We start from the raw sequence: 72089 nt of genomic DNA on the forward strand, positions 1-72089 counted from the left end.
TCCTCTCTTCACCGGTTTGATGTACTGGTGGAGCTCCTCTTTATACCAGATCAGTATTCCTCCTGAGCTCTGGCCCTGTTTGATGTTTTTATTTTTCAGGGCAGGGACAGAGATTTCCCTGTATCCGATGAGCACCAGAGATTCGTTTTCGGCTCTGGTCCATGTTTCCAGGAGGATCTGAATGTCTATATTTCTCAGTCTTTGTATAAAGTCAGGGTCATTTGTTTTACATCCAAAGGTCGAGGTGTTGAGACCCTGAATATTCCAGCTGCTGATTGTAAGTGAAGTCATGTTTCTATATATCTTGGGTGTATATACCTTGTAATGAGTATGGCTGTGTAGATCAAACTGGATTTCTGACTGTTCTGTAGATGTGCTTGGTTGCATCCAGTCACATTAGTTTCCTGCATAGTGCACTGAGCAGGGTCTTTATCTCATCCATATCTCTGCTCTGCATGTATCTGTGTGAGGTCGGTGGACCCCTCCGTGGTGGTCTCCTCCTCTGATGGTCTGATTTTGGGTGAAGAGCTTTGTTTCCTGCTTCTGGAGATAGGATTTGGGTTTTCTGCCTTTTTATTGTTGGGGGTCTTTCAGTGTGATTATGGTCACTGTTGAGTCCAGGCCTCGGTCCTCTGTTTAGTACAATGTATTTCAGCTCTTTGGCCAGGAGGCTGACCCCTTGTTTGTTGAGGTGTTTATTATCATACAGGTGATGGTGGTTTATGGAAAGGTGTTGTGCCAGGGTCACGTTTGGGACAGTCTTGACCCTTTCTGTCAGTTCCATATTGATACTTTGGGTGGTTTGCCTGGATATATCCTTTGTTGGGAGCAGAGATGACAGAATGATTTTGCTGTCTGGGAATTTTAGTTTTGCTGTCTTTGCTAATTGGATAAGTTGTCCTGCGATCTGCTGGTGCTGGTCTGGCAGGTTGTTTGTATGATAATATGGTTTGGGTTGGTAAACCGCGGATTACTGATGACCTCTGTCACCTGTTCAATAGTTGCACAGTGAACTTTTCTGACCCGTTTTCCTGGGAATAGCCATCGTGTATTTAGGTACTTCCCATTTGAGTCCATTATTAGGACAATGTCAGGACTTTGTGATGTCTGGGGTGGGTTAAGTGGCCGCTGATGGGGGTCTGTGATGCTGGCTTTGCTGGTGGTTGGTTCTCTTCTCTTTTCTATCTCTCTCGTTTCTGGTTCACTTTTATTGGTTTCAGGATTGGTCGTATTGGTTATTGTTGTGCTGTTATTTGGCATCTTCACATTCTGGTCAGTGGAGGCCATGTTGTCTGCTCTCTGGCTTGCTTCCTTTGCCCCCTGCTGGGTCAGATGGTGAGGGGTCTGTGTTTTTAGTTCTGCGATCTCCTTTCTGAGTCTCTCATTGTCATTTTGTAATTCATGCATTTCTTCTCTTATCTTCTGTAGAGCTGACTTGTACTCACATTTCAGTTTATTGATCTCACTTGTTACTTGGTCATTTGCATTTCTATGCGAGTTTCTTTGAAGCTCTTCCCTAATTTGGACCAGTTCTCTTTCTAATTGGGATAGGCAGTCTCTGATGGCCTCAGGGGAGAGGTATGAAGAGTTGGGGGTTGAGGAGCTGAACCTAGAGGTCTCTGTAGAGATGTAAGCATTAGAAGTGGCCTCTAGGGGTTGTTTTTTAAAGATTTGTGCCTGTTCTCTGATATGAGTAAAATGGTTTTCAAACTGCTGCAGATTGTCCTCATCCCTTGCACCATGACATTGTTGTATAGGCTTATGGTAAGTGAGTTGGTGTCATCATCTGCTTGGCTTCTGATTTTAATCTGCCGGCCATTATTAGTGTTGCACTTAAATATATATTTATAATGTTTGCACAGGGTGGTGTGCCAGGCTGAGAGTTGATCTGTGTAGAATAGCAGGTTGTTTTTTCTTTTATCTTCCTCTTTGGTGTAATCAGCAATAAGAGTTTCTGGTTTCTCTCTGATTGTGATTCCTTTCCTGGCTTTACTGCTCCTCTGCCCATGTGGTGTCTCCATGTCTGACCCCCAGGTGTCCTGTGTCTCCAGCTCTGTGCTTTGCTCATTTACTCCTTCTAAATTTGGGTTTTCCATTTTTGTGGTTATATAGTAATTATAATCCTTATTTCTAAGAGGGTTAATTTGTAAGACGTCTATAGGTTGTTTGGGGTTGCAGGATGGTCCTACCTTTGGATGCTCAGGTCTCTGGATGTCCGATGAATGCTGCCTGTTGTTTGCAGTCTGTCCTCCAAGAGATTCTTGCTTGGTCCTTTAAATCCTCAATTTCTTCCTCTTTCATAAATAACCTAAATTCCATATCAGACCAGATCCCTTTTCTGTTCCACGGAGTTGATTTTTTTCCAGGTTTTGTCTTACAGTTGGCTCATTACAAGGTATAACAAGAAAACACAGAATGACAGATTTGCAAAAATACTCTGCAATAAAAAATGGCAGTAATCAGCAAGTGCTGGATAACAAATACAGGGTATATAATTGATACTTTTTCTGTGCAAAAAAAGTACATCAAGCTGCTCCACCACGTCAAGGTAACCCCTATCGAAGCAGTCCCTATCTAATGCATTAAAAATCTGAACATGTGAACAGTGTCTAATATGAAAAGGATTCAGACAGGCCACTCCCTAATATGGGCTTGTGGCCTGAGACAGCTCTTATTTGCACGTCACACAAGAGAGGGGTGGGGTCTCCCAAACCATGCAAAGCAAGGAAAAAAGCAGATTAAAAACACAAATGTGACATGCACAATTGTGAACACGTCGATCAGACAATACTCACACCACCCACTAACTGAGATAAAACAAGAAAACACAGAATGACAGATTTGCAAAAATACTCTGCAATAAAAAATGGCCGTAATCAGCAAGTGCTGGATAACAAATACAGGGTATTTAGTTGATACTTAAATGTACATCAAGCGGCTCCACCACGTCAAGGTAACCCCTATCGAAGCAGTCCCTATCTAATGTATTAAAAACCTGAACATGTGAACAGTGTCGAATATGAACAGGATTCAGACAGGCCCCTCCCTAGTATGGGCTTGTGGTCTGAGACAACTCTTATGTGCACATCACACAAGAGAGGGGTGGAGTCTCCCAAACAATGCAAAGCAAGGAAAAAAACGGATTAAAAACACAAATGTGACATGCACAATTGTGAACACGTCGATCAGACAATGCTCACACCACCCACTAACTGAGATACAACAAGAAAACACAGAATGACAGATTTGAAAAAATACTCTTCAATAAAAAATGGCAGTAATCAGCAAGTGCTGGATAACAAATACAGGGTATTAGTTGATACTTTTTTTGCGCAAAAAAATGTACATCAAGCTGCTCCACCACGTCAAGGTAACCCCTATCGAAGCAGTGCCTATCTAATGTATTAAAAACCTGAACATGTAAACAGTGTCTAATATGAACAGGATTCAGACAGGCCGCTCCCTAATATGGGCTTGTGGTCTGAGACAGCTCTTATGTGCACGTCACACAAGAGAGGGGTGGGGTTTCCCAAACCATGCAAAGCAAGGAAAATACGGATTAAAAATACAAATGTGACATGCACAATTGTGAACACGTTGATCAGACAATGCTCACACCACCCACTGAGATACAACAAGAAAACACAGAATGACAGATTTGCAAAAATACGCTGCAATAAAAAATGGCAGTAATCAGCAAATGCTGGATAACAAATACAGGGTATTTAGTTGATACTTTTTTTGTGCAAAAAAATGTACATCAAGCTGCTCCACCACGTCAAGGTAACCTGTTATGAATGAGTCACCGGAGGAGGAAAAAACAAAAATGCAAGCTAAGTCCAGAAAACCAGAGAGGTTGGTAGCTAGCGGATTGCAGACCCCTGATCCTATTCACAACAACTAACAGTAGCCGTGGAGCGTTCCTACGGTGGTCCTAGACGCCTCTTCACAGCCAGAGAACTAAATAAGCCTAAAGAAAGAAAGGGGAAATCTAAACTGCCCCAGAGCAGACCCCAAAGCAATAGACAGCCCCCAACATGTATTGTCGGTGAAAACAGATGAAAACACAAACACAGATAGAAAGGCAGAGCAAACTATGGGGCCCAACTAACTAGATAGGAAAGGACAGAAAAGATGCTGGCTGCAATCTGCAAAACCCTACCAAAAATGTCTCAACATGTCTGATAGGAAAAACGGCCCTGAAGTCACTAGACTTCAAAATCCCTATATCAGCACTCCGATATATTCTGAAGACAGAGCAAAAGAGATTTAACCAATCAGGGACAAAAATGGAAATTCAGCAGGGCCCCAGTCGGGGCTGGCAGAACACAAAACTAAGCAAATCAGACAAAATCTTATGGAACAATAACAGAGCAAAACTTAGCTTTAGAAGACAGGAACTGAACTGGAGGCCAGAGCTCAGAGCGGAGAAATCACCAGCAACCCTACAGGGCGTCGGCTGCCTTATATCCACTCAGAGATTCCGGATGTCCAATCGCAATCCACCTGTTCAGGTGACAGGTTTCTCCCATCCAAATCAGTTTCACCACCTCCTTTCACCAGCAGAGGGAGTTCATCGGACATCAAAGGTGAACGAGAAAATGAGCTCACAACAGTACCTCCCCCTTGAGGAGGGGTCACCGAACCCTCATCCACGCCACCAGGCCGATTAGGATGGGCCCGATGAAAAGCAAGAACCAATCTTTCGACATGAATATCAGATGCAGAGACCCAAGAATTATCCTCCTGGACATAACCCTTCCACTTAACCAAATTCTGGAGTCTCCGTCTAGCCAGACGATAATCCAGTATCTTCTCAACCTCATATTCCACATTACCTTCAACCAATACAGGGTCAGGAGGTGCCACCACAGGAACTACTGGCTCAACAAACATCTTCAACAGAGACTTATGAAACACGTTATGGATCTTAAATGTAACAGGAAGAGCCAATCGAAAAAGAGACCGGATTAAGAATCTCCAAAATCTTGTAAGGTCCAATAAATCTAGGTTTAAACTTTGGAGAAGCCACCTTCATAGAGATATTCTTTGATGACAACCAAACCATATCACCCACCTTAAACCGGGGACCAATGGTCCTATGCCGGTTGGAAAACCGCTGGGCCTTTTCCTGGGAGAGAGACAACTTATCCACCACTTGGTCCCAAATCTGGTGCATTCTCTCCACCACAGTGTCAACACCTAGGCAGGCAGAAGACTCCACCTGCCCTGAAGAGAATCGAGGATGAAACCCAAAGTTACAAAAAAAAGGTGACATCAAAGTGGCAGAACTAGCTCTATTATTTAAAGCAAATTCGGCCAAGGGCAAAAATGAGACCCAATCATCCTGATCGGCAGAGATAAAACATCTCAAATAAGACTCCAAAGTCTGGTTTGTTCTCTCCGTCTGCCCATTGGTCTGAGGGTGAAACGCAGAGGAGGACAACTGAATTCCCAGCTTGGAACAAAAAGTCCTCCAAAATCTAGAGACAAACTGAACTCCTGTGTCAGATACAATGTTCTCAGGAATCCCATGCCAGAGAACCACCTGTTGCGAAAACAAGGGCACCAACTCTGAGGAAGATGGCAACTTAGGGAGTGGTACAAGATGGACCATCTTAGAGAATCTACCACAAATCACCCAGATAACAGTCATTCTCTGAGAGACAGGCAGATCAGAAATAAAATCCATTGAAATATGGGTCCATGGCCTCCTGGGCACCGGCAAAGGCATCAACAACCCACTAGAGTGAGAAAAAGGTTTAGACCGGGAGCAAGTCCCACAGGACTGCACATAATTCCTGACATCACGAGATAAGGCGGGCCACCAAAAAGACCGACTCATCAAATCTTTAGTACCAAAAATACCTGGATGACCAGCCAATGCGGAGCAATGAACTTCAGACATTACTCTCTTCCTCCACTGGTCAGGAACATACAATTTTCCAATGGGACAACGCTCAGGTTTGTCCTCCTGAAACTCTTTCAGAGCACGTCTCAAATCGGGTGAGATGGCAGAAAGAACTACCCCCTCACCTAAGTTGGTAGCAGGCTTGGTCACAATAGGAGAATCAGCAAAAAAACTCCTAGAGAGGGTGTCTGCCTTGACATTCTTAGTGCCCGGAAGAAAAGAGACCACAAAATCAAAACGTGTGAAAAACAAGGCCCACCTAGCCGGTCTAGGATTCAAGCGTTTGGCCGACTCAAGGTAAATCAAATTCTTGTGGTCAGTCAGGACCACGACTTGATGTCTAGCTCCCTCCAACCAATGTCTCCACTCCTCAAATGCCCATTTTATGGCTAACAGTTCCCGATTCCCCACATCATAGTTGCGTTCAGATGGGGAGAACTTTCGGGAAAAGAAAGCACAGGGATTCATTTTAGATGTTACCGGATCTTTTTGGGACAAAACAGCTCCTGCACCAATCTCAGAAGCGTCCACCTCTACCTGAAACGGGAGTGAGACATCAGGTTGCCGCAAAACCGGAGCAGAAGTGAACCTCCGCTTCAGCTCCTGAAAGGAAGAAACAGCCTCTGGAGACCAATTCAGCACATCAGCACCCTTCTTAGTCAAATCAGTCAATGGTTTGGCAATACCAGAAAAATTAGCTATAAATTTACGATAAAAATTAGCAAAACCCAAAAACTTCTGGAGGGCCTTCAAAGAAGTGGGCTGAACCCAATCATAAATGGCCTGTACCTTGGCCAGGTCCATTTCAATAGTTGATGGAGACAAAATAAATCCCAAAAATGAAATCCTCTGTACACCAAAAAGGCATTTCGACCCCTTAACATACAGGGAATTCTCCCTCAAAATCCGTAACACAGTCCGAACATGTTCCACATGAGAGTCCCAATCCCTGGAAAAGATCAAAATATCATCCAGATAGATGATCAAAAATGTATCCACAAAGTCCCGGAAAATATAATTCATGAAGCACTGGAAGACAGAAGGGGCATTAGTGAGCCCAAAAGGCATCACCAGGTACTCAAAATGTCCCTCCGGAGTATTAAACGCCGTCTTCCATTCATCCCCATGCTTAATGCGAATAAGATTATACGCCCCCCTGAGGTCAAGCTTGGTAAACCAGCAAGCACCTTTAACTCTGGAGAATAGATCAGAAATCAGGGGTAACGGATACTGATATTTAACAGTAATTTTGTTGAGGGAACGATAGTCAATACAAGGCCTTAATGAACCATCTTTCTTGGCCACGAAAAAAAAAACAGCACCCAAGAGTGAAGAGGATGGTCTAATATGACCCCTCTCCAATGACTCCTTAATATAAGATCGCATAGCCTCGTGCTCGGGTACAGATAAATTGAAAAGTCGACCCTTGGGAAATTTACACCCAGGGCTCAGCTCAATTGCACAGTCATAACTCCTATGAGGAGGCAAAGACGCAGACTCATTCTCACTAAATACATCATAAAAGTCCGCCAAATAGTCAGGAACATCATGCGACTGGGGAGAGGTGGAGAAAACAGGAGTGTCACTAAGGGCACACCGACAACCCCAACTCACCACAGACACAGATTTCCAATCCAAAACTGGATTATGGATTTGCAACCAGGGAAATCCCAGAACAATGGTATCATGCAAATTATGCAACACCAAAAATCTGCAATTTTCTTGATGGTCTGGGGCGACCCGCATTACCACCTGGGTCCAAAACTGAGGTTTATTCTTCGACAAAGGAGTAGCATCAATACCCCTCAAAGGGATAGGCGTCCGTAGAGGTGTCATAGGAAACCCACAACGTTTAGCAAAATCCAAGTCCATCAGGTTCAGAACCGCTCCTGAATCCACAAAAGCCTTGGCGGAAAATGTGGACAGGGAGCAGATCAGAGTAATTGCCAGAAGAAACTTAGGTTGTACACCACCCACAGCAAATGTGTGTGCAAAACGTTTCTCTCATTTAGGGCAGACAGAAATATTATGAGAGGCATCTCCACAGAAAAAACACAGCTTATTACGCCTTCTGAACTCCTGACGTTGCGTCCTAGACAAAACTCTATCACATTGCATAGGTTCACACATTTGTTCAACAGGTGGCAACATTTCTCGTGTAATTTTACGTTCACGTAAACGCCGATCAACCTGAATGGCTAATGACATAGAATCATCAAGACCTGAGGGAACAGGAAATCCCACCATAGTATCTTTTACGGTTTCTGACAAACCCTTCCGAAACAGAGCTGCCAAGGCACCATCATTCCAGGTAGTAAGGACCGCCCACTTTCGGAATTTTTGACAGTACAACTGCAGAATCCTGACCCTGGCTCAATCCCAACAGGACTTTTTCAGCTTGATCAATAGCATTAGGTTCATCATACAACAACCCCAAGGCTTGAAAAAATGCATCCACATTAGTTAGAATAGGATCATCAGGTGTCAAAGAAAACATCCAATCCTGGGGATCGCCGCGCAGCAAAGAGATGACAATTTTAACCTGCTGCACAGAGCTCCCCGATGAGCTAGGCTTCAAGGCAAGAAATAATTTACAATTATTCTTAAATTTCAAAAATTTAGACCGATCCCCAAAAAACACATCAGGAGTAGGGATCTTTGGTTCAGCAGCATGTGAATGAGCAAGATAGGCGGAAATTCCCCGCACTTCAGCAGCGAGCTGCTCCACACGATCAGACAATTGCTTAATCTCCATTAAGAAAAAATTCCTCCTACGGCCCCAGAGAAAAAGAGGAAAAAATATACATTAGAAAAAAAAAACAATTCTGACTTTTATTTTTTTTTTTTTACAATTCTTTCCTGCTATTGAGTACCCTAGAATCTGCGGTATGGCTGGTGATTCTGTTATTTTGAGTCACCAGAGGAGGAAAAAACAAAAATGCAAGCTAAGTCCAGAAAACCAGAGAGGTTGGTAGCTAGCGGATTGCAGACCCCTGATCCTATTCACAACTAACAGTAGCCGTGGAGCGATCCTATGGTGGTCCTAGACGCCTCTTCACAGCCGGAGAATTAAATAAGCCTAAAGAAAGAAAGGGGAAATCTAAACTGCCCCAGAGCAGACCCCAAAGCAATAGACAGCCCCCAACATGTATTGTCGGTGAAAACAGATGAAAACACAAACACAGACAGAAAGACAGGCAGAGCAAACGATGGGGCCCAACTAACTAGATAGGAAAGGACAGAAAAAACCCTACCAAAAATGTCCCAACACGTCTGATAGGAAAAACGGCCCTGAAGTCACTAGACTTCAAAATCCCTATGTCAGCACTCCGATATATTCTGAAGACAGAGCAAAAGAGATTTAACCGATCAGGGACAAAAATGGAAATTCAACAGAGCCCCAGCCGGGGCTGGCAGAACACAAAACTAAGCAAATCAGACAAAATCTCATGGAACAATAACAGAGCAAAACTTAGCTTTAGAAGACAGGAACTGAACTGGAGGCCAGAGCTCAGAGTGGAGAAATCACCAGCAACCCTACAGGGCGTCGGCTGCCTTATATCCACTCAGAGATTCCAGATGTCCAATCGCAATCCCCCTGTTCAGGTGACAGGTTTCTCCCATCCAAATCAGTTTCACCACCTCCTTTCACCAGCAGAGGGAGTTCATTGGACATCAAAGGTGAATGAGAAAATGAGCTCACAACAGTAACTCCTATTGAAGCAGTCCCTATCTAATGTATTAAAAACCTGAACATGTGAACAGTGTCTAATATGAACAGGATTCAGACAGGCCACTCCCTAGTATGGGCTTGTGGTCTGAGACAGCTCTTATGTGCACGTCACACAAGAGAGGGGTGGGGTCTCCCAAACCATGCAAAGCAAGGAAAAAAACGGATTAAAAACACAAATGTGACATGCACAATTGTGAACACGGCGATCACATGCGGCTCCGCTCCGTACACCTCGTACTGTACACATGCGGCTCCGCTCCGTATACCTCGTACACACGTGGCTCTGCTCCGTACACCTCGTACACACGTGGCTCTGCTCCGTACACCTCGTACACACGCGGCTCGGCTCCGTACACCTCGTACACACGCGGCTCGGCTCCGTACACCTCGTACACACGCGGCTCGGCTCCGTACACCTCGTACACACGCGGCTCGGCTCCGTACACCTCGTACACACGCGGCTCGGCTCCGTACACCTCGTACACATGCGGCTCCGCTCCGTACACCTCGTACACACGCGGCTCCGCTCCGTACACCTCGTACACACGCGGCTCCGCTCCGTACACCTCGTACACACGCGGCTCCGCTCCGTACACCTCGTACACACGCGGCTCCGCTCCGTACACCTCGTACACACGCGGCTCCGCTCCGTACACCTCGTACACATGGCTCCGCTCCTTACTCCTCTTACACATGCGGCTCCGCTCCTTACTCCTCTTACACATGCGGCTCCGCTCCGTACACCTTGTACACATGCGGCTCCGCTCCGTACACCTCGTACACATGCGGCTCCGCTCCGTACACCTCGTACACATGTGGCTCCGCTCCGTACACCTCGTACACACACGGCTCCGCTCCGTACACCTTGTACACACACGGCTCCGCTCCGTACACCTCGTACACACAGGGCTCCGCTCTGTACACCTCGTACACACGGCTCCTCTCCGTACACCTCGTACACACACGGCTCCGCTCCGTACACCTCATACACACGCGGCTCCGCTCCGTATACACACGGCTCCGCTCAGTACACCTCGTACACACACGGCTCCGCTCCGTACACCTCTTACACACGCGGCTCCGCTCCGTACACTTCGTACACACACGGCTCCGCTCCGTACACCTCGTACACACACAGCTCCGCTCCGTACACCTCGTACACACGGCTCCTCTCCGTACACCTCGTACACACACGGCTCCGCTCCGTACACCTCGTACACACACGGCTCCGCTCCGTACACCTCGTACACACACGGCTCCGCTCCGTACACCTCGTACACACACGGCTCCGCTCCGTACACCTCGTACACACACGGCTCCGCTCCGTACACCTCGTACACACACGGCTCCGCTCCGTACACCTCGTACACACACTGCTCCGCTCCGTACACCTCGTACACACACGGCTCCTCTCCGTACACCTCCTATACACACGGCTCCGCTCCGTACACCTCGTACACACACGGCTCCGCTCCGTACACCTCGTACACACACGGCTCCGCTCCGTACACCTCGTACACACACGGCTCCGCTCCGTACACCTCGTACACACACGGCTCCTCTCCGTACACCTCGTATACACACGGCTCCGCTCCGTACACCTCGTACACACACGGCTCCGCTCCGTACACCTTGTACACACACGGCTCCGCTCCGTACACCTCGTATACACACGGCTCCGCTCCGTACACCTCGTACACACACGGCTCCGCTCCGTACACCTCGTACACACACGGCTCCGCTCCGTACACCTCGTACACACATGGCTCCGCTCCGTACACCTCGTACACACATGGCTCCGCTCCGTACACCTCGTACACACGCGGCTCTGCTACATCCACCCTGTAAACCCCTCCTGACCCCACACAGAAACTTCCCCTCATCCAGCACCATGACAACCAGCACAGCAGAGTCCTGCACACACTGAGGCCCCTGATCATGTGACCCCTGACTCCTCCCCTCCTGTGACCTCATCACAGGTCCTGTGCGCACAGAGCAGCCATATATGTGGAGTGCGGCTCTGCAGGTTAGTGATGGGCAGTCCGGCTCTTCTGGCTCCTTTCCCCAATTTTCTCCCTCCTGTCCCTTCACTATAAAGCCTGGGCCTCATTATACAGCTGTACAGGGGTCTAGTGAAGGCTTTTTAGCCCTTTCCTCAGACTGTAGCTCCTGGGAACAGGCCCTCACTCCTGTCCCTTCACTTTAAAGCCTGGCCTCATTATACAGCTGTACAGGGGTCTAGTGAAGGCTTTTTAGCCCTTTCCTCAGACTGTAGCTCCTGGGTACAGGCCCTCACTCCTGTCCCTTCACTATAAAGCCTGGGCCTCGTTATACAGCTGTACAGGGGTCTAGTGAAGGCTTTTTAGCCCTTTCCTCAGACTAGCTCCTGGGAACAGGCCCTCACTCCTGTCCCTTCACTTTAAAGCCTGGCCTCATTATACAGCTGTACAGGGGTCTAGTGAAGGCTTTTTAGCCCTTTCCTCAGTCTGTAGCTCCTGGGTACAGGCCCTCACTCCTGTCCCTTCACTATAAAGCCTGGGCCTCATTATACAGCTGTACAGGGGTCTAGTGAAGGCTTTTTTGCCCTTTCCTCAGACTGTAGCTCCTGGGTACAGGCGCTCACTCCTGTCCCTTCACTATAAAGCCTGGGCCTCATTATACAGCTGTACAGGGGTCTAGTGAAGGCTTTTTAGCCCTTTCCTCAGACTGTAGCTCCTGGGATCAGGCCCTCACTCCTGTCCCTTCTGTATAAAGCCTGGGCCTCATTATACAGCTGTACAGGGGTCTAGTGAAGGCTTTTTTGCCCTTTCCTCAGACTGTAGCTCCTGGGTACAGGCGCTCACTCCTGTCCCTTCACTATAAAGCCTGGGCCTCATTTTACAGCTGTACAGGGGTCTAGTGAAGGCTTTTTAGCCCTTTCCTCAGACTGTAGCTCCTGGGATCAGGCCCTCACTCCTGTCCCTTCTGTATAAAGCCTGGGCCTCATTATACAGCTGTACAGGGGTCTAGTGAAGGCTTTTTAGCTCTTTCCTCAGACTGTAGCTCCTGGGTACAGGCCCTCACTCCTGTCCCTTCACTATAAAGCCTGGGCCTCATTATACAGCTGTACAGGGGTCTAGTGAAGGCTTTTTTGCCCTTTCCTCAGACTGTAGCTCCTGGGTACAGGCGCTCACTCCTGTCCCTTCACTATAAAGCCTGGGCCTCATTATACAGCTGTACAGGGGTCTAGTGAAGGCTTTTTAGCTCTTTCCTCAGACTGTAGCTCCTGGGCACAGGCCCCCACTCCTGTCCCTTCACTATAAAGCCTGGGCCTCATTATACAGCTGTACAGGGGTCTAGTGAAGGCATTTTAGCTCTTTCCTCAGACTGTAGCTCCTGGGCACAGGCCCTCACTCCTGTCCCTTCACTATAAAGCCTGGGCCTCATTATACAGCTGTACAGGGGTCTAGTGAAGGCTTTTTAGCCCTTTCCTCAGACTCTAGCTCCTGGGCACAGGCCCTCACTCTAGTGCCTTCACTATAAATCATGGGCCTCATTATACAGCTGTACAGGGGACTAGTGAAGGCTTTTTAGCCCTTTCCTCGGTCTGTAGCTCCTGGGAACAGGCCCTCACTCCTGTCCCTTCTGTATAAAGCCTGGGCCTCATTATACAGCTGTACAGGGGTCTAGTGAAGGCTTTTTAACCCTTTCAACAGACTGTAGCTCCTGGGAACACGCCCTCACTCCTGTCCCTTCACGATAAAGCCTGGGCCTCATTATACAGCTGTACAGGGGTCTAGTGAAGGCTTTTTAGCCCTTTCCTCAGACTGTAGCTCCTGGGAACAGGCCCTCACTCCTGTCCCTTCACTTTAAAGCCTGGCCTCATTATACAGCTGTACAGGGGTCTAGTGAAGGCTTTTTAGCCCTTTCCTCAGACTGTAGCTCCTGGGTACAGGCCCTCACTCCTGTCCCTTCACTATAAAGCCTGGGCCTCATTATACAGCTGTACAGGGGTCTAGTGAAGGCTTTTTTGCCCTTTCCTCAGACTGTAGCTCCTGGGTACAGGCGCTCACTCCTGTCCCTTCACTATAAAGCCTGGGCCTCATTATACAGCTGTACAGGAGTCTAGTGAAGGCTTTTTAGCCCTTTCCTCAGACTGTAGCTCCTGGGATCAGGCCCTCACTCCTGTCCCTTCTGTATAAAGCCTGGGCCTCATTATACAGCTGTACAGGGGTCTAGTGAAGGCTTTTTAGCTCTTTCCTCAGACTGTAGCTCCTGGGTACAGGCCCTCACTCCTGTCCCTTCACTATAAAGCCTGGGCCTCATTATACAGCTGTACAGGGGTCTAGTGAAGGCTTTTTTGCCCTTTCCTCAGACTGTAGCTCCTGGGTACAGGCGCTCACTCCTGTCCCTTCACTATAAAGCCTGGGCCTCATTTTACAGCTGTACAGGGGTCTAGTGAAGGCTTTTTAGCCCTTTCCTCAGACTGTAGCTCCTGGGATCAGGCCCTCACTCCTGTCCCTTCTGTATAAAGCCTGGGCCTCATTATACAGCTGTACAGGGGTCTAGTGAAGGCTTTTTAGCTCTTTCCTCAGACTGTAGCTCCTGGGTACAGGCCCTCACTCCTGTCCCTTCACTATAAAGCCTGGGCCTCATTATACAGCTGTACAGGGGTCTAGTGAAGGCTTTTTTGCCCTTTCCTCAGACTGTAGCTCCTGGGTACAGGCGCTCACTCCTGTCCCTTCACTATAAAGCCTGGGCCTCATTATACAGCTGTACAGGGGTCTAGTGAAGGCTTTTTAGCTCTTTCCTCAGACTGTAGCTCCTGGGCACAGGCCCCCACTCCTGTCCCTTCACTATAAAGCCTGGGCCTCATTATACAGCTGTACAGGGGTCTAGTGAAGGCATTTTAGCTCTTTCCTCAGACTGTAGCTCCTGGGCACAGGCCCTCACTCCTGTCCCTTCACTATAAAGCCTGGGCCTCATTATACAGCTGTACAGGGGTCTAGTGAAGGCTTTTTAGCCCTTTCCTCAGACTGTAGCTCCTGGGCACAGGCCCTCACTCTAGTGCCTTCACTATAAATCATGGGCCTCATTATACAGCTGTACAGGGGACTAGTGAAGGCTTTTTAGCCCTTTCCTCGGTCTGTAGCTCCTGGGAACAGGCCCTCACTCCTGTCCCTTCTGTATAAAGCCTGGGCCTCATTATACAGCTGTACAGGGGTCTAGTGAAGGCTTTTTAGCCCTTTCAACAGACTGTAGCTCCTGGGAACACGCCCTCACTCCTGTCCCTTCACGATAAAGCCTGGGCCTCATTATACAGCTGTACAGGGGTCTAGTGAAGGCTTTTTAGCCCTTTCCTCAGACTGTATCTCCTGGGAACAGGCCCTCACTCCTGTCCCTTCTGTATAAAGCCTGGGTCTCATTATACAGCTGTACAGGGGTCTAGTGAAGGCTTTTTAGCCCTTTCCTCGGTCTGTAGCTCCTGGGAACAGGCCCTCACTCCTGTCCCTTCACTATAAAGCCTGGGCCTCATTATACAGCTGTGCAGGGGTCTAGTGAAGGCTTTTCAGCCCTTTCCTCAGACTGTAGCTCCTGGGAACAGACCCTCACTCCTATAAAGCCTGGGCCTCATTATACAGCTGTACAGGGGTCTAGTGAAGGCTTTTTTGCCCTTTCATCAGACTGTAGCTCCTGGGTACAGGCCCTCACTCCTGTCCCTTCACTATAAAGCCTGGGCCTCATTATACAGCTGTACAGGGGTCTAGTGAAGGCTTTTAGCCCTTTCCTCAGACTGTAGCTCCTGGGAACAGACCCTCACTACTGTCCCTTCACTATAAAGCCTTGGCCTCATTATACAGCTGTACAGGGGTCTAGTGAAGGCTTTTTAGCTCTTTCCTCAGACTGTAGCTCCTGGGCACAGGCCCTCACTCCTGTCCCTTCACTATAAAGCCTGGGCCTCATTATACAGCTGTACAGGGGTCTAGTGAAGGCTTTTTAGCTCTTTCCTCAGACTGTAGCTCCTGGGAACAGGCCCTCACTCCTGTCCCTTCACTATAAAGCCTGGGCCTCATTATACAGCTGTACAGGGGTCTAGTGAAGGCTTTTTAGCCCTTTCCTCAGACTGTAGCTCCTGGGCACAGGCCCTCACTCTAGTCCCTTCACTATAAAGCATGGGCCTCATTATACAGCTGTACAGGGATCTATTGAAGGCTTTTTAGCCCTTTCCTCAGACTGTAGCTCCTGGGCACAGGCCCTCACTCCTGTCCCTTCACTATAAAGCCTGGGCCTCATTATACAGCTGTACAGGGGTCTAGTGAAGGCTTTTTAGCCCTTTCCTCGGTCTGTAGCTCCTGGGAACAGGCCCTCACTCCTGTCCCTTCTGTATAAAGCCTGGGTCTCATTATACAGCTGTACAGGGGTCTAGTGAAGGCTTTTTAGCCCTTTCCCGAGACTGTAGCTCCTGGGATCAGACCCTCACTCCTGTCCCCTCACTATAAAGCCTGGGCCTCATTATACAGCTGTGCAGGGGTCTAGAGAAGGCTTTTTAGCCCTTTCCTCAGACTGTAGCTCCTGGGAAATGTCCCTCACTCCTGACCCTTCACTATTAATCCTGGGTCTCATTATACAGCTGTACAGGGGTCTAGTGAAGGCTTTTTAGCCCTTTCCTCAGACTGTAGCTCCTGGGAACAGGCCCTCACTCCTGTCCCTTCACTATAAAGCCTGGGCCTCATTATACAGCTGTACAGGGGTCTAGTGAAGGCTTTTTAGCCCTTTCCTCAGACTGTAGCTCCTGGGAACAGGCCCTCACTCCTGTCCCTTCTGTATAAAGCCTGGGCCTCATTATACAGCTGTACAGGGGTCTAGTGAAGGCTTTTTTGCCCTTTCCTCAGACTGTAGCTCCTGGGAACAGGCCCTCACTCCTGTCCCTTCACTATAAAGCCTGGGCCTCATTATACAGCTGTACAGGGGTCTAGTGAAGACTTTTTAGCCCTTTCCTCAGACTGTAGCTCCTGGGAACAGGCCCTCACTCCTGTCCCTTCTATATAAAGCCTGGGCCTCATTATACAGCTGTACAGGGGTCTAGTGAAGGCTTTTTTGCCCTTTCCTCAGACTGTAGCTCCTGGGTACAGGCCCTCACTCCTATCCCTTCACTATAAAGCCTGGGCCTCATTATACAGCTGTACAGGGGTCTAGTGAAGGCTTTTTAGCTCTTTCCTCAGACTGTAGCTCCTGGGCACAGGCCCTCACTCCTGTCCCTTCACTATAAAGCCTGGGCCTCATTATACAGCTGTACAGGGGTCTAGTGAAGGCTTTTTAGCTCTTTCCTCAGACTGTAGCTCCTGGGCACAGGCCCTCACTCCTGTCCCTTCACTATAAAGCCTGGGCCTCTTTATACAGCTGTACAGGGGTCTAGTGAAGGCTTTTTAGCCCTTTCCTCAGACTGTAGCTCCTGGGAACAGGCCCTCACTCCTGTCCTTTCACTATAAAGCCTGGGCCTCATTATACAGCTGTACAGGGGTCTAGTGAAGGCTTTTTAGCCCTTTCCTCAGACTGTAGCTCCTGGGCACAGGCCCTCACTCTAGTCCCTTCACTATAAAGCATGGGCCTCATTATACAGCTGTACAAGGGTCTATTGAAGGCTTTTTAGCCCTTTCCTCGGTCTGTAGCTCCTGGGAACAGGCCCTCACTCCTGTCCCTTCTGTATAAAGCCTGGGCCTCATTATACAGCTGTACAGTGGTCTAGTGAAGGCTTTTTAGCCCTTTCCTCGGTCTGTAGCTCCTGGGAGCAGGCCCTCACTCCTGTCCCTTCTGTATAAAGCCTGGGTCTCATTATACAGCTGTACAGGGGTCTAGTGAAGGCTTTTTAGCCCTTTCCCGAGACTGTAGCTCCTGGGATCAGACCCTCACTCCTGTCCCCTCACTATAAAGCCTGGGCCTCATTATACAGCTGTGCAGGGGTCTAGTGAAGGCTTTTTAGCCCTTTCCTCAGACTGTAGCTCCTGGGAACTGTCCCTCACTCCTGACCCTTCACTATAAATCCTGGGTCTCATTATACAGCTGTACAGGGGTCTAGTGAAGGCTTTTTAGCCCTTTCCTCAGACTGTAGCTTCTGGGAACAGACCCTCATTCCTGTCCCTTCTGTATAAAGCCTGGGTCTCATTATACAGCTGTACAGGGGTCTAGTGAAGGCTTTTTATCCCTTTCCTCAGTCTGTAGCTCCTGGGAACAGGCCCTCACTCCTGTCCCTTCACTATAAAGCCTGGGCCTCATTATACAGCTGTACAGGGGTCTAGTGAAGGCTTTTTATCCCTTTCCTCAGTCTGTAGCTCCTGGGCACAGGCCCGCACTCCTGTCCCTTCACTATAAAGCCTGGGCCTCATTATACAGCTGTACAGGGGTCTAGTGAAGGCTTTTTAGCCCTTTCCTCAGTCTGTAGCTCCTGGGCACAGGCCCTCACTCCTGTCCCTTCACTATAAAGCCTGGGCCTCATTATACAACTGCACAGGGGTCTAGTGAAGGCTTGTTTGACCTTTCCTCAGACTGTAGCTCCTGGGATCAGGCCCTCACTCCTGTCCCTTCACTATAAAGCCTGGGCCTCATTATACAGCTGTAGAGTGGTCTAGTGAAGGCTTTTTAGCCATTTCCTCAGTCTGTAGCTCCTGGGAACAGGCCCTCACTCCTGTCCCTTCACTATAAAGCCTGGGCCTCATTATACAGCTGTACAGGGGTCTAGTGAAGGCTTTTTAGCCATTTCCTCAGTCTGTAGCTCCTGGGAACAGGCCCTCACTCCTGTCCTTTCACTATAAATCCTCTGCCTCATTATACAGCTGTACAGGGGTCTAATGAAGGCTTTTTAGCCCTTTCCTCAGACTGTAGCTCCTGGGATCAGGCCCTCACTCCTGTCCCTTCACTATAAAGCCTGGGCCTCATTATACAGCTGTACAGGGGTCTAATGAAGGCTTTTTAGCCCTTTCCTCAGACTGTAGCTCCTGGTAACAGGCCCTCACTCCTGTCCTTTCACTATAAAGCCTGGGCCTCATTATACAGCTGTACAGGGGTCTAGTGAAGGCTTTTTAGCCCTTTCCTCAGACTGTAGCTCCTGGGCACAGGCCCTCACTCCTGTCCCTTCACTATAAAGCCTGGGCCTCATTATACAGCTGTACAGGGGTCTAGTGAAGGCTTTTTAGCCCTTTCCTCAGACTGTAGCTCCTGGGCACAGGCCCTCACTCCTGTCCCTTCACTATAAAGCCTGGGCCTCATTATACAGCTGTACAGGGGTCTAGTGAAGGCTTTCTAGCCCTTTCCTCAGACTGTAGCTCCTGGGCACAGGCCCTCACTCCTGTCCCTTCACTTTAAAGCCTGGGCCTCATTATACAGCTGTACAGGGGTCTAGTGAAGGCTTTTTAGCCCTTTCCTCAGACTGTAGCTCCTGGGCACAGGCCCTCACTCCTGTCCCTTCACTGTAAAGCCTGGGCCTCATTATACAGCTGTACAGGGGTCTAGTGAAGACTTTTTAGCTCTTTCCTCAGACTGTAGCTCCTGGGAACAGACCCTCACTCCTGGCCTTTCACTATAAAGCCTTGGCTTCATTATACAGCTGTACAGGGGTCTAGTGAAGGCTTTTTAGCCCTTTCCTCAGACTGTAGCTCCTGAGAACAGGCCCTCACTCCTGTCCCTTCACTATAAAGCCTGAGTCTCATTATACAGCTGTACAGGGGTCTAGTGAAGGCTTTTTAGCCCTTTACTCAGACTAGCTCCTGGGCACAGGCCCTCACTCCTGTCCCTTCACTATAAAGCCTGGGCCTCATTATACAGCTGCACAGGGGTCTAGTGAAGGCTTTTTAGCCCTTTCCTCAGACTGTAGCTCCTGGGATCAGACCCTCGCTCCTGTCCTTTCACTATAAAGCCTCTGCCTCATTATACAGCTGTACAGGGGTCTAATGAAGGCTTTTAAGCCCTTTCCTCAGACTGTAGCTCCTGGGATCAGGCCCTCACTCCTGTCCTTTCACTATAAAGCCTGGGCCTCATTATACAGCTGTACATGGGTCTAATGAAGGCTTTTTAGCCCTTTCCTCAGACTGTAGCTCCTTGGCACAGGCCCTCACTCCTGTCCCTTCACTATAAAGCCTGGGCCTCATTATACAGCTGTACAGGGGTCTAATGAAGGCTTTTTAGCCCTTTCCTCAGACTGTAGCTCCTGGGATCAGGCCCTCACTCCTGTCCTTTCACTATAAAGCCTGGGCCTCATTATACAGCTGTACAGGGGTCTAATGAAGGCTTTTTAGCCCTTTCCTCAGACTGTAGCTCCTGGGAACAGGTCCTCACTCCTGTCCTTTCACTATAAAGCCTGTCCCTCATTATACAGCTGTACAGGGGTCTAGTGAAGGCTTTTTAGCCCTTTCCTCAGACTGTAGCTCCTGGGCACAGGCCCTCACTCCTGTCCCTTCACTATAAAGCCTGGGCCTCATTATACAGCTGTACAGGGGTCTAGTGAAGGCTTTTTAGCCCTTTCCTCAGACTGTAGCTCCTGGGCACAGGCCCTCACTCCTGTCCCTTCACTATAAAGCCTGGGCCTCATTATACAGCTGTACAGGGGTCTAGTGAAGGCTTTTTAGCCCTTTCCTCAGACTGTAGCTCCTGGGATCAGGCCCTCACTCCTGTCCTTTCACTATAAAGCCTGGGCCTCATTATACAGCTGTCCAGGGGTCTAATGAAGGCTTTTTAGCCCTTTCCTCAGACTGTAGCTCCTGGGCACAGGCCCTCACTCCTGTCCCTTCACTATAAAGCCTGGGCCTCATTATACAGCTGTACAGGGGTCTAGTGAAGACTTTTTAGCTTTTTCCTCAGACTGTAGCTCCTGGGAACAGACCCTCACTCCTGGCCTTTCACTATAAAGCCTTGGCTTCATTATACAGCTGTACAGGGGTCTAGTGAAGGCTTTTTAGCCCTTTCCTCAGACTGTAGCTCCTGAGAACAGGCCCTCACTCCTGTCCCTTCACTATAAAGCCTGAGTCTCATTATACAGCTGTACAGGGGTCTAGTGAAGGCTTTTTAGCCCTTTCCTCAGACTAGCTCCTGGGCACAGGCCCTAACTCCTGTCCCTTCACTATAAAGCCTGGGCCTCATTATACAGCTGCACAGGGGTCTAGTGAAGGCTTTTTAGCCCTTTCCTCAGACTGTAGCTCCTGGGATCAGACCCTCACTCCTGTCCTTTCACTATAAAGCCTCTGCCTCATTATACAGCTGTACAGGGGTCTAATGAAGGCTTTTAAGCCCTTTCCTCAGACTGTAGCTCCTGGCCACAGGCCCTCACTCCTGTCCCTTCACTATAAAGGCTGGGCCTCATTATACAGCTGTACAGGGGTCTACTGAAGGCTTTTTAGCTCTTTCCTCAGACTGTAGCTCCTGGGCACAGGCCCTCACTCCTGTCCCTTCACTATAAAGCCTGGGTCTCATTATGCAGCTGTGCAGGGGTCTAGTGAAGGCTTTTTAGCCCTTTCCTCAGACTGTAGCTCCTGGGAACAGGCCTTCACTCCTGTCCTTTCACTATAAAGCCTGGGCCTCATTATACAGCTGTACAGGGATCTAGTGAAGGCTTTTTAGCCCTTTCCTCAGTCTGTAGCTCTTGGGATCAGGCCCTCAATCCTGTCCCTTCACTATAAAGCCTGGGTCTCATTATGCAGCTGTGCAGGGGTCTAGTGAAGGCTTTTTAGCCCTTTGCTCAGACTGTAGCTCCTGGGAACAGGCCCTCACTCCTGTCCCTTCACTATAAAGCCTGGGCCTCATTATACAGCTGTACAGGGGTCTAGTGAAGGCTTTTTAGCCCTTTCCTCAGACTGTAGCTCCTCGGCACAGACCCTCACTCCTGTCCCTTCACTATAAAGCCTGGGTCTCATTATACAGCTGTACAGGGGTCTAGTGAAGGCTTTTTAGCCCTTTCCTCAGACTGTAGCTCCTGGGAACAGGCCCTCACTCCTGTCCCTTCACTATAAAGCCTGGGTCTCATTTTACAGCTGTACAGGGGTCTAGTGAAGGCTTTTTAGCCCTTTCCACAGACTGTAGCTCCTCGGCACAGACCCTCACTCCTGTCCCTTCACTATAAAGCCTGGGCCTCATTATACAGCTGTACAGGGGTCTAGTGAAGGCTTTTTAGCCCTTTCCTCAGACTGTAGCTCCTCGGCACAGACCCTCACTCCTGTCCCTTCACTATAAAGCCTGGGTCTCATTATACAGCTGTACAGGGGTCTAGTGAAGGCTTTTTAGCCCTTTCCTCAGACTGTAGCTCCTGGGAACAGGCCCTCACTCCTGTCCCTTCACTATAAAGCCTGGGTCTCATTTTACAGCTGTAACGGGGTCTAGTGAAGGCTTTTTAGCCCTTTCCTCAGACTGTAGCTCCTGGGAACAGGCCCTCACTCCTGTCCCTTCACTATAAAGCCTGGGCCTCATTATACAGCTGTACAGGGGTCTAGTGAAAGCTTTTTAGCCCTTTCCTCAGACTGTAGCTCCTGGGAACAGGCCCTCACTCCTGTCCCTTCACTATAAAGCCTGAGTCTCATTATACAGCTGTACAGGGGTCTAGTGAAGGCTTTTTAGCCCTTTCCTCAGACTGTAGCTCCTGGGCACAGGCCCTCACTCCTGTCCCTTCACTATAAAGCCTGGGCCTCATTATACAGCTGTACAGGGATCTAGTGAAGGCTTTTTAGCCCTTTTCTCAGACTGTAGCTCCTGGGCACAGGCCCTCACTCCTGTCCCTTCACTATAAAGCCTGGGCCTCATTATACAGCTGTACAGGGGTGTAGTGAAGGCTTTTTAGCCCTTTCCTCAGACTGTAGCTCCTGGTCACAATGTGATCTCACCATAACCCTAACAAGCTAATTGAGTTGTGAAATCTTGGTCAAAATTATCTCAGTGCACAAATCTCCAAGGGTGCCCATAGTTTTGCATCGCCCCTTTTTCTTTTTTGCATTTATGAAATTGTAAAATATGTCTCTCTATATATATATTTTATAATTATTATTTTTGCCTAAAATACAAAGGCCATGTGTCATCTTAGAGGTTCGGCCTTTTAGAGATCATTTCATCTTCATCTTACTACTGCTCACAATAACAGTCATCTTGACCCGGGGCGCCCACACTTTTACATACCGCTGTCAATGCTTCGTCCCGCTGGTGCTTAATATTTAATAGGGTCTTACTATTAAACTTAATGAAAAGTTTGGTGAGTTTCTTTGAGCTGTTATTACTAGAGATGAGCGAATATCGTCGGAGAAGGTGTTATTGGCTAATATCGCTTACCGAATAGCTGCATCGGGACCCCGGATCCCTGGAGCGCTCCCGATAATCAGCTGCATGTGTCGCCCTCCATGCAGGTGCTGTGACTATCACACAGCGCGACACACGCAGCTGATTATCGGGAGCGCTCCAGCACACTGAGTCCTGCACACACTGATGCCCCTGATCATGTGACCCCTGACTCCTCCCCTCCTGTGACCTCATCACAGGTCCTGTGCACAGAGCAGTCATATATGTGGCGGACACTCCTGGATCTTCTGCTTTTTGGGCCGGTTCCTCCTGTGAGTCCTATTAACCCTTTCGCTCCCTGTTTTCTCCTTTCTGACAGGACAATATCTGAATTTGGACAGTGTGACAGGAATTTAAGCAATGTGGAAGGAAAAAATGACAATTCTACTTTTTTCCTAACAAAAATGTGACTTTAGCCCCAAAATTGGCAGCGTAACAAATCCTTATTCCCCCACTGTAGTTTGTAGACTCCATATACAGATCCCTTAAGTGCGAAAAGAGCTGAATTCCCCACTTAAGTTATTGCGTTTTGGAAATTGCCCCCACTGGGAATTTATCTCCAGGTAAAGGCACAATTGTGTCTCCATGGGGGTTGTGCTCACAGCCCAACATCGTGTGGCCTCCAAAGAAATGCCACCCCGCACCATTACTGACCACTGCCAAACCGGTCATGCTGAAGGATGTTGCAGGCAGCAGATCGCTCTCCACGGCGTCTCCAGACTCTGTCACGGCTGTCACATGTGCTCAGTGTGAACCTGCTTCCATCTGTGAAGAGCACAGGGCACCAGTGGCGAATTTCCCAATCTTGGTGTTCTGTGCCAAATGCCAAGCGTCCTGTACGGTGTTGAACTGTGAGCACAACCCCCATCTGTGGACGTCGGTCCCTCAGACCATCCTCATGGAGTCGGTTTCTAACCGTTTGTGCAGACACATGAACATTTGTCGCCTGCTGAAGATCATTTTGCAGGGCTCTGGCAGTGCTCCTCCTGTTCCTCCTTCCACAAATGCAGAGGTAGAGGTCCTGCTGCTGGGTTGTTGCCCTCATACGGCCCCCTCCACATCTCCTGGTGTACTGGCCTGTCTCCTGGTAGTGCCTCCAGCCTCTGGACACTATGCTGACAGACACAGCAAACTTTCTTGTCACAGCTCGCATTGATGTGCCATCCTGGATGAGCTGCACTACCTGAGCCACTTGTGTGGGTTATAGAGTCCGTCTCATGCTACCACGAGTATGAAAGCACAACCAACATTCAAAAGTGACCAAAACATCAGCCAGAAAGCATTGGTACTGAGATATGGTCTGTGGTCCCCACCTGCAGAACCACTCCTTTATTGAGGGTGTCTTGATAATTGCCAATAATTTCCATCTGTTGTCTATTCCATTTGCACAACAGCATGTGAAATTGATTGTCAGTCAGTATTGCTTCCTAAGTGGACAGTTTGGTTTCACAGAAGTTTGATTTACTTGGAGTTATATTCTGTTGTTTAAGTGTTCCCTTTATTTTTTTGAACAGTGTATATAGATAGAGAGATTTTTTTTTTCTTTGCGTTGGAGGGTCCAATTCCAGCTATTGCTGTGGGATCTGTGATTTCTATCTACTCCACTGTGTACAGGATAATAGAGTATAATAAAGTAGTTATGGACGTGACGTAACTAACATTGTGCAGTGACTCTGCTTTCCATATAGTGATGGATATTTCTTGTTGCTGAAACTGTGATTTTTTTCCACTTTAAACCTTTTTTAAACCCCTCTGATCAGTGCGATCATACAACATACAAGCCTCTGATGGCTCCGGTGATGCCCTGTACTACTGTAGTGCCGTGTATCATCACTGCCTGTCAGTGTAATACTAACGGCCCCACACACATGAGATCAGAGTTGGCTGAACGGTCATTTGGCAGACGGCGATCTCTCCCGACTCCCCCATACACACAAATATTCCAGCTTTCCTGTGGTCTGTATGAGAGCGTCGCCTCCAGACTCCTCTAGAGGAGGATTATCTACAGGAAGAGCAAACGGATTATCCTCTGAAATTCAGGATGCCGGATCCTTCTCTGCCCTGACATCATCTGTCTGGAGTCCCCCAAATACATGATATGGTCGGTCAGACCCCCCGAAATCAGTGCTTTCATGGAACTTCAGTCTAATGTGTATGGGGCATTATAAGGTAACTTATTGGATGCTGCCTCTGGCCCTGTGTCAAATATAGCGTGGCACAACCACAAGGTGCACAAGTAGGTTACGCAGACCAGAGTGAATAATAAAATAACTTGGCACTCAACTGAATGATCCTTTGCAAATTAATTTTAAACATTTTAGTATCGGCTTTTTCTGGAGTTTTTCTTGTAATATAGGAAAGCCTAAGGCCAGAAATAATCCCCATAAATCACTGTACATGGAGACTTTGGGATCAGATCATTTCTGTCCGTTGTGTTTGTGGAAGCAAAAAATCTTTTCTAAAAGCCTCAAACTTCTGTGTGTGACTCAGAGCTGAGATCTAACGTGATAGAAGATTCCAGTGCGGGGAAGACGGGAAACATTCATATAGACAGCCGGTGGAGAATGGAGGCAGTGACCGACTCTGGCCACATCTGTCTCTAGAGCCGCAGTAGAAGATGAAGATGTCGTCCTCATCATGAAGGAGTTAATTCTCATGTCGCGTGTAATGAATATCTCCTGCAGTATTGCTAATGCCGATTCCAGTGTCGGTAATGAGACGAGAATTAGCGTTATGGAAGATGAGTCTATGAGGAACGTGTTCAGCTGCCGACTCCGAGGAGGAAACTGCTTGTTGTCTGTGGCCTAAATATATAGGTTTTATTAGTAGATGTCAGGGAAGAAAACTAAACCCTGTAAGATAATAAATCTCCTCATATGTTTCCCTTATTATCTCCAGTAATTGTATTATTACACAGGATTTTTATGGTGTTACATCGGATCATCTTCTTCTCATTCAGGTCTCTACAATATCGGATCCTCTCAGTGAAGATCTTCTACAGAAGAGAATTTTCCTGATTTCCCCATCAAGGATGGATATGGACAGAGACAAGATGGCGGAGAGGATGTTACACCTCACCCTAGAGATCCTCTTCCGTCTCACTGGAGAGGTGAGAGATTCTGATGACGTCACATTACATCATTCTTATCTATGGGAATAACAGATGGACAGAACTGGAGAGGTGAGGACTCTGGGAATGTCTGTAGTGAGATTTATTAATGTGTCTCTCCATAACCAGGATTACGCAGTGGTGAAGAAGACCTCTAGTGATCGCTGTCAGGACCCTGTGTCTGAGGGATGTGGGAGACCCCTGAGCCCAATCATGGGGCCTCCACCTCACCCCCTGATCCATGAGGACATCAATGACCAGAAGATCCTAGAACTCATCTACAAGATGATTGAGCTGCTGGCTGGAGAGGTGACACTGCTGGGAATGCTGGGACATTATACAGTAACACTATGAAGGGATCGGGGGATGACGGTATCATTGTATGTGTCAGGTTCCTATAAGGTGTCAGGATGTCGCTGTCTATTTCTCCATGGAGGAGTGGGAGTATTTTGAAGGTCACAAAGATCTGTACAAGGACGTCATAATGGAGGTTCCCCAGCCCCTCACATCACCAGGTAATAGACAGGACTAAATACACACGGCCTATAATTATCTGTATATAGAGAATGAATTCAGTCCCTGTATGTGTTTCCTCCAGATCTATCCAGTAAGAGGACAACACCAGAGAGATGTCCCCGTCCTCTTCTTCCACAGGACTGTAACCAAGAAGATCCCAGTGTTCCTCAGCATCATCAGGTAGATGACAGATATTTCTTGTTGCTGAAACTGTGATATTTTTTCCACTTTAAACCATTTTTAAACCCCTCTGATCAGTGCGATCATACAACATACAAGCCTCTGATGGCTCTGGTGATGCCCTGTACTACTGTAGTGCCGTGTATCATCACTGCCTGTCAGTGTAGTTGGGTCGCCCTCCCAGGGCTGGCGGGGTACTCAGTACCGGGCCCGATGAGCTTCAATGGGAGATGTCACGGCAGCTGGGACCTGGCCCGTGGCCCTGGGCGCGCATTGTAAAGAGGGAATGTGTTCAGTGTGCTTCTGATAGTTACAGTTTATGAATGAATGATTCGTGACTAGTATTGAGCATTCCGATACTGCAAATATCGGGTATCGGCCGATATTTGCTGTATCGGAATTCCGATACCGAGTACCAATATTTTTTCAATATCGGATACCGGAATTGGAAGTCCCCATAATGCAATGAGCCACTGTTGTGGCTGTGATTGGCTGCTGAAATGATGTCATCATGATGCGCGGTCTGTGCGCATCATGATGCGCGGTCTGTGTGGGCCTTCCGGTGGTCTGTGCGGGCCTCTCGGGGGTCTGTACGGGCCTCTCGGGGGTCTGTACGGGCCTGATGGGGTCCGTGCGCGCCTGCCGGGGGTCTGTACGTGCCTCTCGGGGGACTGTACGGGCCTGCCGGGGGTCTGTACCGGCTGCCGGGGGTCTGTGTAGACTGCCGGTGGTCTGTGCGGGCCTCCCAGGGGTTGTGTGTGTGTGCAGGCATTGTCCGATGGGACTACAAGTCCCATCGGGCTATGCCTGCTACAATGACAGTGATTGACACATTAGCCAATGATGGGACAGTAGTAGTCCCATCATCCGGCTAATGTGTTGAATGTAAAAAAAAAAAAACATACTACATGCATACTACATATATACTACATTCATACAACATACATATATACTACATACATACTACATATATACTACATTCATACAATATACATACATACTACATACATACTAAATATATACTACATTCATACAATATACATATATACTACATACATACTACATATATACTACATTCATACAACATACATACATACTACATATATACTACATTCATACGACATACATACATACTACATACATGCTACATATATACTACATTCATACAACATACATATATACTACATACATGCTACATACATACTACATTCATACAACATACATATATACTACATACATGCTACATACATACTACATTCATACAACATACATACTACATACATATATACTACATTCATACAACATACTGTACATACATACTACATATATACTGCATTCATACAACATACTGTACATACATACTATATATATACTACATTCATACAACATACATATATACTACATACATATATACTACATTCATACAACATACATTCATTCATACAACATACATACATACTACATACTTACTACATACAATACATTCATACATTCATACAATACATACATGCTACATATATACAACATACATACTACATACATACTACATATATACTACATTCATACAACATACATACATACTACATACATATATACTACATTCATACAACATACATACATACTACATACTTACAGCATACATACTACATACATACTACATACAACATACATACATACAATACATTCATACAATACATACATACTACATATATACAACATACATACTACATATATACAACATTCATACAACATACATACTGCATACATATATACTACATTCATACAACATACATACATACTACATACTTACTACATACATGCAACATACATACATACAATACATTCATACAATACATACATACTACATATATACTACATTCATACAACATACATACATACTACATACATGCTACAGACATACAACATAAATACTACATACATACTGCATACATACTACATACAATACATTCATACAATACATACATACTACATGTATACTACATTCATACAACATACATACATACTACATACATACAACATGATACAGACATACAACATACTACATACATACTACATACAATACATTCATACATACTACATATATACTACATTCATACAACATACATACATACTACATACATACAACATGCTACAGACATACAACATACATACTTCATACAATACATTCATACAATACATACATATAGACATACAGTACATATAACATAGAGTACTTACTTACCATTACTTGTCACATTGTTCCCCAAAGCCAGTGTCATCTATGGAAAAAATTAGAAAAGAACAAACAAGCGATATACTCCCTGATCCGCAGAAATCCACGAGTGAGTGTCCCACGCCGATTTCCCGTGGAGAACAGCAGCATCAGCTGATGTGACCGCTCTCTAGGGGCTTCAATAATCCAATGACGGGAGGTAGGTATCCTTCCGCACTGTATTCCTCCGCCACTGTAAAAAAAATAGTCCCTAGTCTCACTTTTGGCATTGCTGTGTGAGAAAGTTCCCACGCAGCTTTTGCCATAAAGTGAGACTAGGGACTATTTTTTTTTACAGTGGCGGAGGAATACAGTGCGGACGGTACCTACCTCCCGTCATTGGATTCCTGGAGCCCCCTGGAGAGCGGTCGCATCAGCTGATGCTGCTGTTCTCCACAGGAAATCGGCGTGGGACCCTCGTGGATTTCTGCGGATCAGGGAGTATATCGCTTGTTTGTTATTTTCTAATTTTTTCCATAGATGACACTGGCTTCGGGGAACAAAGTGACAAGTGATGGTGAGTATGTACTCTATGTTATATGTACTGTATGTCTATATGTATGTATTGTATGAATGTATTGTATGTAGTATGTATGTTGTATGTCTAGCATGTTGTATGTATGTATGTTGTATGAATGTAGTATGTATGTATGTTGTATGTATGTATGTTGTATGTATGTCTGTAGCATGTTGTATGTATGTAGTATGTTGTATGAATGTAGTATGTATGTATTGTATGAATGTATGAATGTATTGTATGTAGTATGTATGTAGTATATATGTTGCATGTTGTATGTATGTAGTATGTATGTAGTATGTTGTATGAATGTAGTATGTATGTATTGTATGAATGTATTGTATGTAGTATGTATGTTGTATGTATGTAGTATGTACTATGTATGTATGTTGTATGAATGTAGTATGTATGTTGTATGTATGTAGTATGTATGCATGTAGTATGTATGTATGTTGTATGAATGTTGTATATATGTAGTATGTATGTAGTATGTATCTATGTTGTATGAATGTAGTATATATGAAGTATGTAGTATGTATGTATGTTGTATGAATGTTGTATATATGTATGTATGTTGTATGAATGTAGTATATATGAAGTATGTATGTAGTATATATGTTGTGTGAATGTAGTATATATGAAGTATGTATGTAGTATGTATGTATGTTGTATGAATGCAGTATACGGTATATGAAGTATGCATGTAGTATGTATGTAGTATGTATAAATGTTGTATATATGTAGTATGTATGTATGTTGTATGAATGTAGTATATATGAAGTATGTATGTTGTATGAATGTTGTATGTATGTAGTATGTATAAATGTTGTATATATGTAGTATGTATGTATGTTGTATGAATGTAGTATATATGAAGTATGTATGTAGTATGTATGTTGTATGAATGTTGTATATATGTAGTATGTATGTAGTATGTATAAATGTTGTATATATGTAGTATGTATGTATGTAGTATGTATGTAGTATATATGTTGCATGTTGTATGTATGTAGTATGTATGTAGTATGTTGTATGAATGTAGTATGTATGTATTGTATGAATGTATTGTATGTAGTATGTAGTATGTATGTTGTATGTATGTAGTATGTACTATGTATGTATGTTGTATGAATGTAGTATGTATGTTGTATGTATGTAGTATGTATGCATGTAGTATGTATGTATGTTGTATGAATGTTGTATATATGTAGTATGTATGTAGTATGTATCTATGTTGTATGAATGTAGTATATATGAAGTATGTAGTATGTATGTATGTTGTATGAATGTTGTATATATGTATGTATGTTGTATGAATGTAGTATATATGAAATATGTATGTAGTATATATGTTGTGTGAATGTAGTATATATGAAGTATGTATGTAGTATGTATGTATGTTGTATGAATGCAGTATACGGTATATGAAGTATGCATGTAGTATGTATGTAGTATGTATAAATGTTGTATATATGTAGTATGTATGTATGTTGTATGAATGTAGTATATATGAAGTATGTATGTAGTATGTATGTTGTATGAATGTTGTATATATGTAGTATGTATGTAGTATGTATAAATGTTGTATATATGTAGTATGTATGTATGTTGTATGAATGTAGTATATATGAAGTATGTATGTAGTATGTATGTTGTATGAATGTTGTATATATGTAGTATGCATGTAGTATGTCTGTATGTTGTATTAATGTAGTATATATGAAGTATGCATGTAGTATGTAGTATGTATGTATGTATGTATGTATGTTGTATTAATGTAGTATATATGAAGTATGTATGTATGTATGTTGTATGAATGTTGTATATATGTAGTATGTCTGTAGTATGTATGTAGTATGTATGTTTTTTATTTTTTACCTTCAACACATTAGCCGGATGATGGGACTACTACTGTCCCATCATTGGCTAATGTGTCAATCACTGTCATTGTAGCAGTCATAGCCCGATGGGACTTGTAGTCCCATCGGACGATGCCTGCACATACTCACAACCCCCGGCAGGCCCGCACAGACCGCCGGAAGGCCCGTACAGACCCCCGAGAGGCCCGCACAGACCGCCGGAAGGCCCGCACAGACCCCCATCAGACCCGTACAGACCCCCGAGAGGCCCGCACAGACCGCCGGAAGGCCGCACAGACCCCCATCAGGCCCGTACAGACCCCCAAGAGGCCCATACAGACCCCGCCCGCACACACAGACACGCACAGTGTCTGCCCACGCACCGCCCACACTCTTCCCCCCTCCCGAACTGGATGTACAAGGAAAGAAAGGGGCTTTTTTAATTCCGATATTTATGTCCCATTGACTTGAATGGGACTTCCGGTATCGGAATCGGCGATACCGATACTTTTTTGGGTATCGGGCCGATCCAATCCGATCCAATATTTCTGTATATCGGATGGTATCGCTCAACACTATTCGTGACGCCACCTGTGGTGTTCGGCAATGAAGATGTTAAGCCGACGCTGCAGACAGATCCTCTGGGACAGATGGTGTGGTGCAGCAATGATGTAATAGCCCTCAACAGGCAGGGCTGTAGTCCAAGGGCAGTGTAGGTGAAGTGACACGTAGATGGTGCAGTGTCAGGCGCGAGGGATGTAGCAGTGCTGAGCAGGTGGACGCAGGAATAAGTGGAGGACACCAGGGAATGTAGTTCCAAAGCTTTACTCACAGTCTGTTGTGGTACAAGGGCCTGCATCCGTGCTGTCCTCTGGGTCAGGAGCTCAGCCAACTTCCAGGCAAGATGAAGTACTCCTTTCCAACACTCCGCCAACATATGCCTTTTCTGAACGTCTCCCTTGTTGCGCCTATAGTGAAGTACTCACAGTACTGAGTTACACTGGAGTTCCTCCTGTCAGATGTTCCTATGAACTCTACTTGTACGGCAGACAGCTAGTAGCCTGCTTCGGGGACTCCTTACTACCTAGTCCCGGCTCACTCACGATGCAAGTCTTGGGTAGGAATAAAGTGGTGACAACTACTATTCCGCCGGTGTCTGCTGCAGGACCATTAGTATCCATACAACCTCGGGGACCGGACCCCGGCCTTGCGCTGTGAACTTGGGAAGGCTTCTCCTCTAACCCTAATCCTTAGTCCTCCTCTCCTTACGTTCCGTACAATCCTTTCCTTCTCATGGAGATTCAGGCTTTCTATAATGTCTCTTTCCTGTGCCAGCGGACCCAGGTCACTGAGGTCGGCTGCAGCACTTCCTTCCATCCATCCCACTCCGGGGATCTTCTCTCCTCCTCTGACTCTGTCAGACTGACCAAATCCTAAACTCTTCCCGCTCTTTTGAGTGCAAACTAAACTCCACCCGCCTCCCAGCACGTTTCGTGTTCCAAGCAGGGAGCCACCAAAGGGTGCTTTGCTACACTACTTTGTGGTGTGGGGGTGCCGGTGTTGGAGTGTGGTCAGGTGTCTCCACCTTACCTGGATAGTGGGGTACCACACCTCAGGAGGAGGTGCAGTACCTCTGTGGCGACTGAACCCTCAGGGTCGCCACATAATACTAACGGCCCCATACACATGAGATCAGAGTTGGCTGAACAGTCATTTGGCAGACAGCGATCTCTCCCGACTCCCCCATACACACAAATATTCCAGCTTTCCTGTGGTCTGTATGAGAGAGTCGCCTCCAGACTCCTCTAGAGGAGGATTATCTACAGGAAGAACAGACGGATAATCCTCTGAAATTCAGGATGCCAGATCCTTCTCTGCCCTGACATCATCTGTCGGGAGGCCCCCAAATACATTATATGGTCGGCCAATCCCCCGAAATCAGTGCTTTCATGTAACTTTAGCCTAATGTGTATGGGGGTGTTATAAGGTAACTTATTGGACGCTGCCTCTGGCCCGGCCTAATAGACCTTCATACATTGCAGCCCAGACCCCATTATTAGGCATGTAAGTATCGCAGTAACTAGGCCGCCCCATACTATCGAGTACTTGGAGGCGGGGGGCATTCAGCCAAACTCTGTCACACCTTCTTAGATGTCATGTTTGCTTTTCAGGGTTTTTGTTGCAGCCCCTCCTGTGCTGTCCCTGCGGTGTACATCTATGTTCTGGGGCAAAAAAGAGTTAATTTCTTTTTAATAAATGTTTAACATGTCAAAAATTATAAAATGTGTCTTCTGCTTTTTTGTTATTTTTTTCTTCTTACAAGAATTGTTGGAGCCAATTTTCTTGAGAAACATTTTAATATCGGCTTTTTCTGGAGTTTTTCTTGTAATATAGGAAAGCCTAAGGCCAGAAATAAACCCCATAAATCACTGTACATGGAGACTTTGGGATCAGATCATTTCTGTCCGTTGTGTTTGTGGAAACAAAAAATCTTTTCTAAAAGCCTCAAACTTCTGTGTGTGACTCAGAGCTGAGATCTAACGGGATAGAAGATTCCAGTGCGGGGAAGACGGGAAACCTTCATATAGACGGCCGGTGGGGATGGAGGCAGTGACCGACTCTGGCCACATCTGTCTCTAGAGCCGCAGTAGAAGATGAAGATGTCGTCCTCATCATGAAGGAGTTATTTCTCATGTCGCGTGTAATGAATATCTCCTGCAGTATTACTAATGCCGATTCCAGTGTCGGTAATGAGACGAGAATTAGCGTTATGGAAGATGAGTCTATGAGGAACGTGTTCAGCTGCCGACTCCGAGGAGGAAACTGCTTGTTGTCTGTGGCCTAAATATATAGGTTTTATTAGTAGATAAAATAATAATAATAATCTTTATTTATATAGTGCCAAAATATTCTGCAGTGCTTTACAGTTTAACAGTTTCAAAACACAAGTCATAAGTAACAACGTTAACAATACAATAATTAAAGTAAAATCAGCCGCCCCTGCTGGTGAGAGCTTACAATCTACAATGAGGTGGGGGAGATACAAAGTACAGGTGTGTATTTACAATGATGTATTTACAATGATGGTTCAGCCATCTTGAGAAGGTGGGGGACAGAGATAGTGAATGGGCTACATATTCACACTTGCACATAAAATGACTTTGATTAGTGAACGTGATAGGCTGCTCTGAATAGATGTGTTTTGAGAGAGGGCTTAAAACTGTGCAAATTGTGGATAGTCCTAATTTCTTGGGGTAGAGCATTCCAGAGTATTGGCGCAGCGCTGGAGAATTCTTGGAGTCGGGAGTGGGAGGCGTGGATTAGTGCAGAGGTTAGTTGAAAGTCTTTTGCAGAGCGCAGCGGTCGGCTAGCCCGATAGACGGAAATGAGGGAGGAGATGTAGGGGGGTGCCGCACTGTGGAGAAGCTTTGTGGGTGAGAACAAGTACTTTGAATTGGACCCTATAATGAATGGGCAGCCAATGTAAGGACTGGCGAAGAGCGGACGCGTCCGAGTACCGATTAGCCAGATAGATGACCCTGGCTGCTGCATTAAGTATGGACTGGAGAGGGGAAAGTCGAGTAGCGGGGAGGCCAATTAATAGGGCATTGCAGTAGTCCAGGCGGGAATGGATCAGAGTGACAATGAGGGTTTTTTTTGTTTCCCTGGTGAGAAAAGGGCGGATTCTAGAGATGTTCTTTAGGTGTAAGTGGCAAGAGCGGGCAAGAGATTGTATATGGGATGTGAAGGAGAGGTTGGTGTCAAACATAACACCCAGACAGTGCGCCTGCTGCCGGGGTGTTATTATGGTGCCACCCACGGAGAGGGAAATGACAGATTTAGGGAGGTTAGTAGATGGCGGGAGCAGAAGAAGTTCAGGTTTTGAGAGGTTAAGTTTCAGATAGAGAGCGGACATGATGTTGGAGACTGCGGACAGTCTGTCACTGGCATTCTGTTGTACAGCGGGGGTAAGGTCAGGGGATGACGTATATAGTTGTGTATCATCAGCATAAAGATGGTACTGAAAGCCAAATCTGCTGATGGTCTGTCCAATTGGGGCCGTGTAGAGAGAGAAGAGAAGGGGGCCAAGGACTGAGCCCTGAGGTACCCCGACAGCGAGAGGAAGAGGAGATAACGTGGAGCCAGCAAACAAAACACTGAAGGAGCGGTCAGAGAGATAGGAAGAGAACCAGGAGAGAGAGATTTCCTTAATGCCTAGTGACTGGAGCCTATGGAGTAGGAAACGGTGGTCAACAGTGTCGAAAGCTGCAGAAAGGTCAAGAAGAATGAGCAGAGAGTGTTCACCGTTACATTTTGCTGTCAGAAAGTCATTGGTCACTTTGATGAGTGCAGTTTCAGTCGAATGTAGGGGTCGGAAGCCAGACTGTGAAGGGTCTAGGAGGGAGTGAGGGGAGAGGTAACGGGTAAGGCAGCAGTAGACTAGTTGCTCCAAGAGTTTAGAGATGAAGGGGAGATTGGAGACTGGTCTGTAGTTGTTTGTGCATCATGGGTCGAGAGCAGGTTTCTTTAATAATGGAAGAATGATAGAGTGTTTGAAGGAGGATGGAAAATGCCTGAGGAGAGGGAGAGATTAAAGATTGTAGTTAGGTGAGTTGTGATGACTGGAGAGAGAGACTGGAGGAGTTGTGAGGGAATGGGGTCGGTAGTGCATGTAGTTGGGCTAGAAGAAGAGAGGAGTCTGGAGACTTCTTCTTCTGTGATGGGATCAAATGTGGAAAGTGAGCCAGGGGAAATGCAATTAGGGATGGGAGTCACAGCACTTGGTGGTTGGGAGCGGATGTCCTGACGGATATTATCTATTTTCTCTATAAAATGGGAGGCCAGGTCATCAGCACAAATGTCTGTGATAGGGGCTTGTGCTTTTGGCCAGAGAAGGGAGTGAAAAGTGTCAAAAAGTTTCTTGGGGTTGTTGGCTAGTGAGGAGATCAGGGTGGTGAAGTAGGTCTGTTTGGCGAGGTGAAGGGCAGCGTTATAGGTTCTTAACATAAATTTGAAGTGGATGAAGTCTTCTGGTGTGCGGGTTTTTCTCCGTCAGCGTTCAGCACTCCTAGAGCATCGCTGGAGAAATTGAGTTTGCGATGTGAGCCAGGGCTGTTTTACTCTGTGTTTGGAGGTTTTGAGGGTGAGGGGCGCTACCTGGTCAAGGGTGGTTGTAAGAGTGTGTTGTAGTGATGAACAGCCAGATTAGGACAGGAAAAAGAGGAGATTGGGATAGGGAAGATTGTAGGGAGTCTGAAAGTGTCTGAGGGTTAATGGCTTGTAGATTTCTGAATGTTTGATAGGTAGGAGTGTGCTGGGGTGGGCGAGGATTTGTGAGCGTGAAGGAGAGAATATTGTGGTCAGAGAGGGGAAGTGGTGAGTTATTTAGGTAGGAGATTGAGCAAAGCCGGACAAAGACCAGGTCAAGGGTGTTACCGTCTTTGTGTGTCTCAGAGGTTGAGCGCTGTGAGAGGCCGAGAGAGGTGGTTAGTGATAGAAGCTGGGATGCAGATGTGGAAGTAGGGCTGTTAATGGGGATGTTGAAGTCTCCCAGGATAAGAGTTGGTAGTTCTGAGGACATGAAGTGCGGCAGACAGGCTGAAAAGTGGTCAAGGACGTGTGTTATGAATGAGTCACCGGAGGAGGAGAAAACAAAAATACAAGCTAAGTCCAGAAAACCGGAGAAGTTGGTAACTAGCGGATTGCAGACCCCTGATCCTATTCACCACAACTAACAGTAGCCGTGGGGGGTTCCTACGGTGGTCCTAGACCCCTCGTCACAGCCGGAGAGCAAAATAAGCCTAAAGAAAGAAAGGGGAAATCTAAACTGCCCCAGAGCAGACCCCAAAGCAATAGACAGCCCCCAACATGTATTGTCGGTGAAAAACAGATGAAAATACAAACGCAGACAGAAAGACAGGCTGAGCAAATGATGGGGCCCAACTAACTAGATAGGAAAGGACAGAAAAGATGCTGGCTGCAATCTGCAAAAAACCTACCAAAAATGTCCCAACAGTCTGATAGGAAAAAAGGCCCTGAAGTCACTAGACTTCAAAAACTCTATATCAGCACTCAGGTATATTCTGAAAACAGAGCAAATAGATCAACTGATCAGAGACAAAAATGGAATTCAGCCAGTCCCAGCAAGGGCTGGCTGAACGCAAACACTAAGTAAACCAGACAAAATTTCATGGAATAATAGCAGGGCAAAAACTTAGCTTTTAGTAGACAGGAACTAAACTGGATGCCAGAACTCAGAGCAGAAAGGATCACCAGCAACCCTGCAGGGCGTTGGCTGCCTTATATTCACTCAGAGATTCTGGATGTCCAATCACACTCCACCTGTTCAGATGACAGGTTCTTCCCATCCAACTCAATTTCACTACTTCCCTTCACCAGCAGAGGGAATTCATCAGACATCACAGGTGAAGGGGAAAATGAACTCACAACAGTACCTCCCCCTTGAGGAGGGGTCACCGAACCCTCATCCACGCCACCAGGGCGATCAGGATGGGCCCGATGAAAAGCACGAACCAATCTTTCGGCATGAATATCGGATGCAGGGACCCAAGAATTATCCTCCTGGCCATAACCCTTCCACTTAACCAAATACTGGAGTCTCCGTCTAGCCAGACGAGAATACAGTATCTTCTCAACCTCATATTCCACATTACCTTCAACCAATACAGGGTCAGGAGGTGCCACCACAGGAACTAATGGCTCAACAAACCTCTTCAACAGAGACTTATGAAACACGTTATGGATCTTGAATGTAACAGGAAGAGCCAAACGAAAAGAGACCGGATTAAGAATCTCCAAGATCTTGTAAGGTCCAATAAATCTAGGTTTAAACTTTGGAGAAGCCACCTTCATAGAGATATTCTTTGATGACAACCAAACCATATCACCCACCTTAAACCGGGGACCAATGGTCCTATGCCGGTTGGAAAACCGCTGGGCCTTTTCCTGTGAGAGAGACAACTTATCCACCACTTGGTCCCAGATCTGGTGCATTCTCTCCACCACAGTGTCAACACCTGGGCAGGCAGAAGACTCCACCTGCCCTGAAGAGAATCGAGGATGAAACCCAAAGTTACAAAAAAAAGGTGACATCAAAGTGGCAGAACTAGCTCTATTATTTAAAGCAAATTTGGCCAAGGGCAAAAATGAAACCCAATCATCCTGATCAGCAGAAATAAAACATCTCAAATAAGGCTCCAAAGTCTGGTTTGTTCTCTCCGTCTGCCCATTGGTCTGAGGATGAAACGCAGAGGAGAAGGACAACTGAATACCCAGCTTGGAACAGAAAGTCCTCCAAAATCTAGAAACAAACTGAACTCCTCTGTCAGACACAATGTTCTCAGGAATCCCATGCAAGCGAACCACCTGTTGCAAAAACAAGGGCACCAACTCTGAGGAAGATGGCAACTTAGGGAGTGGTACAAGATGGACCATCTTAGAGAATCTATCACAAATCACCCAAATAAGTCATTCTCTGAGAGACAGGCATATCAGAGGTAAAATCCACTTAAATATGGGTCCATGGCCTCCTGGGCACCGGCAAAGGCATCAACAACCCACTAGAGTGAGAACAAAGTTTAGACCGGGAGCAAGTCCCACAGGACTGCACAAAATTCCTGACATCACGAGACAAGGCGGGCCACCAAAAAGACCGACTCACCAAATCTCTAGTACCAAAAATACCTGGATGACCAGCCAATGCAGAGCAATGAATTTCAGACATTACTCTCTTCCTCCACTGGTCTGGAACATACAATTTTCCAATGGGACAACGCTCAGGTTTGTCCTCCTGAAACTCTTCCAGAGCACGTCTCAAATCGGGCGAGATGGCAGAAAGAACTACCCCCTCACCTAAGATGGTAGCAGGCTTAGTCACAACAGGAGAATCAGCAAGGAAACTCCTAGAGAGGGCGTCTGCCTTGACATTCTTAGTGCCCGGAAGAAAAGAGACCACAAAATCAAAACGTGTGAAAAACAAGGCCCACCTAGCCTGTCTAGGATTCAAGTGTTTGGCCGATTCAAGGTAAATCAAATTCTTGTGGTCAGTAAGGACCACGACTTGATGTCTAGCTCCCTCCAACCAATGTCTCCACTCCTCAAATGCCCATTTCATGGCCAACAGTTCCCGATTCCCCACATCATAGTTACGTTCGGATGGGGAGAAAATATCATTCATGAAGCACTGGAAGACAGAAGGGGCATTAGTGAGCCCAAAAGGCATCACCAGGTACTCAAAATGTCCCTCCGGAGTATTAAACGCCATCTTCCATTCATCCCCATGCTTAATGCGAATAAGATTATACGCCCCCTTGAGGTCAAGCTTGGTAAACCAGCTGCACCTTTAACTCTGGAGAATAGATCAGAAATCAGGGGTAACGGATACTGATATTTAACAGTAATCTTGTTGAGGGAACGATAGTCAATACAAGGCCTTAATGAACCATCTTTCTTGGCCACGAAAAAAAACCAGCACCTAAGGGTGAAGAGGATGGCCTAATATGACCCTTCTCCAATGACTCCTTAATATAGGATCACATAGACTCGTGCTCTGGTACAGATAAATTGAAAAGACGACCCTTGGGAAATTTACACCCAGGGCTCAGCTCAATTGCACAGTCATAACTCCTATGAGGAGGCAAAGACGCAGACTCATTCTCACTAAATACATCATAAAAATCAGCCAAATAGTCAGGAACATCATGCGACTAGGGAGAGGTGGAGAAAACAGGAGCGTCACTAAGGGCACACCGACAACCCCAACTCACCACAGACACAGATTTCCAATCCAAAACTGGATTATGGATTTGCAACCAGGGAAAACCCAGAACAATGGTATCATGCAAATTATGCAACACCAATAAGCTGCAATTTTCTTGATGGTCTGGGGCGACCCGCATTACCCCCTGGGTCCAATACTGAGGTTTAATCTTCGCCAAAGGAGTAGCATCAATACCCCTCAAAGGGATAGGCGTCCGCAGAGGTGTCATAGGAAACCCACAACGTTTAGCAAAATCCTAGTCCATCAGGTTCAGAGCCGCTCCCGAATCCACAAAAGCCTTAGCGGAAAATGTGGACAGGGAGCAGATCAAAGTAACTGCCAGAAGAAACTTAGGTTGAACACCACCCACAGCAAATGTGTGTGCAAAACGTTTCTCTCGTTTAGGGCAGACAGAAATAATATGAGAGGCATCTCCACAGAAAAAACACAGCTTATTACGCCTTCTGAACTCCTGACGTTGCGCCCGAGACAAAACTCCATCACATTGCATAGGTTCAGACATTTGTTCAGCAGGTGGCAACACCTCTCGTGTAGTTTTGCGTTCACGTAAACGCCGATCAACCTATATGGCTAATGACATAGAATCGTCAAGACCAGAGGGAACAGGAAATCCCACCATAGTATCTTTTACGGTTTCTGACAAACCCTTCCGAAAGAGAGCCGCCAAGGCACCATCATTCCAGGTAGTAGGGACCGCCCACTTTCGGAATTTTTGACAGTACAACTCTGCAGAATCCTGACCCTGGCTCAATGCCAACAGGGCCTTTTCAGCTTGATCAATAGCATTAGGTTCATCATACAACAAAAATGCGTCCACATTAGCCAGAATAGGATCATCAGGTGTCAAAGAAAACGCCCAATCCTGGGGATCGCCGCGCAGCAAAGAGATGACAATTTTAACCTGCTGCGCAGAGCTCCCCGATGAGTTAGGCTTCAAGGCAAGAAATAATTTACAATTATTCTTAAAATTCAAAAATTTAGACCGATCCCCAAAAAACACATCAGGAGTAGGGATCTTTGGTTCAGCAGCATGTGAATGAGCAAGATAGGCGGAAATTCCCCGCACTTCAGCAGCGAGCTGCTCCACACAATCAGACAATTGCTTAATCACCATTAAGAAAAAAATCCCTCTACGGCCTCAGAGAAATAGAGGAAAAAATATACACAAAAAAAAAATTCTGACACTTTTTTTTTTTAAACAATTTTTTCCTGCTATTGAGTACCCTAGAATCTGCGGTATGGCTGGTGATTCTGTTATGAATGAGTCACCGGAGGAGGAGAAAACAAAAATACAAGCTAAGTCCAGAAAACCTGAGAAGTTGGTAACTAGCGGATTGCAGACCCCTGATCCTATTCACCACAACTAACAGTAGCCGTGGGGGGTTCCTACGGTGGTCCTAGACCCCTCGTCACAGCCGGAGAGCTAAATAAGCCTAAAGAAAGAAAGAGGAAATCTAAACTGCCCCAGAGCAGACCCCAAAGCAATAGACAGCCCCCAACATGTATTGTCGGTGAAAAACAGATGAAAATACAAACGCAGACAGAAAGACAGGCTGAGCAAACGATGGGGCCCAACTAACTAGATGGGAAAGGACAGAAAAGATGCTGGCTGCAATCCGCAAAAACCCTACCAAAAATGTCCCAACAGTCTGATAGGAAAAAAGGCCCTGAAGTCGCTAGACTTCAAAAACTCTTTATCAGCACTCAGGTATATTCTGAAAACCAGAGCAAAGAGATCAACTGATCAGAGACAAAAATGGAATTCAGCCAGTCCCAGCAAGGGCTGGCTGAACGCAAACACTAAGTAAACCAGACAAAATCTCATGGAATAATATCAGGGCAAAAACTTAGCTTTTAGTAGACAGGAACTAAACTGGATGCCAGAGCTCAGAGCAGAAAGGATCACCAGCAACCCTGCAGGGCGTCGGCTGCCTTATATCCACTCAGAGATTCCGGATGTCCAATCACACTGCACCTGTTCAGATGACAGGTTCTTCCCATCCAAATCAATTTCACTACTTCCCTTCACCAGCAGAGGGAGTTCATCAGACATCACAGGTGAAGGGGCAAATGTACTCACAACAGACGTGGGTGAGCCTGGAGGACGGTATATGACCGCTACTGTGAGGGACGGAAGAGTCTGATGGTATGGACCTCAAAAGAAGGGAATGAGAGTGATGGAACTGGGGGGATGTCAGGGAACAAAACTAAACACTGTAAAATAATAAATCTCATATGTTTCCCTTATTATCGCCAGTAATTGTATTATTACACAGGATTCTTATGATGTTACATCGGATCATCTTCTTCTCATTCAGGTCTCTACAATATCGGATCCTCTCAGTGAAGATCTTCTACAGAAGAGAATTTTCCTGATTTACCCATCAAGGACGGATATAGACAGAGACAAGATGGCGGAGAGGATGTTACACCTCACCCTAGAGATCCTCTTCCGTCTCACTGGAGAGGTGAGAGATTCTGATGACGTCACATTACATCATTCTTATCTATGGGAATAACAGATGGACAGAACTGGAGAAGACTCTGGAAATGTCTGTAGTGAGATTTATTAATGTGTCTCTCCATTACCAGGATTACACAGTGGTGATGAAGACCTCTAGTGATCGCTGTCAGGACCCTATGTCTGAGGGATGGAGAAGACCCCTGAGCCCAATCACAGGGCCTCTACCTCACCCCCAGATCCATGTGGACATCAATGACCAGAAGATCCTAGACCTCACCTACAAGATGATTGAGCTGCTGACTGGAGAGGTGACACTGCTGGGACATTATACAGTAACGCTATGAAGGGATCGGGGGATGACGGTATCATTGTATGTGTCAGGTTCCTATAAGGTGCCAGGATGTCGCCGTCTATTTCTCCATGGAGGAGTGGGAGTATTTAGAAGGACACAGAGATCTGTACAAGAATGTCATAATGGAGGTTCCCCAGCCCCTCACATCACCAGGTAATAGACAGGACTAAATACACACGGCCTATAATTATCTGTATGTAGAGAATGAATTTAGTCCCTGTATGTGTTTCCTCCAGATCTATCCAGTAAGAGGACAACACCAGAGAGATGTCCCCATCCTCTTCTTCCACAGGACTGTAAACAAGAAGATCCCAGTGCTCCTCAGGATCATCAGGTAGATGGAGAGAAGGTGTCAGGAGATCTCCCCTTTGATGTGTAGATGGCTGTGAAGGTCTTGTGCTCAGTCTTGTTTTAACCACCAGTATTATATGTTTTATACTTGTGTAATGAGAACGGTGGAGATGGCAGGATTAGAGCTGATCATAGATGGGACTTCTCCATCTGTCTGTGACTTTTACAATATTTGTTTCAGGGTGAAGATCTGACCCATATTAATACTACAGAGACATATGTGAGAGATGATGAGTGGTGTAAAGAGGAGAGTGCCACATATGACTACCCAGGTGAGTAGTAACCACTGAATGCAGAGACGTCACAGATTCCTCTCAGTCACCGGCTGTGGCTGCTTTATCGGTGGTGTAGTCCGGCCGTATTACCATGATCACCATTTTGCCTCTAGACCACAACATTCTCCTCCACCAAAACTGCAAATGACTTTGGGCATTGAAAGCCCTTTTCTATAGACCTTACAACCTGGAGGAGCCACCTACTCCCTGGGTTGAGGAGACGCTGACCGTTACCTGCCCAGATCTGTAAACTATAAAGCCAAATGACAGCGTACGTAGAATGTGCTGACAGGTTAGAAAATCACTTGAAGAAAAATATTATGCTGGGCCTGTAAGAGAAAGCGGAGGGTAATGATGCTGTTGGCTTCCTAGGTCCCTGAGATCTTATCGGATGACTCTTCTCTCCCTTCTGTGCTGCTGAATGTCTCATGGTCCCTACAAGACCAGGTCCAGTCTTTCTGGCCAAACTTCCCTTTTAAAATCGACAATAGTAAATGTGCAGTGAGGCCAAGTGTGAATTTCTGTACAATAACAGCAGAGTTTCCCTTTATCCTGACTTTTCAATTTGTATTAAAACTACCATATTTTTTGGACTAAAGACACACTTTTTTCCTTCAAAAATCTGGAGGGAAATGGGGGGTGCATCTTATAGTTCGGATGTACCGGCTCTGGCGGAGCAGCGGGTCACAGGAGGCTGGAGCCGGTGGCTGCGGCTAACTCCTGTTCCCACTGCTAAAGAGAAATGAATATTCACTGCATTCCACGCCCATGGGCTTGGAGGGCCTTGAATATTCATTTCTCTTTAATCCCTTCCCGACCAATGATGCCACATAGGCATCATGAAAAGCCGTGCCAATATGACCAGTGACGCCTATGTGGCGTCATGAAATAATTGCCCTCCTGCGGGTCGAGTGACCGGGGTCACTGAAAGGTCACCCTATCCGCTGTCATGCCGCGCTCACTGCGGCCGCTCAGGGGGCCCCGTCGGCTGAGCACGCGCACTTCTCATACCCAGGTTTCCACTCCCTCCATGTCGCGCTTGTGCGTGCGCGCTCCTGTCTGGTCTGTCTCCAGGTCGGTCCTCTCTATGGTAAAGGAGGATCTGACCCGGAAGCTGTAGTGGTCATGTGCTATCAGGCATTAGGACCTGACCCGGAAGCTGTACTGGTCATGTGCTATATCAGGCTACCTCTCCCTATGGGAGGTCCCTGATTATTGTTGTGCTTCCTGGCCTAGTCGGTTGTGTCCCTGCCTGGCTGTGCGCTGTATTCAGGTCCTCTGCTCTGCTTTGTACTCTATTGTGCCTCCTGGCACACGTTCTGAACTTTCGCTTTGCTTTGTCTCATGCTCAGTCGTGCCTCTTGGCACACACTCTGATCCTGTGCTCTGTTTCATGCTCAGCCGTGCCTCCGGGCACTCACTCTGTCCCTGTGCTCTGTTACGCCTCTTGGCACGTCTGTTGCTCAATTCAGTACTCTGTCGTGTTTCTGGCACGCGTCCTGTTTTGCTCACATCCGGACGTACTGGTCGCTGCACGTCATTTGTGCCCACTTGTACCCGTCTTGCACTATCCTGTATTTAGCGCACACCCATGTATCCAGCTGGTATTCCCTAGTATCCTGCACCTTCCTTCAGACACACTCACTCGTGTCTCCTGTGAACCGGCCGCCTGGTGCCAGCAGTCGTGGTATCTTATCCCCTGGGGCTTGCTCCTGACACTCCCTGTATAGGGGGTGGTTCTCACTAGGCCAGCTCGCCCTGGGAGGGTTGGTGCCATGACCCAGAGGGTCCACTCCAGGAGTCGTCACACCCGCACACACAGGGAGCTTTGTACTTCACCACAGGGGGGGTGGCTTCGCCCCCATGTGGCTATGATCGCTCTGATTGGATGTTAAAAGTGAAACAGCCAATCAGAGCGATAATAATATTTCATCAATGAAATTTGATGAAATATTACAAATCCAGCCATGGCTGATGCTGCAGTAGCATCGGGCATGCTTGGAGACACCGATCCGACCCCCCCACACCGGCGATCTGCCCCCACGCCACTGAATGACAGATCTGCCTCCGCTGTCATCATCTGCTCCCCCCGCCTTCCCTCCGTTCCCCCCGCAGTCCGATCACATCCCCTCCCAACCCCCGGTACCTTCCGAGTGCCGCTGTTGCTCCCGATGTCCCGCGGTCCCGGATCATGGGTGCCGCCATCTTGGAAAATGGTGGGCGCATGCGCAGTGCGCCCGCTCAAATCTGCCGGCTGCAGATTCGATTCATTCATTTTGATCACTGTGATAAACTCTCACAGTGATCAAAATAAAATAAAACGTAAATAAACCCCCCCCCTCTATACGCCCATAGGTAGAAACAAATAATAAAATAAAGAAAACATTTTTATTTTCATTTTTCCATTAGGGTTAGGGTGGAATTAGGGTTAGGGTGGAGTTAGGGCTAGGGTTGGAATTAGGGTTAGGGTTAGAGTGGAATTAGGGTTAGGGTTGGAATTAGGGTTAGGTGTTATGATTGAGTCACCGAGGAGGAAAAAACAAAACACAAGCTCAGCCCAGAAAATCAGAGAGGTTGGAAACTAGCGGATTGCAGACCCCTAATCCTATCACACAACTAGCAGTAGCCGTGGAGTGTTCCTACGGTGATCCTAGACACCTCGTCACAGCCGGAGATCTAAATAAGCCTAAAGAGAGAAAAGGGAAAAACTGACTGCCCCAGAGCAGACCCCAAAGCAATAGGCAGCCCCCAACATATAATGACGGTGAAACAAGATGAAAACACTAACACAGATAGAAAGATAGGTTGAGCAAACGATGGGGCCCAAGCTAACTAAAAAGGACAGGACAGAAAAGCTGCTGTCTGCAATCCGACAAAACCCTGCTAAAAATATTACCAACACAACTGATAAGCAAAAAGGACCCTGAAGTCACTAGACTTCAAACCCTATATCAGCACTCAGAATATTCTGAAAGCAGAGCAAAAGAGAACACTGATCAAGGATTAAGAATCCAGCACACCCCCGGCCAGGGATGGCTGAACTCAAAAAACAAGGTAAACAGAACCAAAACTAATAAGTTCAATAGCAGAGCAAAAACTTATCTTTGGGAAGCAGGAATCAGACTGGTCTCCAAGAATCCAGCAGAGAAAATCACCAGCCACTCAGAAGGGCGTCGGCTGCCTTATATCCAGTCTGAAGTTCCTGTTACCCAGTCACAATCCACCTGATCAGGTGTTTGGTTTCTTTCATCCAAATCAGCCTCACTACCTTCCTTCACCAGAAGAGGGAGATCCTCGGACACAAAAGGTGAATGAACAGATGAGCTCACAACAGTTAAGGTTGGAATTAGGGTTAGAATTCTGGTTAGGGATGGAATTAAGATTATTGTGGAATTAGGGTTAGGGTTAGGGTTGGAATTAGGGTTAGGGTTAGGATGGAATTAGGGTTAGGGTGGAATTAGGGTTAAGGTTTGGGTTGGAATTAGGGTTAGGGTTGGAATTAGGGTTAAGATTAGAGTTAGGGGTTTGTTGGGGTTAGGGATGGGATTAGGGTTAGACTTGTGGTTAGGGTTATCGTCAGTTTTGGGATTAGGGTTAGGGGTGTGTTGAGGTTAGGATTATGGTTAGGGTTGGGATTAGGGTTAGGGATGTGTTGGGGTTAGGGGTGTGTTGGGGTTAGGGTTGGAGTTAGAATTGAGGGGTTTCCACTGTTTAGGCACATCAGGGGGTCTCCAAACGCGACATGGTGCTAACATTGATTCCAGCCAATTTTGCGTTCAAAAAGTCAAACGGTGCTCCCTCCCTTCCAAGCCCTGACGTGTGCCCAAACAGTGGTTTACCCCAACATATGAGGTAACAGCGTACTCCGGAAAAATTTCAGAACAACTTTGGGGGTCTAATTTCTCTTGTTACCCTTGGGAAAATAAAAAATTGGGGGCTAAAAAATTATTTTTGTGGAAAAAAATGTTTTTTTTATTTTCACGTCTCTGCGTTATAAACTTTTGTGAAGCACTTGGGGGTTCAAAGTGCTCACCAGACATCTAGATAAGTTCCTTGGAAGGTCTAGTTTCCAAAATGGGGTTACTTGTGGGGGGTTTCTACTGTTTAGGCACATCAGGGGCATATGTAACGACGACTGCAGACCATTCCTTGAAAGTCTGCATTTCAAAACATCACTACTTCCATTCCGAGCCCTGATGTGTGCCCAAACAATGGTTCCCCCCACATATGGGGTACCAGCGTACTCAGGACAAACTGGACAACAAATTTTGGGGTCCAATTTCTCCTGTTACCCTTGTGAAAATAAAAAATTGCAAGCTAAAAAATCATTTTTTGAGGGAAAAAAATGATTTTTTATTTTCACAGCTTTGCGTTATAAACTTCTGTGAAGCACTTGGGGGTTCAAGGTGCTCACCACACATCTAGATAAGTTCCTTCGGGGGTCTAGTTTCCAAAATGGCGTCACTTGTGGGGGAGCTCCAATGCTTAGGCACACAGGGGCTCTCCAAACGCGACATGGCAACCGCTAAATATTCCAGCATATTTTCCATTCAAAAAGTCAAATGGCGCTCCTTCCCTTCTGAGCCCTGTTGTGCACCCAAACTGTGGTTTATGACCACATATGAGGTATCGGTGTACTCAGGAGAAATTTCCCAACAAAATTTAAGATCCATTTTATCCTTTTGCCCATGTGAAAATAAAGAAATTGATGCTAAAAGAAAATTTTTGTTGGAAAATTAAAATGTCCATTTTTTCCTTCCATGTTGCTTCAGTCACTGTGACACACCTGAAGGGTTAATAATCTTCTTGAATGTAGTATTGAGTAGCTTGAGGGGTGCAGTTTTTAGAATGGTGTCACTTTTGGGTATTTTCTGCCATATAGACCCCTCAAAGTGACTTCAAATGTGAGGTGGTCCCTAAAAAAATGGTTTTGTAAATTTTGTTGTAAAAATAAGAAATCACTGCTCAACTTTTAACCCTTATAACTTCCTAACAAAAAAAAATTTTGTTTCCAAAATAGTGCTGATGTAAAGCAGACATGTGGTAAATGTTATTTAGTAACTATTTTGTGTCACATAACTCTCTGGTTTTACAGAATAAAAATTCAAATTTTGAAAATTGTGAAATTTTTAAAATTTCCCCCAAATTTCTGATTTTTTCACAAATAAACGCAAAAATTATCAACCTAAATTTACCACTAACATGAAGCCCAATATGTCATGAAAAAATATTCTCAGAATCGCTAGGATCCATTGAAGCGGTCCAGAGTTATTACCTCATAAAGGGACATTGGTCAGAATTGCAAAAAATGTCCTGGTCATTAAGGTCAAAATAGGCTTGGTCATGAAGGGGTTAATAATAGTGTCTTTCTCTACTCTTCTGGTCAGGACTCATAGTGGCTCCAATGGTCCACCATAAATGAGTGCAGCTCCAGTTTAGTGTTCTCCCCTTGTACATACGTTGATGTTGGGGATGTAACATTTTTTATTCTATGTCTTTTTTTTTTTAACCTGTTCCTTCTGTATGATAGTTTGATTGTGGTGGGATCGGCCTTCCTGCCTAATGTGAGTCTGTAACTCCGTGATAGTCTTGAAAAAAATCTCTCCATCGCCTCTTCCAAATGTCTAAGATCTAAATTTAAAGGGAACCTGTCAGCAGGATTGTGCTCAGTAACCTACAGACACTGTCAGGTCAGCGCCGTTATACTGATTACAATGATACCTGGTGATGAAATCCGTCTTGTGGTTGTTGTTTAATCTGTATTTGTAGTTTTCAGTTCATGAAATTCTCGTGCTCTGGGGCGGGGCTGTGGGTGGGGCACTGGGGTGGGGCTGTGGGCGGGGCTTTATGTGGTGCGCTGATTACATATTCATCTGTATTGGCTTATGACAGATCACTGATCCCTCACTGACCTGCCCCCCATTATTACATAATACATATAATAGCATTGATATTATTGGTGATAATGCCTATAATATTGTGGCTATTGTGAGGCTTAGACAAAAAATGTGCAAATGACACTGGCAGCGCCTGTTCAGTAATATCTCTTACTTATAGATGCCATTGCCGGTGACATTTTTCTGGATGTAGTTTTTTATGTAAAATAGGGGGCAGGTCACTGAAGGATCAGGGTCATAAGCCAATATAGATGAATATGTACGTAGAGCACCACATAAGACCCGCCCACAGCCACTCCCACAAACCCACCCCGAAGCACGAGAATCTCATTAACTGAAAACTACAAATACAGATCAAACAATAACCAGCCCGCAGCTGCCCGAAAAAGACAAATCTATTAGATGCGCCAATTCCGACACTTTGCCCGGCTCTTCCCACTTGCCCTGTAGTGGTGGCAAGTGGGGTTCATATTTGTGTGGTTGATGTCACCTTTGTATTGTCAGGTGACATCAAGCCCATGGCTTAGTAATGGAAAGGTGTCTATCCATTACTAACCCCATAGTTACATGGTAAATAAAGACACAGCCAGAATAAAGCCTTTTATTAGAAATAAAACAAAACAGTTTTCCTTTTTTATTTAAAAACAACAAACACAGTTATACTCACCTAACGCCTATTTCCACCAAAGAGCTCGTTCTCCTGTAATAAAAATAAAAAACAACAATATACCATACCTTTCTGTCGCTCTGTCCCACGCCGTAATCTTTATCTGGGGGATAATTAGTTTTCAACCTGTTTGGTGCCAAGATGCGACCGTCCAGGTTGAGAACCACTGGTGAATGAGCTGCTGTAAGCGCAGTATCATTGACCAGCAGTGACATCATCGAGGTTTCCAACCAGGCTGAACTGCAGTGACCTCAGGACCGTGGGAAAAAGTCAGTGATGAGGTCACCACAGTTTAAGCTTAGTGACTTCACAGCAGATCACCGTGAGAATTCTGTGGGTTATTTTTAAATAAAAAAGCGAAAACTGCGTTTTGCTTTATTTCTAATAAAAGCGTTTATTATGGCTGTGTATTTACCATATAACTATAGTATTAGAAATGGATAGGTGTCTTATAGACATCTCTCCATTACTAAGCCGTGGGCTTGATGTCACATGACAATACAAGGGTGACATCAACCCCACAAATATGAACCCCACTTGCCACCACTATAGGGCAAGTGGGAAGAGCCGGGCAAAGCGCCAGAATGGCGCATCTAATAGATGTGGCTTTTCTGGGCAGCTGCGTGCTGCTATTTTTAGGCTGGGGGGGGTTAATATCCATGGCCCCTTACAAGCTTGAGAATACCAGCCCCCAGATGTCAGCTTTAGCAAGGCTGGTTGTCAAAAATGGAGGGGACCCCAGGCCGTTTTCTTAAATTATTAAATAAAAAAAACTGTGGGGACCCCTCTTTTCTTGATAACCAGCCTTGCTGAAGCTGACAGATGAGGGTTGCAGCCCCCAGTTGTGAGTTTTGCCAGACTAGTTATAGAAAATACAGGGGAACCCATGCCGTTTTTTTCATTCATTTACTTATAGTGCAGGCGGCGGGTGAGGAATACTCCCATCATCCGCTCCTGCTGCCACTGTTCTTAGTAGCAGCAGGTGTAGGTTGAAGGGGGTAATAGACCCAAAAGCCCCCACCTGCTGTCATCATTCTGACTTTAATATAACTCTCATCATTCACCCCGCCGGCAGAGCAGGGGAGAATGATGAGAGCGTCTTCAGCACCGGCCACCGGGGAACAGGGCTTACTATAGCGCTTCTTCCCTGCCGGCCGTCCATGTGGTACTGATGCTGCACATGGTTGTCACATGGGTACCACAAGTATTGCACACATGGACGTCTCCGGTACCGGAAATATCAGGACGTGTGAAACCGGCCTTATACACAGTTCTCTTTAAATGCCTAATATTTCTTCTTGAAACTCATCTGACAGAAAATATTGGAGCTTAGGATAGTATAGATTGTGAAGTCTCCGAGACCCATACTCTAATTACCCCAGAGAGGTTTCACCACTAGCTACTCATTTATTACTGATGGAGACTGTGGAGTTTGATCATTTCAGTAGTTCCTAATCAGGCCCCATTATTAATATCTGACGTGTGTCACTTTATGTGGTGGTAACTTTGGAATTCTTCACAAAGGATAATAGAAAACAAATGGATCTTACAAATTATTTTCCAGCTTCGCACTATACCCTATATACGGTTGTACACTACTGTCTGGGCACATGGCAGTGTTCAGAAGGGAAGGAGCGCCATTTAGCTATGTGAATGCAGATCTAGCTGGAATAGTTTGCAGACACAATGTATTGGGAGCACTGTTCATGGTCACCTGGCAGCTCAAAAGATGTCCTCCATGAACATGCTTGGCTCTATCTTCTCTGCTGTCCATATCCCAAGGATTGCCTTGCTCATTGCCCTTTTACACCTTTACATGGATCTGGACTTACACTGGGACCTCTAGGCTTGGACCATGGTGTTACCTGCTATTCTGTGGTGTTAGATGGCAAGAAGAATAGTCAGGTAGCTGGGTCAGAACCAGAAGGACAGAATCAGAAGACACAAGAGTAGTCAGTAAACGGGCCATGGTCACAGGAGGAAACAAATACACAAGCCACAAGCTGAGCACTGAGGACTGAACCAGAGGAGAACAGCGCTGTATCTGGCAGATTCCGGCCATGTGCTTTGCGCTTTAGTAGGGTGTGGTACTTTCCAATTGGCTGAAGTAGGGAGCAGATTACTCCAGCTGGACAGCAGGAACAGATCCCAGATGAGATTGGACACACCATATGCAGAAGCCCTAATATAACTAAATGACAGAAAACCAGAATAGTCGAAATCCCCATAAAGTGATTCCATGTTATAAATTAATTCACTGAGGGTTATAATCCTTAGGAGGAGTGAATATTTTGACTCCACAGTCACGTTCCAGAAATTAACACGCAGTGGATGTTGGAGAGTGAAAATTACACATCTGCCATTTTATTACCCAGCACATAGTGCCCAGATTGTGCTCCAGGAGACACACACCAAAAATTAAGTGGGTTCTTCTCACTATAATATTGCTCAATACAGGGATCCTAAATGTTGTTTGCGCACACTGCAAGACTCCGAAGTGAGAGCGGATTTTGCTGGATTGGTTTATAGAAACCTTGTTGCTTTTCAGCAGCCTTTGAGCCACTAATAGTGCGGGAACCTCTGTTTTTCCATTGACAGATGATGGACCTGAGTGGGGACTTGTTTTTTGTGAGATGAGAATTGGTATTATTTTCGCCTACATAACATTGATTGGTTTCTTTCTATTCGATATTTGGGAGGCAGAATGAACAAACAGTTGAACACCGCACACTACTGGCTCATCCAACAAGGTTTTCTATTAGACTGTGAACTGTCATTGTCTTGGTAAATAATTAAAGTTTTATACATAGCTTGCCATTTTTATGGACAGTTTAAGTAGAAATGTTCAAAAATATAAAACTCAAGGATATTTTATTAAAAAATAATTGTTTTTATCTTAGCAGATGACTATACCAGGAGATCAGAGGGACAGCTGACATCTTTAAATTTGAAATTTGATGATCTTGAGATCCTACAAGATACAACTGAAGTGATTGCTGTTACTCCAGATATATCATCATCCATTCACAGCAAAGATCTGCCATCTGATCCTATGAAACAGGTCCCATCTTCTGATTCATTACTGACTACTAAGGAAAATCAAAGTCACAAAAGAGGCAATAAAAAGCAAACTGCTCCTAAAGCAAAGAAGTCATTTTCATGTTCAGAATGTGGGAAATGTTTTAACAAGAAATCTCATTTTGTTGCCCACCAGAGAATCCACACAGGAGAGAAGCCTTTTTCCTGTTCAGAATGTGGGAAATGTTTTGCACATAAATCACATTTTGTTACACATCAGAGAATTCACACAGGGGAGAAGCCTTTTTCCTGTTCAGAATGTGGGAAATATTTTGCACGGAAATCACATTTTGTTAACCACCAGAGAACTCACACAGGGGAGAAGCCTTTTTCATGTTCAGAATGTGGGAAATGTTTTAACCAGAAATCACAATGTGTTATTCACCAGAGAACTCACACAGGGGAGAAGCCTTTTTCATGTTCAGAATGTGGGAAATGTTTTGGACAGAAATCACATTTTCTTACCCACAAGAGAACTCACACAGGGGAGAAGCCTTTTCCCTGTTCAGAATGTGGGAAATGTTTTAACAAAAAATCAGATTGTGTTACGCACCAGAGAGATCACACAGGGGAGAAGCCTTTTTCATGTTCCGAATGTGGGAAATGTTTTAACAAGAAATCAAATTGTGTTAAGCACCAGAGAACTCACAAAGGGGAGAAGCCTTTTTCATGTTCAGAATGTGGGAAATGTTTTAACAAGAAATCAGATTTGGTTAATCACCATAGAACTCACACAGGGGAGAAGCCTTTTTCCTGTTCAGAATGTGGAAAATGTTTTAACAATAAATCAAATTGTGTTAAGCACCACAGAACTCACACAGGGGAGAAACTTTTTTCATGTTCAGAATGTGGGAAATGTTTTAACATGAAATCAAATTGTGTTAAGCACCAGAGAACTCACACAGGGGAGAAACCCTTTTCTTGTACAGAATGTGGGAAATATTTTGCACAGAAAGCACATTTTGTTGCCCACCAGAGAATTCACACAGGGGAGAAGCCTTTTTCCTGTTCAGAATGTGGGAAATGTTTTAACAATAAATCAGCTTGTGTTAATCACCAAAGAATTCACACAGGGGAGAAGCCTTTTCCCTGTTCAGAATGTGGGAAATGTTTTATACAGAAATCAGATTGTGTTAAGCACCACAGAATCCACACAGAAGAGAAGCCTTTTTCATGTTTAAAATGTGGGAAATATTTTGCACAGAAATCACGTTTTCTTACCCACCAGAGAACTCACACAGGGGAGAAGTCTTCTTCCAGTTCAGAATGTGGGAAATATTTTAACCAGAAAGCACTTCTTGTTAGACATCAGAGCAGTCACATAGAGGAGAAGCCTTTTTCATTTTCTTAATGTGGGAAATATTTTACTTGGAAATCAACTGTTAATAAACATCAGAGATGTCACATAGGGGAGAAGACTTTTATATGTTCATAATGTTGGAATAGTTTTAACCAAAATGGAATTTTCTTAAATGGGTTGTCTCTTGTCATTCCTCATGTTTGCTGACGAAAGGAAAAAACTAAACCTTATTAATTGCAAATATAAAACTATACCCATAATTCACCCCCTGAAGGTTAGTCAGTAGGTGACTAATAGAAAAAACATGTACCCCACATCTCAGTATATAGGGTGAGGTGACATTTACACACTCTCCAAGCCTTTCATTTCTACGGGTTTCATCGTCCTCACCAAAGGCGACTCATCAGGAGACTATTTAATATTGACCTTTATTCAAGCGAGACTAAACAAAAAAAAAAAAAACTAAAATCATGTATCATGTTATTCAGAACAGTCAGAAAACTAGCCCCATATTGGCAGATCCCAAACATCAATCTATATACTTCGGAAGTTTATAAGCCCCTCCAGTGTCAGGAATAGATAGTATGAATTTGAATTTACCAAATGGCTGCAATGAAACAAAGAGTGAAAAATTTAAAGGGGTCTCAATACTTTCCATACTCGCTGTATCAGTAAAAATAACTCCTCTTTATTAGGTAAAGTATAAAAGAATTGCGCCATTTTCCGATACCCGTCACGTCTCCATTTTTCATGATCTCGGGTTGGGTGAAGGCTTATTTTTTGTGTGCCGAGCTGACGTTATTAATGGATACCATTTTGGTGCAGATATGATCTTTTGGTCATCCTTTATTGCATTTTAATGCAATGTTGCGGCGACCAAAAAAAGTGATTCTGGCGTTTTGACATTTTTTCTCGTTACGCCATTTAGCGATCGGGTTAATTCTTTTTTATATTGATAGATCGGGCGATTCTGAACGCGGCTATAACAAATATGTGTATGTTTGATTTTTTATTGTTTTATTTTGAAAGGGGCGAAAGGGGGGTGATTTGAACTTTTATATTTTTAAAAACTTTTTGTTTTTACTTTTGGCATTGTGAAGACATACAGCATTGTATCTTAATTAACCAAACGACTATTTTTAGCAAACGGAGAATAATAGAATGTTATCTGTATGTTGGCTTTAAATGTAAGTGTTGATTTCTGGTTGGTCAGGAAAACAGACTTGTTTGTGTAAGCCGGTAATATTGACTTTATTGTGCGCTTATCCTTGATCACTAGTGATGATTGCTGATATGCTAATTATACATTGTATTATGGAGCCAGTTTGTTGACTTCTAAAGCAGAGAGGGAAAAACTATGCAAATAGTTTAAATAATCAAGTAATGCTATAATAATCTCATCTCCATTCTTACCCTTTATGTAAATACTGAATGAGGGACACTTGTTAAGTCTAAAAATAGGTTACATGCCTCTGTATAAAGAGACTGAGAGAGAGAGAAACAGCCAGAGAGATTCTGCCAAGACATCTATACATCCAAAGGACAAGAGACAGGACAGCAGCCATAACATCATCACAAGAGACACGGATCTATCATTCTATAGGAAACAACCTAGGGGTTTTCAGCCTCGGTTGGAAGAATACAGATCTGCTCCATTGACCATCACTGAATCATGGATACATTTGGAGAAGCCAGGTTGTGATCTTTGGATCAACTGGCCTTGTACCTTGTATGGACTCAATGGACTGTCATCTTCCTACACTTATTGTTACCTCGTGTGTGCGTGCCACAGGTGGAGTAACCGACCCTGGATGATGAAGCCAGATTGTGATCCTCGGTTCAGCTGGTCTTGTATGGACTGTCATCTTCCTACGCTTGTCATTACCTCCTCTCTGTGTCTGTGCCACAGCTGGGTAGTGACCCTGGAAGATCTGTAGTCACAGCAGCTATTATCCCGGCGGGTCAGTGGAGGGTGAGACTCTGTAATGTGCCCCATCTTGGGTGCTGTGCTGGGACTGTTCTATGTGTTATCTGCCTGTTCTGTGGTAGAATAAAGCATTGCCCACACTGTGTTACCCTCACCCTGTGTTGTCTGAGTAGCGTTTTGCCCATGTTAAAAGGAGAGCGGGAGTTCGGCAGGATGATCCCTGGTCCATGTGGTTTTGGCTAGCGGGCGACGCTCATAGCATTCCGGCAGTGACAAGCATAGAGGTCTGCTGGAGACCTCTGGTTATCATGCCAACCCATCGGTGACCCATGATCATGTGACGGGGTCACCGATGGGCGGGATTTGCGGTGCGCTTGCTGGAAGTGTGCATTAAATGCGGCTGTCAGAGGCTGTTAGGGGCAAATGGCAGCTGTTCAAAACAGCTGACATGTGCCGGAAACGTGGGCTCACCACCGGAGCCCACATCAAAGGGAGGAAGCACATTTACACCCGATGTCAGAAAGGGGTTAAAGGGGATTGTTTTTACAGAGAAAGAATTAGTAGTCAATCATGTATACATACAAATAATTACAGAAATACACAGCTTCTAATGGTAAATAGTATAGAGTTAAGACAAGAAAATATAATTTGTGTAAACCATGTGTAGATATAAAAATTCAGGCAAATGTCAAATGTTGTAGCTCCATCTAGTGGCTATGTGCAGAAGTGCCATCATAGAGTAACATGTATCCTAAGAGAGCGTCACTATCAAGGTGGGGATGAGATAAGTGCTCCGTATTTATTGAGTGTAAGATAAATCCATACATAGATATATGTAACCGGATTGTAGATCTATCACTGGATATCAGAGTATAAGGGGAATAGATCCTGTGCACTTACAGATGAATAGCTTATATAATGAGAGGACACAGAGCAAAGGGTATAAGGCTGAGTTCACACGTGGCGTTTTTTTCGCGTTTCCGCGGCGGTTTTAACCGCGCGATTTTGCCGCGAAAACGCGAAAAATAAGCATCCCATGCATTCCTATGGGATTCCGCAATGCTGTGCTAATGCTGCGGTTTTTACCGCGGCGGAATCGCTTCACAGTAAAAAACGCAGCATGCTCATTAATTTGCGGAATCGCGGCGATCCCGCACCCATAGGAATGCATTGTTCCGCTTACTTCCCGCATGTGGCTGTGCGCACCATGCGGAAAGTAAGCAGAACAATTGCGGATGGTACCCACGGTCCGGAGGAGAGGAGACTGTCCTCCGAGCTGTGGGTACCATATCCCTGTAAAAAATAGAATTTAAAATAAAAAATATTGTTATTCTTGATAACAGGTTGATACATAAAATGAGAACAATGGGGATAGGGGAAAATATGTGTAGGTGGGTTAAGAGCTGGCTCAGGGATAGGAAACAAAGGGTGGTTATTAATGGAGCACACTCGGACTGGGTCACGGTTAGCAGTGGGGTACCACAGGGGTCAGTTTTGGGCCCGCTTCTTTTTAACGTATTTATTAATGACCTTGTAGGGGGCATAGAGAGTAGAATTTCAATATTTGCAGATGACACTAAACTCTGCAGGGTAATTAATACAGAGGAGGACAATTTTATATTACAGGAGGATTTATGTAAACTAGAAGCTTGGGCTGATAAATGGCAAATGAGCTTTAATGGGGATAAATGTAAGGTCATGCACTTGGGTAGAACGAACAAGTTGTATAATTATGTGCTTAATTGTAAAACACTGGGCAAAACAGTCACTGAAAAAGACCTGGGTGTATGGGTGGACGACAAACTCACATTTTAGTGGCCAGTGTCAGGCAGCTGCTGCAAAGGCAAATAAAATAATGGGATGCATTAAAAGAGGCATAGATGCTCATGAGGAGAACATAATTTTACCTCTATATAAGTCACTAGTGTGACCACACTTAGAATACTGTGTACAGTTCTGGTCTCCGGTGTATAAGAAAGACATAGCTGAACTGGAATGGGTGCAGAGAAGAGCGACCAAGGTTATTAGGGAACTGGGGGGTCTGCAATACCAAGACAGGTTATTACATTTGGGGTTATTTAGTTTGGAGAATCGAAGGCTTAGGGGTGATCTTATTACAATGTATAAATATATGCGGGGACAATACAAAGACCTTTCTAATGATCTTTTTACTTTTAGACCTGTGACGGGGACAAGGGGGCATCCTCTACGTCTGGAGGAAAGAAGGTTTAAGCATACTCACAGACGCGGATTCTTTACTGTAAGAGCAGTGAGACTATGGAACTCTCTGCCATATGATGTTGTAATGAGTGATTCACTACTAAAATTTAAGAAGGGACTGGATGCCTTTCTTGGAAAGTATAATATTACAGGGTATATACACTAGTCTCCTTAATATTGCGTTGATCCAGGGAGCTAGTCTGATTGCCGTATGTGGAGTCGGGAAGGAATTTTTTCCCCAATGTGAAGCTTACTGTTGCCACATGGGGTTTTTTTGCCTTCCTCTGGATCAACATGTTAGGGCAAGTTAGGATAGGATATGGGTTGAACTAGATGGACTTAAAGTCTCCCTTCAACCTTAATAACTATGTTACTATGTTACCTTCCGGCGTCCCGCGCAGCATTCCCGCCTCCACGCTCCCGGTCCCAGTAATCCTTTGCGAAAATGCCCGCGATGGCATCCGTTCTCGCGGGATCGCGAAGTCTCGCGGTAATTCGCGCGACGTCATCGCGAATTACCGCGAGACATCGCGATCCTGCGAGAACGGACGCCATCGCGGGCATTTTCACAAAGGATTACTGGGAACGGATGCGTGGGACGTCAGAAGGTAAGAATAACACCATTTTTTTATTTTTTTTTACATTCTATCTTTTACTACTGATGCTGCATAGGCAGCCTCAGTAGTAAAAAGTTGGTCACACTCGTCAAACACTGTTTGATGAGTGTGACCAACTTGTCAATCAGTTCTCCAAGCGATGCTCCAGATCGCTTGGAAAACGCTAGCATTTTGCAAGCTAAATACAGTTGTGGCCAAAAGTATTGACACCCCTGCAATTCTGTCAGATAATACTCAGTTTCTTCCTGAAAATAATTGCAAACACAAATTCTTTGGAATTATTATCTTCATTTAATTTGTCTTAAATGAAAAACACAAAAGAGAATGAAGCAAAAAGCAAAACATTGATCATTTCACACAGAAATCCAAAAATGGGCCAGACAAAAGTATTGGCACCCTCAGCCTAATACTTGGTTGCACAACCTTTAGCCAAAATAACTGCGACCAACCGCTTCCGGTAACCATCAATGAGTTTCTTACAATGCTCTGCTGGAATTTTAGACCATTCTTCTTTGGCAAACTGCTCCAGGTCCCTGATATTTGAAGGGTGCCTTCTCCAAACTGCCATTTTTAGATCTCTCCACAGGTGTTCTATGGGATTCAGGTCTGGACTCATTGCTGGCCACCTTAGAAGTTTCCAGTGCTTTCTCTCAAACCATTATCTAGTGCTTTTTGAAGTGTGTTTTGGGTCATTGTCCTGCTGAAAGACCCATGACCTCTGAGGGAGACCCAGCTTTTTCACACTGGGCCCTACATTATGCTGCAAAATTTGTTGGTAGTCTTCAGACGTCATAATGCCATGCACACGGTCAAGCAGTCCAGTGTCGGAGGCAGCAAAGCAACCCCAAAACATCAGGGAACCTCCGCCATGTTTGACTGTAGGGACCGTGTTCTTTTCTTTGAATGCCTCTTTTTTTCTCCTGTAAACTCTATGTTAATGCCTTTGCCCAAAAAGCTCTACTTTTGTCTCATCTGACCAGAGAACATTCTTCCAAAACGTTTTAGGCTTTTTCAGGTGAGTTTTGGCAAACTCCAGCCTGGCTTTTTTATGTCTCGGGGTAAGAAGTGGGGTCTTCCTGGGTCTCCTACCATACAGTCCCTTTTCAATCAGACGCCGACGGATAGTACGGGTTGACACTGTTGTACCCTCGGACTGCAGGGCAGCTTGAACTTGTTTGGATGTTAGTCGAGGTTCTTTATCCAACATCCGCACAATCTTGCATTGAAATCTCTTGTCAAATTTTCTTTTCCGTCCACATCTAGGGAGGTTAGCCACAGTGCCATGGGCTTTACACTTCTTGATAACACTGCACACGGTAGACACAGGAACATTCAGGTCTTTGGAGATGGACTTGTAGCCTTGATATTGCTCATGCTTCCTCACAATTTGGTTTCTCAAGTCCACAGACAGTTCTTTGGTCTTCTTTCTTTTCTCCATGCTCAATGTGGTACACACAAGGACACAGGACAGAGGTTGAGTCAACTTTAATCCATGTCAAAAGGCTGCAAGTGTGATTTAGTTATTGCCAACACCTGTTAGGTGCCACAGGTAAGTTACAGGTGCTGGTAATTACACAAATTAGAGAAGCATCACATGATTTTTCGAACAGTGCCAATACTTTTGTCCACCCTCTTTTTTATGTTTGGTGTGGAATTATATCCAATTTGGCTTTAGGACAATTCTTTTTGTGGTTTTTCATTTAAGACAAATTAAATGAAGATAATAATACCAAAGAATTTGTGTTTGCAATCATTTTCAGGAAGAAACTGAGTATTATCTGACAGAATTGCAGGGGTGTCAATATTTTTGGCCATGACTGTACGCTTGCAAAATGCTAGTTTTTCAGCGGGAAAATCGCGGGAATTTAAAATGCGATTTTCCTGCGGAATGGAATTCCGGAATTCTCGCGGTAATTTCCGCGAGAGTTCCGGTACGTGTGCACTTAGCCTAAATAGTGAGAGAATAAAGAGCTGACCGCGCATTACATCCCTGGAATACAAATAGGAGATATAAAGTGCAGCCAGTGCTATATGGGATATCCCAGGAATACAGCACAGCCCATATAGTGTAAAGGAGGAGCCATCCTAACAAGAGATGGGGATTACAGATCCTACAGGCGACATGCCGGGAGTGTACAGAGAAAGATGGCAGATTCACCACTATTCCCTCTTACGGGCGTTTCGCCACGTCAGCTTCCTCAGAGGGTACGGATAAGTGTTTCCAACACACCAAGGTCCTGCACTAATCCAGGCAAGGGGAGTAACTCTGGGGTAAAGTGGGGGTGTTCCTAAAGGAATTGGGGCTGTTCCCTGGTCACATCTTCCCCAGTGAAGCAGGAGGATCAGGATGAAAGCCTGTTGGTAAGACCAAGATGAATAATGCTGCATAGAGCTATCTGGTAGCGATCAGTCAGGTAAAGTGATAGTGAGGGGGGTCTGGAAACAAAACAATGCAGGTGAAAAGAGCCAAATGTGACCCCACCAAGTGACCAGTGAGAGTGCAACTGTGCAACGGGTAAGAAAAGAGAATAAACAGTGATATGGTAAAGATATAAAGAGAAAAGCAGCTTAATAACAGTGATGATAATAAAATCTATGGGAAGTGTTTGTGGTGAAGTGTATACACTCCTAGAAATGTTTCCTCTACAATATAGAGATATAAATGATCAGTATTAGGACGTGTAACAAAGAGGAATCTGTTATTATATAGAGAGAATGTAACGAGCAATAAATGACGGGAATAATCGGGAATGAAATTGTTATTAATAATATAATGAGATCCCAGCACCTGACACTTCCCGGATATATGGGCTTATATTAGAATCCCAATTACCAACTGGAAAGACAAAAACAAAGGGAAAAGGGCGGAACAAAAAACAAGCCCCAAACACCTCATAACCCACAATGTAAGGGCAGAAAAATACCGGAAATATAAGTTTCTCTTCACACTGCAATATTAGTCACCTGTGATCTGTGTCTCTCCCAGAAGAGAAGTCATCACAGTGTCATTCCCCGTAATAACCGTATAGAGGAGGAAATGATCGCGGAGAGAGCGTCCATTGTTAGAATAGTGGGGAGACACAGATGGGGTCCAATGCTCCTGACTGTCCGGATGTCTAGAGGATCGTCACCATCGGAGAGTAAAGTGCAGATCGGCGATCTTGTGACCGGTGTATTATGGGGAAATAAAAAACAAATAAGACACATTGAGATCAGAGAAAACTGTTCTATGTAATAAAGAGTGTAGAGAACGAATTCCACCAAACCCCCTATAGGAAAGGGGAGAAGCTGAGAACTTCATCTACACCATTGGGATGTCAGGGATTTAATTGCCGGATCCATTTAGTCTCTAATTGTGACCAGATCTTTCTCCAGTCGCCCCCTATTGGTTTTGTACATTTTGTGGTAAAATTGACCATGTAATATGATTCTCCTCATCACTATGATTACGGTGACACTGAACATGTCCAGTTTTTATTATTCTTTTAGTGGAGAAAAAAAATCTGAGGTTTGGAAAGAAACATTTTTGGAGCAGTTTCTCCATTTCCCGAGACCCGTAACATTGTTATTTTCCTCCGGTGGAGCTGTATGATGGATTATTTTCTGCAGGACGAGATAACGTTTTTATTAGTACAATTGTGATCGCTCGTTACAGCATTTTTTGTGGAATTGTGCCATCCATAAATACGTAATTTTGGCAATTCTCACATTTTTCTATTTCCGGTGTTTACTGATCGGGTTAATTGTTTTTATGTTTTTTACAGAGGGGTAAAAGACACACAGGCAGTGCTGTACAAAAACAACAGATAATGTAACAAAAAAGAACAGCGAGCACTGAAGGAGATAAAAACTGCCAAGATCCTGTTATTAGAGAAGCCGATAAAGGCAATAATGTAGTGTTAATAGCAATGGACAATATAGTAAGGAGCAGAAAGACAGCGATCAGAGAGCAGCACAGAGAAAAACAAGCGCTGATCCCACAAATAACGAGAAGGAACAACTAAGATCTTCTCTGAGATTTCACATAGAGAAGGGACGATTGTCTAAGGCCTCTTTCACACATCAGGTTTTCGCCGTCAGGCGCGATCCGGCTCTTTTGACAAAAACCGGATCCGGCGAAATGCAATGCCGGATCCGGTTTCCCCCCCATTGACTTGCATTTGCGCCGGATCGCGCCGGATGGCCATGCGTTTCATCCGGTTTTCGCCGGATCCGGCAATGTGTCGCAATCCGGCGTCTGGAAAAAACGGCTACTGTAACGTTTTTTGTCTTCGGCGAAAAAGCCGGACCCACCGGATCCGGCGGGTCCGGCTTTTTCACACAATGAAAGTCCATGAGCGCCGCAATGCGCCGGAACCGGCGAAAGCCGGATCCGGTGGCCGGATCCGTTTTTTTGGGTCTGAGCATGCTCAGTAGCTCTGCCCACAGCACACATATATAAAAGCATAACAGTGGGACCCTCAGCCACACCCAACATGCCACCCAAGACAGGAACCAGGCGCAGGAGAAGGCAGGAGACCACTGCAGCACCACCACCACCACAAATTGAGCAGCAAAGGGAGAATGCCGAACAACGGGAGGGGAGTCCGCCAGCAGATGAAAGACGGTAATTATCAAATCCCCCATTCCTCAAAACTAGGGCCATGGAATATCAAGATATTCATTGGCCCTTCGTTTCTCTTTATTCAACAGCCGCCCAAGAGATGCAGCAGCAGCAGCAGCACTGGCAGCAGCAGCAGCACCACCACCCACAGCCATGGAGTCTGGCCAGCAAGAGGACACCACATCTTCTTCTGGGAGCCCTCCCTCGCATCGTCAGCGTTTGAGGGAAGTTTTTATTTCCAAAATCCATCATCTCTGTAATATATGTCTATTCATTGGCTTTTATTTCAAAACAGGAATCACAAGCTGAAGAGGAGCTCCCAGAAGAAGAAGGAAGGGGTGGACAGACCTGGAGTGGGCTCACAATTGGTAAGAATTTTTCATCAAACGCAGAAACACATCACACTACACACAACACATAGAAAACAATGTACCACAGACATCACACAGCAAACAAATATGCCTACATCCAAACACATAAATTTTTTTCTTTTCTTCTCTAGTCTTCCCAATCTGGTGCTCGGCCAAGAGGTCCTCGCAGTGCCTCCCAGGGTCGTCGGCGACAGCAACGCGGCGGTCACCAGCGTGTAAGTATAAATATTTTTGCTTTGTTTTGTTGTAAACTTTTTATTTCATGTCTTAAGTGTGGTGACTAATTTTGCTATTTTTCTCTTTTACTTTAACAGCCTTCACAGCGTGCTCCCGACTCTGACGGTGAGGATGGAGGAATTGATGTGGACCACCTCATCGATCTCGTCAGAGAAAGGGAGCCGCTCTGGAATATAGCTGACCGCCGCCACGCTGACCTGATCGTTACCCGACGGCTCTGGAAGGAAATCTGTTCGCTCCTTGTGGGCCGCTGGGAGGACCTCGATGCTCGGGCCCAGATTAAAGAGCGTAAGTATATACAGTACCGGTTGCTTGATGTAAACCAGTGTTTCCCGAACTCCAGTCCTCGTGGTCCCCACGGATCATGTGTTCAGGATTTCTATTTACTATGGAAATCCTGAAAACATGACCCCTGGGGACCACGAGGACTGGAGTTTGGGAAACACTGATGTTGTATACTAACCACTTTGTCCTTTCTCGTTTCAGGGGACAGAATTGTGAAGCGGTGGCGGTCTGTGAGGGATCGTTTCTAGAAGGAGTTCAATAAAGAGATGCGGGCCCCGAGTGGATCTGGAGGACGCAGGAGCAAGTACAAGTACGCACAAGCCCTGTCGTTCCTCCGGGATACAATGGTCACTAGAAGGTAAATATTACACACCACATGTAAAAAAAAAATGTTTAGATGTAACAATTTTTTTTCAGCCAGGGCCAATGCCATGTCACTGTTTTAATTGTTTTTTTTTCTCTTTATTCCACAGCACGGTGAGCAGCACTCGGGAGCCTGCATGATTGGACCCTTCTGAGGCGATTCCTGAGGAGACCGGCACCGAGGGACACTTCGACCGCCCCGGTACATCTGCACCTTCCCAGCCTTCCCACACATTCGATCCATCTGTCCCATCCACCAGCACAGGAGCATCGTGGCCGCCTACATTACATGAAGCTGCTGGTGAGGAGATCGCTTTCCCGTTACCCCACCCTTCTGCCCCTGCCACCTCTAGTACACCTGCGGGTACTGGGCGGCAGCGGTAGAGGGGTCAGGAAAAGACTTATGCGCCAGAGTTCTTGCATCTGAATGCATCTTTCCAGTACTGTCTAAAAGTCTTGTCAGAGCAAATCTCCGCAGGCTTTCAGCAGATCAACTCCAGCATTCTGGAGGTGAAGACACTTCTGCAAACCATGCATTCAGAAGCAAGATCTTCGCCAAACCACACCTTTTTCAGGTCTGTTGTGGAGCGCATGGAAACGCTCTCTCCTAGCCAGCAGATGCATGTAATGCATTCATGCCACGGTGCTCTCCAGCACGTTACCTCCCAACCTCCTCCTCCCACCCCAGTAGTTCCTCCACCTGCACCCCCTCCAGCCACTTTCCATCATCCCCCTCCTATTACATACCAGCCACCTCCCCAGTACCAGCAACCTCCCCAGTACCAGCAACCTCCCCAGTACCAGACATCTCCCCACTTCCAGCAACCTGCCCCGTACCAAACTCCTTTCCCATACAACTTTCCATCAACATCATCTGCTCCTACAGTCCCTGCCCAACCCTCCACTCCACCGCCCACCACCTCTTCTGCCTCCCACATGTCCACCCATTCTCTAGCTTTTTCCACACCTTCACCTCTAACTGTTCCTTCCCCACCACGATCCCAGTCCTCTCTCCTCACTCCCAGTGTTGAAGTGTCCCGCAGCCCCTCCAGCAGTATTTCCACCCCACACTACACCGATTTATAATGTGTGTTTTGTAATAAAAATGACCAGTTTTATGGTTTCAAACCTTTATTAAAAAAGTTTTTTTAACTTTAAAAACAGTTTACAAAAAAAAAATTTTTAAATAAAAGTTAAATTATCGTTTACACTGGTTGTCTGTCATTTCTTTCTGCGGCGAAATATGTTTAAAAAAAAAGGTTAAATACAGGGTATTTAAAAGGTTAAAAGGTTCTCAAAACCGGGTATATAACTGTGGGTAAATTTTACCTTTTTGCCACAGTTGTGTTCCTGGTTGTGTTTGAAGCAAAGTATTTCACCTAAAAAGTTGTGTTTATTGTTGGTGATTTCCTAACAATGTACACAACTTTTGTTAAAAGGTGAAATACTTTGCATAAAACACAACCAGGTACACACCTGTGGCCTAAAGGTAAAAATAGTAAGACCAGGACAAGATAGCCAACTTTGGTTGGCAAAGGTATATACTGTTGGTCCAGAAGGTACACAAGTTTGGTTAAGGGCACAAATCTCTCACACTCTGTCATCCTGCCAGTGTACTCTGCCTTGAGGTGACAAAGTATAGTGCAAAATTGTCCCTCATTACTGAAACCGTCACAGAACTTCTAGTGGTAATGTCATGGTAATCTTGCAAGGTGGTTTCTTCAGAGGTGTCCTCAATGGAAATGGGTTCCTTGCAGATAACAAAATTGTGGAGTACCACGCAAGCTTTGATCACCTTGTCCACAGTTTCTGTCTTGAGGTTGATCGCAGTCAATAGGACCCGCCATTTGGCTGTCAGAATACCAAAGGTACATTCAACCATTCTTCTTGCTCTTGTGAGGCGGTAATTAAAAATGCATTTTGTTCTTGACAATCCTCTGCTACCGTACGGTTTCAAAAGGTGTTCTGACAGCTGGAAGGCTTCATCCCCTACACAGACAAATGGCATAGGTGGACCAGATGTTTGCGGCAGCGGTCTAGGGGGTGGGAACTGGAAGGTGTTTCCATACAGTTTACGCCCCATGGCAGACAGTTTGAAAACTTGAGAGTCATTTGAGCGGCCATAGGCCCCAATATCAACAGCAATAAATTTGTATTCCGCGTCAGCGATGGCCATGAGGACAATGGAGAAATATTTCTTGTAATTGAAATATTCCGATCCCGATCCGGCTGGCTTTACAATGCGGATATGTTTCCCGTCCACAGCGCCCAAGCAGTTGGGAAACTGACATATCTGTTGAAACTTGTCAGCAATTTCAATCCACCTCTCTGTTGTGGGCTCTGGTAATAACTCTTCAGCTAAGGAGTCCCACAGTGCACGGCATGTGTACTTCACAATTCCAGATATGGTGGAAATCCCGAGTCTGTACTGGAAATGCAGTGACGAAAGGGATTCTCCAGTTGCAAGAAATCTGTGGGGAATTAAAAAACAATCAATTAGTTTAAAATCACAGCATTACATACCAAAACTCAGCTATAACACTTGGAGATACAAACTACCACCAACAAGATTGCAGTGAAAGTGTGCTCTGATGCGAGCATATCCAATAAATGTGGCTTACCTTAAAGTCACCATCAGACGCTCTGCGGGTGAAACAGAGAAGCGGCAATAGGTGTCCGCTTTTCTTATGAGGTGTGCAATGCGCTCCACCAAGTAATCAAAATTCTCCATTTTCATCCATACATATCCAAAAAATTTCTCCGGGTTTCGTCAAAGGTCCATGCAGAGTGTAGAATAGACCTCACGCGTCATTCTCTTGGCTGTGATGGGGTGGATCCACAAACGTCGTCTACGATGCCTGATGCGCTGCTGTCTCACTCTCTCCTTCTCCAGAACAATCACCCTCAAACGATTCGCCTCCGCTATAAAATCCGCCAAATTCTTCAAAATATTTCCAATAACAACATCTATCTTTGCCAGTAACTTGCTCTTCTCTCCAACCTGCACTTTCTCCTCTCCAACCTGTCAAAGAAGGGCTGTAGGAACACGCTATATATAGTTTTCCAGTAGCCAAACTCGTTCGGAAGGCCACAAGGGGCGTTTTTAAAAACTGGATCCGGCGTAATCCGTCGAAAAACGGATCGAAAACCGGATGAACCGGATGAGACGGATCCGGTTTTGGCTGTCAAGCGCAAGACGGATCCGGCAGAAAAATGGATCCGTCGCATCCGGTTTTACAAAACATTTGCCGGATCCGGCGCTCCGGCACGACGCCGGAACGCGCCTGACGCCGAAAACCTGATGTGTGAAAGTAGCCTAAGAGAGCGTTACTATCAAGGTGGAGATGAGATAAGTGCACCATATTTATTGAGTGTGAGATAAATCCATACATAGATATATGTAACCGGATTGTAGATCTATCACTGGATATCAGTGTATAAGGGGAATAGATCCTGTGCACTTATAGATGAATAGCTTATATAATGAGAGGACACAGAGCAAAGGGTATAAATAGTGAGAGAATAAAGAGCTGACAGCGCATTACATCCCTGGAGTACAGAGAGGAGATATAAAGTGCAGCCAGTGCTATATGGGATATCCCAGGAATACAGCACAGCCCATATAGTGTAAAGGAGGAACCATCCTAACAAGAGATGGAGATTACAGATCCTACAGACGACATGCCGGGAGTGTACAGAGAAAGATGGCAGATTCACCACTATTCCCTCTTACCGGCGTTTCACCACGTCAGCTTCCTCAGAGGGTACGGATAAGTGTTTCCAACACACCAAGGTCCTGCACTAATCCAGGCAAGGGGAGTAACTCTGGGGTAAAGTGGGGGTGCTCCTAAAGGAAATGGGGCTGTTCCACAGTCACATCTTCCCCAGTGAAGCAGGAGGATCAGGATGAAAAACTGTTGGTAAGACCAAGAAGAATAATGCTGCATAGAGCTATCTGGTAGCGATCAGTCAGGTGAAGTGATAGTGAGGGGGGTCCGGAAACAAAACAATGCAGGTGAAAAGAGCCAAATGTGACCCCACCAAGTGACCAGTGAAAGTGCAACTGTGCAACGGGTAAGAAAGGAGAATAAACAGTGATATGGTAAAGATATAAAGAGAAAAGCAGCTTTATAACAGTGATGGATAATAAAATCTATGGGAAGTGTTTGTGGTGAAGTGTATACACTCCTAGAAATGTTTCCTCTACAATATAGAGATATAAATGATCAGTATTAGGACGTGTAACAAAGAGAAATCTGTTATTTTATAGAGAAAATGTAATGAGTAGAGTTGAGCGACTTTTGTTTTTTTAGGGTCGAGTTTCGTTTCATGAAACCCGACTTTTCCAAAAGTCGGGTCGAGCAAAATCGGCCGACTATAGGGAAAAGTCGGGGGTCCGACCGAAACACGAAACCCAATGTAAGTCAATGGGGAATTAAAGTCGGCAGTGCGAGGAGGACAGGAAACACACCTACAGTGCCAAAAGCATCAATTCTTATTACTTAAGCTTGTCAACCTTAATTAACTTCATAATACTAGTTACGCACTGAAAAATGGGGGTTATTTGGCTACAGTTGTGGGTGGGGGAGGGCTGGCTCCAGGTTTTCGTGGGCCCAGGGCCAAAGAGCGCCCCTTTAACACATACCACAACTCATGATGCTCAGATACGGCAGAGAAATAGCAGTATAGTACAATGAAAAATACTTCACTTCTTACATCTCATGACTGATATCCATTTTAAATTCTCCAATACCTCCAAAAACGGACAGTATATAACTCCATACAGTATTATGGCCAGCGCTTAGTGCGCTATACAGAGTAATGAGGCCCATATATTTCTCCATACGGAATCATTATTCCCATATAATGTTTCAAACCGTATATGATGAGCTCCACATAATGCTACATTATATGTTGGTCCCCATGGATGAAGCTCCACTGTCTTATGGGCCCAAATAATGCTCCATATATAATGGGCCCCATTTCTACTGCTCTAGTGTATAATGGGCCCTGTAAATGCTGCTCCAGTGTCTGATGTCCACCTTTGGAATGCTCCAGTGTATGGTGGGCCCCATAGATCATTCACCAGAGTATAGTGCTCCCCAAAAATTGCTGTCCCAACATTGAAAACAATTACATAAGTCTCCTTGCTAGGGAATCCCTGCACTACTCTGAACTCCTTGTTGTCCCCATCTTCCATCTCACTGCACTTGGCTGTTTAGGCCCTCCCACCGGCAGAGACACTTTTGCGCACTATGCGGTGCCCTGTGCCAGTGCCATTGCCCATGAGTATGCCCCCCCACCTGCTCAAGGAACCTGCACTTTCATCTGCACCTTCCTCTTTGTCACCGTGTAAGGTGGTATAGTATGTGGGAAGGGGAACCTGAGTTTCCTCTGGGTCAGATTCTGGCAGTGTAGAGTGCGAGGGGAATGTAGTGGTCTGGTTCAATGTACCAGCAGCATCATCCAGCAGTGGCTGGGCCTCAGTGCACTTGTGGCGTCCCCAAGAGTACGGTCGCCACTGTGGCATTACCTTCCTCCTAGGGAGTGTGTTGTCAAGCTTGGGAGCAACGAAGGATCTCTCTAGCAGTGAAACAACACACAACACATTTCCCACTCCAGGCTAGCAGGGAGACCTCTGAACCTGACTGCTGAGGAGCTGCTCTCTGTGGTCGGGAGGAGGTAAGTTAGGACACTCTGTGCAGGGAAGGGGAAGTGTATGGACGTGAGAAGGGGAGCTGGAGGATGAGCAGTGTTAAGGCTCACTCCTAGCTGGAGCGCATGGTCCCGATTCCGGTCTCCGAGTTTGTAGGGACACTGACGTTCCTGCAGCAGAAACCAGGAGAAGTAGCAGCTATAAATGCTCTGTACCCAACTAAGGCTCGGAGGCCCCAGCATCGACGTGTGGGAGCCAGAAGGAAAAGGCTACAGCTGTCTGCCATACAAGTAAAGTCTGAGGAACATCTGTTAGACTGGAGGCGCTTCAGTGAACCACGGTCCTGTGAGTGCTTCCCCCACAAGCGCTAGAAAGGAGACGTTCAGGAAGGTACATGTTGGCGGAGTGTTGGAAGGGAGCTTTCCATTTTGGTCCTGGAGGTTGGCTGAGGTCCTGACCCGGAGGACACAGCACGGAGGCAGGCATCTGTGTAACTTGCAGACTGTGAGTAAAGCTTTGGAACTGCACGCTCTGGTGTCCTACAGTTATTCCAGCAGCGCTACATCTGGGTACCAGCACCTACACCGCCTGTGCCTTTCCCCCATCACTACATCTACACTTCCCTGGGACTCCAGCTCCACCTGTGGGGAGGTTCACCATCTTTGCTGCACAACACCATCAGTCCCAGAGGATCTGCATGCAGCGTCGGCCTAACATCTATGTTGCCGAACACCACAGGTGGCGTCAAACTATCTATATGAACTCTTTACCATTATACCACGCCATTTACATGGGCGCCCAGGGCCACCGTCCGGGTCACCGCTGCTGTGACACATCCCACTGACACCGGCCCGGTACCGAGTACCCCACAGCCCTGGGAGGGCGACCCATATGCCGACTGCTGATCGGGCGGCGTTATTCCCACGAACCTCCAAACAGCGTCCATGAAGGCAAAGTTTTTGGTTTCCGGGGGCAGTATGATTGCAAAGCTGAACCTTAAAGGAATGTCCAAAAGGGCACCACCAGGTGTGGAGCCTGTGGATTAATTGGACTCCACCCGGGAAACCACAACCATGCCACCTAAAGAAAAGATGCACACTTTGAAAGCTTTGTCGATTCTGTGTGTGGTGTGGTATGTGTGTTTGTAGTTGTGCTAGCGATTTCTCAGCTTTATTCCGTTAACAACCGAGACTCCGGCATGCCCCCGCAGTACGCGTCAAGCTTACTAGAGGGATAAGCGAGGCT

The 72089-nt window shown here is 45.7% G+C and overlaps 1 protein-coding gene across 1 annotated transcript; it reads left to right on the forward strand.

Moving 5' to 3' along the window:
* Nucleotides 1-1698: 1698 nt before the first annotated feature.
* On the forward strand, nucleotides 1699-54738 carry LOC141076800 (uncharacterized). Its single transcript, XM_073564110.1, has 11 exons — nucleotides 1699-1764; nucleotides 25888-26037; nucleotides 26167-26346; nucleotides 26429-26552; nucleotides 26636-26733; nucleotides 42500-42649; nucleotides 42774-42953; nucleotides 43027-43150; nucleotides 43234-43331; nucleotides 43530-43620; nucleotides 53091-54738. Exons 1-11 carry the CDS (start codon nucleotides 1699-1701, stop codon nucleotides 54614-54616), a joined length of 2787 nt encoding a protein of 928 aa, XP_073420211.1. The 3' UTR covers nucleotides 54617-54738.
* The last annotated feature ends 17351 nt before the right edge of the window (nucleotides 54739-72089 follow it).

This window comes from Dendrobates tinctorius, unplaced genomic scaffold (assembly GCF_039654945.1).
Source record: "Dendrobates tinctorius isolate UK_male_01 unplaced genomic scaffold, ASM3965494v1 ptg000430l, whole genome shotgun sequence".
Classification (NCBI taxonomy): Eukaryota; Metazoa; Chordata; class Amphibia; order Anura; family Dendrobatidae; genus Dendrobates; species Dendrobates tinctorius.

Bases quoted from the DNA above. Each gene is read 5' to 3' on its own strand.
- LOC141076800 (XM_073564110.1), top strand. From the start codon at position 1,699: ATGGTTTTCAAACTGCTGCAGATTGTCCTCATCCCTTGCACCATGACA. The intron at 26,734-42,499 runs GTAGATGACAGA...CTTCTCATTCAG, and splicing joins GTGTTCCTCAGCATCATCAG to GTCTCTACAATATCGGATCC. The intron at 42,650-42,773 runs GTGAGAGATTCT...CTCCATTACCAG, and splicing joins TCTTCCGTCTCACTGGAGAG to GATTACACAGTGGTGATGAA.